Source organism: Gobius niger (genome assembly GCF_951799975.1).
Source record: "Gobius niger genome assembly, chromosome: 16".
Taxonomy (NCBI): Eukaryota; Metazoa; Chordata; class Actinopteri; order Gobiiformes; family Gobiidae; genus Gobius; species Gobius niger.
Genome location: NC_136867.1, coordinates 23,339,258 through 23,411,346, shown reverse-complemented (window position 1 = coordinate 23,411,346; position 72,089 = coordinate 23,339,258). Strand labels below are relative to the sequence as shown.

The window sequence follows — 72,089 nt, the reverse complement described above, 5'->3', positions numbered from 1 at the left end:
TACTACACTTAACTAGTAATGGTTAATTCATTATTTACTAAGGCTAAATAAGGTGCAGTTATTTTAAAGTGTTACCAAAGCAACTCAAATTGAGGTAAAAATGTCTTGATTTGAGTAACTTTTTCAGACAAGTATGTATTTATGTATTTAGTGTAACCTTTTGACACTTTCAGACCCCAAAACTCTACTATATTGAATAGTTCTCCAGCAAAGACTCATCATTTTTTATTTTCGTACACTGGAGTCTTTCACACAACAGATCCAGATCACTTAAAGCACTTCTTTATTGCTTTGGTGTCGGAGAGTCCACTTTGGGATACTTGTAGATTTGTAATTTACACAGCAGAGGTTCTAATAAGCAAATACAATTCCGTTTACAGAAAATAAAAAAATAATACAAAACGCACAACGCCTTTCAATTTTCTTTAATCATTTACTCCCAAAATTCTGCCCCATGTTCTCGTTTTCCCGCGACTCTCTGGCCATTTGCAAATGTCTGCCTGGTCCATTTGGCCCATGTTACGGCGCTCCAGAGTGCAGCTTCTGGCCTTCCCCTCGTCGTTAGCCTCAGTAATGCTTCTTCCAGTCACACTCCGCCCTCCGCTCGCCTCGTCTCCCTGAAGAGCGGCAAAACTTGATTGAAAAACAGATCCCTCAACCAGGTCCGGCTTTTTAGAAGATGAATACTTCAATTAGGGGCGCTCAAACTATGGAACATTAGTGGAGTTAGTTGGATCTAATATGCCACAGTGTTGCTAGCCTGGCCTAAAGGCTGTGACGTTTTAGATTTGGGTAAAGCTGAACTGGAAATGCACTCGGTTAAGGCAGGGGGTAAGAGATTAAGCTACGTTTATTTTTGCTAAGTCATTCCTTTCGCTGCCTGCAGGGGGAGCTCTGGTCAAACTCCTCACACGCCCTGACCCCTGCGTTTTAGGTTCAATGTCTAATCTTTATATTGACGTTATTCCAAATCATAAAAAGTAAAATACCAATGTTCAGGTTTCCATGGAGAATGCTATAAAGGAGCTATACCTGATTGTACAAAAAACAGGGTCACTCAAATTTCAAATTGCTATTTTCTGGTCCACACTCATCGCAAACTTTCCTAATGCATTTACAACATCAAAATTCGTCACAGGGACTGAGATTAAACCAGGTTTCACAACTTTCAGGGAGGAAAACTGTCACTTCACTGTAAAACATGCCTACTAGCCTTACATTTTATGGCTGTTTAAAAGGCTTTAAAACTGTGTTTTTTGGATAAATGTCTGCTTTTACCATATACCAAGGGTAGGCAAGTTTGCTCAGTGGAGGGCTAGTTTTCTTCATCGTCAAAAGACCAAGGGCCGGACCCTCCACTTGAAGCAATTGAAGTAAAGCATCACTTTCTATATATGCCAGTGTTGTACATCATATACACTGTAAAAATGTCCATCTTAAATTAGATAAATTACTTAAAACCACTTGAATAAAGGTTTGTTTTTTTATGTTAAATTTAAGTCGGTTTGAACTAATCTAAGATCAGATAAAAATGCTAATGCCAATGGAACAAATAGAAATCCCACTGGAAAATCAAACAAATTCACTTTTACTGTGAAAATTATTTATTATTCACTTGAAATTATACAAAATAGTCTGAATTAAGAAAAAACTTGTGCTTGTTCCATTGGCTAGAATAGGTTTTATCTGCTCTAAGGCCAGACCAAATCTATTCCAATTTTAGATTTAATCTCTTTATTCAAGTAGTCATTTCTACCCATAGATGAGTATTCTTTTAGGATTATGGCCTAAAAGGTTGTGCTCTGCTATTTGATCTCTGATTTGGGTCATAATATTTCTCTAAATCATCTCGAGGGCCAGAGTTTGATGACGGAGGGCCAGTTTTGGCGTTGCCTACCCCTGCCATATACTAAAGGACAAAACAAATTTTATTCCAATAACAGAAAATTCAAAAAAAAAACAAGGATAGCTTTAAGCCCCATATGCAGAATGTGTCATCTGTAAAAATTGTTTGCTGTGGTCAAACTCATTCCTAACATTCCAGTTCGTTTCAGGGATGAGTTTATAAACGTGTTTCACTTGCACAGAGCATATTTTCCCAGTGATGCAACCAACAACAGCAGCCTCCTATAGTTCAAAGTCCATAAAAAGGGTTCATTATTTAATACACAGTGAACAAAGGTTTTTTTCTTCTATATTTGCTTTTATAATATATTGAATTACAAAGTTAATTTTATTCCACAACGAGTCAAAAAAAATAGTTGAAGGACCTTTCAAATAGTAGCAAGAAGATTATTAGATAGATTTACGTCACTGATTGTTGTTTATGCTGGTTTGTTCTGTTCTATTTCAGTGTTTAATTCAGATTTAGTCCTGGATTACTGCTTTATTTAACCCGACTTTGCCCCGTTCACAGTCAGTAAAACGATCAAAAGTCCGGCACTGTTTGAATCCCTGCCTTTGATGAGAGACATTGCACCGCTGATTGGGTGAAAGTAGGGGGCGCTCACCTCCGCTGACCCCACATTTTCCAGTGAGATCGATCCTTGTTTTGGCCCAGAGACGAGAGCGGACAAGAGGACGGTCGTGAGACATCTGGTGTAGAGCTCACATTTCAATCAACAGCCCTAAAAACATGTGCACACGGTTAAAAGCTTTCTCCAGACACACATGCGCTCGGCCTCCGGGGGCTCCGGGACAAATTGAAGCAGCAAGAAAAGTCTATATAATGCTTTATTGATGGATTTACTCTTAGCAATACTATTACTATACTATTAGCATAATTTTTAGCAGGGAGTCAGCAGTGAATCAATATCAATGGCATTGGCAAAGTATGAGGATAATCTAATCACCACTGATAAACAAGTGTCATACAAAAAAACAGTTTAGGTTCAGCAAAACTATGAGCCCAAAGAATGAGCCGACACCCTGAAGATCCTGCATGACCAGGTTATTCCATCAATGGATTTCTTCTTCCCTGATGGCACAGGCATATTTAATATTTGACAATATCATACTGCTGTTGAAAAGGGTGATTTAGCCGCTGTTAGCACAACTTTAGCTGGTGTTAGCATAACATTAGTAGCTTGCCCTCATAGTTGTCTTTTAGCGGCTTCTTTCCTGTAGTATTTGCCTTGGCACCTCTTAATAATTCCTTAAATCCGACCAAAAGGCATCATTTGTTCACATTGTTCTCTTCGCGGCTTACGTGAAGAGAACAATGGCGTTCTGTTGTTCTGAGAGACCCACCCACAACAACTGTGATCCTTGCATGTACTGGAAGCCATTACGTGTACCGGGTAGAGTGACAAGGCAAGTACATAGACCGAGGCGTGAGGGATACAAGCGTGTTATATGAAACCATGACCAGATCATAACCCTATTGAGAATCTTTGGGATGTGCTGGAGAAGGCTTGATGATGGGGTCACACTCTCCCATCATCAATACAAGATGCTGAAATCAAAGCTAAAGGTGTGCAAAAAATATTAGAGTGAGTGTCACCTTTTTTTGTGGTGACTTTTTTGGGGGTCAGGCTTTTTATGTTGCATGTGTAAAGCATAACATATGCAAAATATGCTTTAAGAATATAACTGAGCTACTATGACAACATATTTTCCTTGCAGATCCAAAATATTATAAGTCTAACATTAGACATCTGTACACTAGCGGCATTTAGGTACTAATATAACCTCCTCCATTTGCATTTCCATAGTCTGTCCACACTAACCCAACACTTAATGCACCTGCACATCTGTAAATACATTCAAGCTGGAATGTTCAATGTCATATTGTTGTTTTAATCTACTTTATGCATTCCCTTTTTTTTAAGCTTTTATAGTTTATTATTTGTCTACAAAGTTTTATGTTATATGTTTTATGTTTCGTGTTGCAAAAAAATCTCAGTTTTTGAACCTGTTCACTGACAATGGCAATAAAACCCAATTCCAATTCAATTCTAATATGTACTTATTGAACTGTGAACATTAAAGATTTTAGTTCAACATATATATTTTCTGGTATATACTACACCGACCCAGGTGGGACTTGAACCCACAATCCCCAGCTCCGGAGGCTGATGCCTTATCCATTAGGCCACTGGGCCCTGAGCAACTACATCTCTCTCAATGTAAACGTGGCCGTTTTCTAAAGCTTTTCCTCAGCAGCTTTTCTCATCTCAAATGCTCGCAATCCTCACTGGTTTCCCACATTAATCAGAGCCATGTTTCAGATCAGATCATGTGACGCTTGTACTTTTCTCTGGGAGGTCACACTCGCTGCCCGGGTCGATCCGACAGACAGGCTGCTCCTCTCTGCTCTCCCTGGGGGGACACAAATGCATCGGGAGTTACTTCAATTATCCAAACAGCACCACTTTAAACACCACCCTCCTCCCCCTGCTCCCATCTGCTACACTCAGAGGCACCTTCCACAAACCCGCTTCAGCCTGAACAGACCTGGAAGAGAGGCTGTTGACAAGGTTCATAACAACTTTAGTGGAGGCTTAAGTGCATTCGAAATTCAATCATTCAGTCATCTTTTACTTAAAGCTGACTTGGCTGCATCCTTCTTTCTGAGAGGCAGGAGACACGACAGAGGAGGACACAGCAAATAATGTTCTTGATGTTCAGATGAAAACTATTGAAACAGCTGAATGTGTTTTTAATAAAGAATTGTGCTTTTGTTTTACAGACTACTACTTAATTGCAGCTTGACACAAAGAGTTTACTGCAAATTATATGCTTTTATTCTTAGGGGTGGAGCTAAAGGGGGGCCTGGACGTTTTCCAGCCACCCCAAGAGTCATCCTTCATTGTTTGCAATTTGTAATTAATGGGCACATGAATATAATAATAATAATAATAATGCATTGGTTTTATATAGCGCTTTTCTGGACACTCAAAGACGCTTTACATTGCACTATTCGTTCACTCCATACTCGGTGGTGGTAAGCTACTACTGTAGCCACAGCTGCCCTGGGGTAGACTGACGGAAGCGAGGCAACCAGTCTGCGCCATCGGCCCCTCCGACCACCACCAACCACTCACTCACACACTACATTCGCTAGGCTTCCTGGTGTTACCAAACGGTCTCCCATCCAAGTACCGACCAGGCCCTTCCCTGCTTAGCTTCCAAGGTCTGACGGGATTGGGCAGAGCAAAGGCGGTATGGCTGTCATGATAATTATTATATAGACTTATCATTCAATAAATGACGGATAAACAATACATTTTTGTGTTTTTCTAATGTAATACTTTATTGAAGTAAGTTGTGTCTCATGTTTTTTTGTGTCCATTGTGGGATATTTTAAGATAAAGTACTTTTGAACAGAGCTCACATGTCATTTTTAAGCTTCAGAGTTTCTTTCTGTTGCATTAAGTGGTCTTCAATAATAATGTTTAATGCTGTAGTTTCCTGCCTTAATATATCAAACTATAGATTTTGTTATTATGTTGCTTTGTTATGTCGTTGTCATATGGTTTAACAGTACGATTAAACAGGAAAAAAAAAAAGTTCTATATCTTTTTTTTAATCATAGTTTATCCTTAATCTTTGAAACTGTATTATTATTACTGATTGTAATCCATTTAGCAAACTATGATATGTGTATATAGCTATTTCAAATTATTTTTGTCATTGCCTCATTGCCTGGATCCGACAGATGAGCCAACTGTCTTTATGTTTTTTATTTTTTTAATAAAATACAATACATAAATCAGCATTTTTTCCTCTATTCCTTATATCGTACCATGTGACATAATGTCGCACCATATGAGGATATGGTGCCACCCATTGATCAGAAATGTCAGGCTCCTCCACTGTTTATCCACAATTCAGTTCAGAAATGTAGTGCAAAAAGTTTGAATCAGAAGTCAAAGTACCTTAGATTTTACTTTTAACTTTGCTTCTTCCCCCCACTGCAGTATAACCAGTCTGCCACTGTAACACCGGGAGGAGAATCCACTTTACTCAGAGACATCAGGAGTCCAACCAGGTCTCCTTTTCGAGAGGCACAGCTCCTTTACACGGTGAGTTTTCTAAGCCGGAATCATTATATAGACCGATCTTTAAGCAGTGGCTACAGCTCATTATGCAAATATAACTCAGTCAGACGAGAACAGCATTTGAACTGACAAAACAAGCCAAGCATTAAAGATTCATTACTTTGCTCAGTGTTTGAAGATGTTCCTATAGTGGGACCTCTTTGTTGTCCTCTCTCTCTCTCTCTGATGTCACTTCAAAGTCTGTCCCGATCAGGGTTAGGCCTGTCCCGACCGGCCACACTTCAACCTTTTCATCTCCATGTCTCCTATAGGCTCCTTAAAGGCACCATACCTGATTATTCCTCCTTCAGTATATTGTAAACACAGACATTTGTGGGGGAAAAACACTGTGCATCTAATTATAAAGCATTTGTATCAATTCCATGAAGTTGTTGTGTGAAAGTGACCCTGGAAAGTGATCCTGCAAGTCGTGAAAGGTTCTTATAAATAAACTCGTCCTTGTGAAGGAATAGGATGCTAGGAATACATCTGATGTCTTGCGCTTTCATTGTTTGCAATAAAGAATAAATATATAAAAATCAGGTGTAGGGCCTTTAAAAACGACTCTTCTTTTTAACATGTATGTTCTTGAGTCTCAGTAGCATGTCTGTTTTATTCTTAGAGGTGGCAATGATAGTTCTTGTAGGTGTAGTTGTTATAATACTAGGCATTATGGGATAAGCAAAGGTTGTAGAAGTAACAGTCACAGTAGTAGCAGTAGGTGTGAAGGTACTGATGGTAAAGTACCGGGGTACAGGGGTACAGCGGTGTCCAAACCTTTTTCACAGAGGGCCACATACAGAAAATTATACAAACAACTGAAGAAATAAACAAAAAAAACAGCCTTCAACACAGCTTTCTATTAATGGATATTCATTTATTTCGTATATGTTCAGTTAAAGGGGGGGTATTATGCAAAATCGACTTTTTCAAGCTTTACATCATGTTATGATGCCATTCCCTCATTAAAAACATGCCTGAAGTGTTGCCTTAGCACATTCACGTATTTTCGAGTAATCTGTAAAAACTCTGATGGCAGCCATTTTAGGGACAAAACGCCTGATTCCTTCAGGAAACGCCCTCGACCTCCAGGATACGCCTCCGACCTTTCGTCACCAGCTGAGTAACCAACCACTGCTCCTCAGCAGAACCCCCTCCCCGCAGTGTCTAGCCCTAAGATGTAAACAGAGTCATCACGGAGGTTTAGCTTCATGTGTTGTGAACCGGAGCCACAGCAGACTTTTACAAAGACACACATCAGTGTTTCTGTTACCTAAACACCCAGGATTAAAACCGGTGACAAGAACGCTTATTTCAGTGTCTGGTTCTGCGCTGGGCCTTGATGATGCACAGAGCCTCCGGAGAAAGCTAATGCTAAGCTAAACCTCGAGTCATCACGTGGAAACGAGAAATATGCACAAATAAAGTCAATAAAACCACCACACACATAAAGAACCGTTTAACAATGATCACACACTGAGCCGGGCTTGTTGATTTGGAAGTTTATTGCTCACATTTCATCTACAGTGAGTCGTAGCCGAGTGGCTTTCTTCCGGAGCTAACAAGCTAGCCTCGACAAGCTAACGGGAAAATTCACTGAATACAAGCAGCATATTATGCACTAAAAACGCCACTAAAACAGGCAACTGCTTGAAGCAGCCTTTATGATGACCACACACGGAGCCTGGCTTGTTGATTTTGTGGTTTATTGCTCACATTTCATCTACAGTGAGTCGTAGCCGAGTGGTTTCTCCCGGTGCTACGGCACTATTAGCCACGGCAAGCTAACAACCTTCACCTTCACAACATTCATTGAAAACAGGCAGCATATTATGCACAAATAACGTCAATAAAGCAGGCAACTACTGGAAGCAGCCTTTACAATGATCACACAATGAGCCTGGCTTTACACATTTGTGGTTTATTGCAGACTTTTCATCAACAATGAGCTGTAGTCGATTATAACAAGCTAACGGGGTAAAAAACACTGTCCACCTGCACAGATAATGTCCGTCTTTTGAATCGTATGGGCTCCTGCAGATCCTGGTGTCGTCCATGGGGGTATAGTTAGAGATCCATAGGGCATGGCAGATGCAAAGAGATAGCCTCCAAACAGCAGTTATTTTTCAGGCAAGAGCCCCTTCCAAGCGTGCGGTGTGGAAGGTTCGTCTTCAAGTCATATCCTGTGTGGCCATTGTTCCCAAAGTGATAAACAGTAGCTCCTTTCCAACAATAAAAATTAAAATGCACCGATCGTAGTTTCAATACTGTGGAGAAAGTGTTGTGATGCCACAGACAGCGTGTGGAGGGGGCGTGTCTAAAAGGGTCAGAGGTTCTTAAAGAGACAGAGGCCTATTTCAAGCCATTTGCTACCACCATTTTGAAAGAGCAATTTTATACAAGGCAGTTATTCTAATTGACTGCATTGACAGACCAACAGAAGGTTTCGTCATCATTGTAGTGTGCTATAGACTGGTGCTATGTGGCTGAAAAAAGCATAATACCCCCTCTTTAAAGCAAAAAACTACGACCCGTGGGGAGTTTGGACACCCCTGAGTTAGAGCTTGTGATTCACAGCTAGAAGGTTGTGGGTCTATCTATCTATCTATCTATCTATCTATCTATCTATCTATCTATCTATCTATCTATCTATCTATCTATCTATCTATCTATCTATCTATCTATCTATCTATCTATCTATCTATCTATCTATCTATCTATCTATCTATCTATCTATCACCTCTGAGTTTGAATAATGATTGCAGTGAGAGCTTTGACAAACTTTTTCAGAGGGGATTTTGGATATCTTGTTAACCCCTTACCCCCCGCCTGAACCTGAACTGAGCACAATTTCTCCAGTTTGGCTTTACCCAAGTCTAAAAGCTTAAACAAACCGCCATCAAAATAAGAGTCAAAAATGTGCCGGCAAAGCAACAAGGTGAAGAAAACGCAACAAAAATACGACAAAAACCTGACAAAAAAAGCAACTAAAGAAGCAATGAAAAAGAAACAAAAACACACCAAAAAAAGTAAGGGGGAAAAAAGCGATGAAAAGCACCAACAAAAGCCACAAAAAGTGACAAAAACTCAACAAAAATGTGACAATATCGCAGCCACAATGTGACTTTTGTGAATGTGAATTTTCGATCAGGAGATAATCGACTCAATAAATCAGGATTTAGATATTAAAAAAATCCCTTAAAAAAACCCTTCAAAATACAGTTCAGTCCAAGGCTGGAAAGTTTGAAGTCTGTATGTGCAACTTCTATGGACATGTTGCCGCCACAATATGATGAAAATGTCTTTTTGAATGAATAACATTGAAATACACACATTTATTTCATGACAGATATTTTAATCATTGAAAAATACCTCATAAATGTACAAACAAACATCTATGAGGCTCAACCCTCCTAAGATATGACTGATTTACTGGGAGTGGGTACGTCTCCAGCTCGTCGCCATGGAGATGTGATGAAAGGCAGAGGAATTTGAGATTTAAACAGGTTTGTTTCTCATCCAAATCCATTCTGTTATAACACACTGCAGCAACAGCATTTTCTGTGTAGAGCTGGTCATTAGGAGCATGTTTTTGTTTTGTTTTAGTCCAAAATGCTACGCAGTGTAACTTTAAACATGATATTGTGAAGATTATGCATGTTTTTGTGTCCAGATGAAAGTTTATATGTTAAGAGACCTGAAAATTGGAGAAAAATGAGTTTCGCCTGCGTTGTCTCCCCAAGAGCACTTTTATTACCCTTTCCTCTTTCAGATCTGCCAGACTCAGGTCACGAGGTCAAAAAGAGCTCATGTTTCTTTTGCCAAATTACCCGGAGCTCGACAAGACAAAGACGGAAACTGCGTTATCGTCCGCTCTTCTCAATAACCGTAAAAGATGAGTCTGTCCACATTATGACCGCTGCAGCTGGTGACCACTCCGACCCACATTAGTCTCTATTTATAAAGGGCAAACAGCTCTATATTCAGCCACATGCCGAGTATTCTTAGCTCCAAACTGTTCCCAGGCCAGTCCTTCCTTCTCGTGGGAGTTCATTGTGGCACAATGTAAACAAACCCAGTGCAAACAATGAAGCACTCACGCTGACATTATAACATATGTACTGCAGCTAATGCGGACACACAACTGCTACTACTATGACAACGAGGACTACGACTGCTGCTACTTGAGCAGAGGCCTGTCTTTGAGGTTTGCTTGTTCTCCCTGTGTCTATGTAGGTTTCCGTGGGGATTTCCTACCACTAAAACATGTACAAGATATCTTTTCAGTCCAGTTAGCCATGTAAAATAAAAGCTTTTTAACTTTCTAACCTTTTTGCTGTCTCCGTTTTTTGCTTTTTCACCTGTTATGAATGATCGCTGCACTGAGGAGCACCAAAAGGAAAGACTTTATATCCAAGTAGTACCCCCTGTTTTGAACATATTTCTTAACACTGATGAAGAGAAGAATCAGATTATATCAAGGGGAGCTCGTTAAAGGTGCATTATGCAACTTTTATGTGAAAAAAGTGTATATTTGTGCGTATTTGACCTTGTAGAGACCCAGCCGCTGTGTGAGAGGTCAGGATGGCGCCTTTACTTTCGATCACAGTGGTCTCTACAATGCTATGGAAGCACTTATTTTGTAGGTTTTCTGGTGAGAGGGTCCGTCAGAAGAGAAAACCGTACAAACAATTGATCCTGGAGCGTCCTAGAGGCCACTGTAATGGAAAGTAAAGGCGACATGCTGACCACTCATAAAGCCGCTGGGTCAAACAAGGTCGAGTACGAACAAATATCAACTTTTTTCTCCCCACATAAAATGCACCTTTAAAGTAACTACTATTGGCAACCACTGCAAAGCCAACTTCATCTCTAAAACTGTGACTTCAATGTGAATAAATACATACTGCAAATATCTTAGGCTGCACAATATAGCACAAACATATCATATCACAATATATATGCAGTGGGGAAAAAAAGGATTTGGCCAGAATCCAATAGAAAGTCTATGGGGAACTGACCAAATACTTTTTTTCCCCCAATGTATATTGCAATACGATATTTTGCGATATTATATGAACAATATATCGCACAATCACTAAAGTCTTCAATCTACCTGAGATTGACACATTTTTAGTAACTCATGCATGGAAATGTATACGTTTGGGTTAAAGGAACAGGCCCGTGTTTTTCCATATTGAGATATGTTCTTACCTGAGCTTAGACGAGTTGATGCGCACCTGTCTGGTCTTTGTGTGTGCCCTCAGTCACGCAAAACGACCAAAGATGTTGTCAGCATTTGGCCTCTCCCAGTATATTCCTATGGCTCCAAACGGGTTGAAGTTGGAAGCTGCCAAGCTCTTCCACGGGCACAAAGACCAGACAGGTACGTTTCAACTCGTCTAATCTCAGGTAAGAACATATCACAGTGTGGAAAAACGGTGGCCTGTTCCTTTAAAATCTTCCAATTAGTTCAATTTCAGCCTGGTTTGGGTCTTCATTTTGTGTTTTTTAAAAGTCTTGTTTTGACATAGTTGTATTACGATTTTTATGAACATACCGTGTTGAAACGGTTTACGAAGAAAATATCGCGATACTGCACGCCGTCGTAGGTTTTTGAAATATCGCACTGGCTGCAGCCGTCCACAAACACGGCCTCCTGTCGAAAATACCTTTTGTAGGCTGCTTTTCCCCCCCATTCCATTCTTCCGCGCTCGTAAAATGATTTATTGCACGGCCCAGCAGCTATTTCACGGTGCCTGACTGGAGTTTAAATCGGGCATATAAAAAACGCTCTCCTTGTTCGGGGCGCAAAAAATAAACCGCGCTGCATCACTAAACTTTTCTGAGCGCTTTGAATACATGCGAGCGACGCCGTTGCTATTTCTCCACCGTCGGGCTCACCAAAACACAGAGAGGCTGAGAGAGGGAGGGAGAGAGAGAGAGAAATCCCAATCCTGAACGCGGTGGGGAGCAATGGAATGAAAGGCAGCCGTGGACGATTCCAACTCCGCCAAAAAGGGGGGTGGTTTGACCGCGCGCCACGTCTTTAGTTTAAATTTAAAAACATTTGCTGCTTATAAAACGCTGCAAACATCTCCCCGCGTGTTTGTATCTCTAATGCGAAGTCACGTGCACGGTGTTATGTTTAATGAATCAGAAATGAACCGCGATTCCCAACACCTCTCCTCCTGAGAGCCTCGTTAATCCAGTGCGCAACGATCCCCCTTCGCTGCCACGGCTCTGAGCGGGGCAGAAGAATGTGGTTCACGTTGGAAGCGCACTGTCCCCGTCCCTCTCCCCAAACTTACTGAAGTCTTTCGGAGCACCTACTTGTGGATAAGACCTTCCTATCTCGGATTAACCCTTTAAACTGGAATATATGCACTTTTCCACAGCGGTAAGTCACGTTTAGACCATCTTTGTGTGATGCGAAATGCCTTTTTACGAGTTTTGCGCTCGTGCTGTCTAAAGCGGTTGGAAGTTTTTTTTCTTTTTTTTTTTGCGCACTGGCGCCATGCACGCTGTAAAAACTTGTCCCAAATTTAAAAATCATTGCCCTTCTCCGCGTAGACACAGCATCTGACCTCACAAATACACCCTTAAAACAATGTTTCAGAGAGGTTCTGTGCTTGTTTAGTCTTGCTCCAGTGCGTTGATGCTGCCAGGGCATTACAGGAATGTTGCCACGGAGCGACACGAGCAACACTGAACTAAAGAGGAGCCATTTCGGGGTCTAAACTTTGCTTTCGCTTTATTTCCATGATAGATTGAGACCCACGCTCACCAATGCTGAAGCCACTTTTTGATTTTTCTGTTTCTTTTACGCGTGCGCCTTTTCACTCCAAACTGTGTACAGTGGGGTGGCATTGGCTAAGGGGTGAACTCAACTGTTGCTAGTTGTAAAGCTTGAATCTCTTTGAAAAGTGTGTAACCTAAACGTGTTGTAAATGTGTATTTAAGACGGCAATGTAATCCTACACTGTGTTTTGGCGTTAGGATTAGGGGAGGATTTAAATTGTATTGAATGGTTAATCTTTCACCAGAACATACAACTATATCTAAGATTTTTCTATGGAGTGTTGCCTAATATCCCCTGCCTGGTTGGACATTTGTGTAATTCCCATCATCTTTTCGCTCTGCAACCATACTGTACCAATGGAGAAAGACTTGTTTATGGCAAGAACCAATGGGACTTGGACTCTTCCTATGTCTTGATAAAGGAACAGGCCACCGTTTTTCCATACTGAGATATGTTCTTGACGAGTTGATACGTACCTGTCTGGTCTTTGTGCCTGTGGAAGAGCGTGGTCGCTTCCAACTTCATCCCCGTTTGGAGCCATAGGAATATTCTGGGAGAGGCCAAATGCTAACAACATCTTTGGTCGTTTTGCGTGACTGAGGGCACGCACAAAGACCAGACAGGTGCGCATGAACTCGACTAAGCTCAGGTGAGAACATATCTCAGTATGGAAAAACTGTGGCCTGTTCCTTTAATGATGTAGAACAGTGAGTCTTGAAGTATTCTCCAAGTATTCAAATATTTGCCCGTCCAAGCAGATCAAAAATAGGCCTAGTTGGACTATTAGATCCGAGGTTTGATGCTGTTGGTCCAGGGACAGACTTTTTTTTCAGATCAAATAAATTCTTTTCCTCTTTTGGTCAGATTATATTCCAAATTTTTCCAGTTTTTTTTTCCCACCCAATTTTCTCTCGTTTTCCCAATTTTTCCCCTCATATTTTATTACTAATATTTTCACTATTTCCCTCATTTCTTGATCATTGTTTTTCCCAATTTATTCCCCCTAATTCTTCCATATTTTTGCCACAATTACTCCCAATATCTCCCCAGATTATTCCAAACTTTTGACACATTTCTCAACATTGGAGATGAACCCGATATTGTAAATTTGCAGATCCTCCACACATTATTTTTCGGTTTATTTTTTAGTATAGGTGCCGGGAAAAGCATCGTTCAGGCATCAGTATCACAAACCAAGTATCGTTAAAGTACTAGTACCCAGAAGAAGAAAAAAAGCTACAGTACCAAGCCCTAAATTGGGCTAAAAACTAGAACTAGAAACTACACAACAGCTTGAGAAATGCTGTATTAAAGCCTAAAGCGTTGCCATTTCAGTATTAAAACCAAGCTTAATATTCACTACAAGCATTTTCCCATCAAACTAAGTAATAATAACCATGAGAAAAACATAAACCTTCCATACGCGCTCACTCTTCTTGCTAAAACTTGCTCTCACTTCACCATTAACTTGTTTAGTATGCAGGAATCCCACTATTACCCTTGTGAATAATGGACAAGGCAGCTCGGTTGCTTCCTCGCTCACTTGAAAGACCACAAGGATGTAAAGAGTTTAAATAATTCAGGCGTTAGGACAGCTCGCTTTTATGTGCTTCCAGCGACGCCCGAGGTTGTGGGTTCAGGAGTTTGGTTTGGTGTTTTGGTATTGGGAAAAGGGGGCTTGCTCAGAGGCTCCGTCAGAAGATCGCTGCCAAGACTTGTGCGGTTGGTTTAGTCAGATTGATTCATGTAACGCGATGTTCTCGTCCTGTGTTGCACAAGGAAGAATCACATTTGATATTGCGAGGGACATTTCGGCATGGTGTAATCGCGGGTCTGTTGGTTAATAAGCTTTAATTGTTTAGTGTTTTGTAAGATGACTGCGCTAGAGCTCAGTACTGGAAAAATACAATTGATACCAGTGCCTTAACAATACTTGTTTTTTGATACCGATACCGATGGAAGGTCTGCAAATGTACAATATCGAGATTGTCTCCAATGACAGGAAATGTGAAGAAAATTGTAAAAAATGGGGAATAATTTAAGGAAAAAGTTGTGGCAAATATAGGGAATAATTGTGGATTTTTTTTTTTTAATGGGGCAGAATGAGGGGAAACAGGGGAAATATTGATATTAAAAAATAAGCGAAAATTAGGTGCAAAAATAAGAAAAAAAAGGTGTGAAAAATATGTAAGTTTTCCCAAACATTGAGGACATTTTTTTGACAAAATAGGGAAAAAATAAAACAAGAAATTGACCAACACAAGGAATTATAGTATTTAAAAAAAGGGAAAAATTGGGGAAAAATTTGGAAAACATGGGGAATAAATTGGGGAAAAATAGGCAATATATTAGTATTAAAAAATAAGCGAAATTAAGGGGAAAAAATGAAAAACGAGAAAAATTGGAGCAAAAAAACAAAACAAAACAAAAAACTGGCAATATTTCCCAAAGATTGGGCAAAAAAGAGAGGAAAAAAAAAAGGGGAAAGATGAAACAAATTGGGCAAAAATCGGGGGTAAAACTGTAATTTATTTGAACTGAAACAAACAAGTCACTTCCTTTAATGCTGTCCCTGGACCAACAGCATCAAAACTCTTGGATCTAAAAATAAGATTTTTTGGTATCAGCTTTCGATGCTTTCATTTTTTTGATACCAGTAATACCTAAACATTTTTTGCGATACAGTACTGGTATCGTTTAACAGTACCCAGCCCTAATCTGCGCACATACTTTTAAAAAGCAGTGAGATAGACTGGTATCTCGTCGAGCGTCTTCTGGTCGTAATCTAATGTTTTCTGCAGCTCTGTGGGATCACCCCAGAGACTTGACTAATGCTTCCTCCAGTCCCCTCCGCTGGCAGCCCCGCTGGATACTTTGCATTCTTCGCTGATGGGGGAAAAAACGCTACATAAACAACTTGTGTTTTAGTGATTCTGATGCAGGTGCAGAGATTCTGAGGCAGGGCTTCTGGAGCTGTGGTGTGCAGGATTTATCAAGTGATACTTCATTAATTTGATTTATTATTTATGTTTTACTTCCTCGCCAGTATTGTTTAGGGTTTTAGTGAGACATCGTCCTGATTTGGACCTGGTTTAGTCAAAAGCTTAATTGGATTTTCCTGAATCCGTTTCAGGAATTGTTTTAGTCCTGGTTAGGCCAGTCACGATAACAAAATTTAGGCAGGAAACTATTGCGGTAAACGATATTATTGAAGACCTTATGATGCCACAGAAAGACTAAAGCTTAAAGAAGAAGCTTCTTCTTCTTCTTCTTCTTCTTCTTCTAAAGCTTAAAGGAACAGGCCAAAGTTCTTCCACACTGAGATATGTTTTTACCTGAGCTTAGACGAGTTGATACGTACCTGTCTGGTCTGTGTTCGTGCCTGTGGAAGAGCTTGGTCGCTTCTAACTTCAACCCATTTGGAGCTATAGGAATACATTGGGAGAGGCCAAATGCTGACTACATCTTTGTTCGTTTTGCGTGACTGAGCGCACACACAAAGACCAGACAGGTGCGCATCAACTCATCTAAGCTCAGGTAAGAACATATCTCAGTGTGGAAAAACAGTGGCCTGTTCCTCTGTTCAAAAAGTACTTCATCTTGAAATATCCCACAATAAACATGAAATACAATGAGACACAATTTACCGTGGGCAAAAAATATAGGATTACGTTAGAAAAAGGGGCGATAAATGTACTGACAATATTTATTGAGCCCAAAAATTAGAGGTCAACTTATATGGGTTTTTTAAGGCCAATGTCAATATTTTTGGCCATTTTTCCAAATATCTATCCATAATCTTCAATTTTATGTGAAGTTTTACACTGCAAAAGTATAATTACACAAAAATATAATACCAGGAGTAGTTCGGCGTCCACACAGTAAAGTGAAGATATTACTGTGCAAATTTCGAACTACTCCTGGCTCAAATGTGTAATAAATTGTGACAGTTTTTCACCACGATATCGGCCTTTTATCGGCTGTTGTAAAATACCCTTATATCGGCTCGATATATCGGTTGACCTCTACCAAAAATGTATCGGTAATCTGTCATTGAAGTCGATGTAGTAATTATCGTGACAGCCCTTGTCCTGGTCAGCGTTTTTTCTCACTATAATTAGATTAAAAGTAGTAAATGTGACAAAACTGTGACTACAATCTCCAGATACAGGATGTTGGTCGACTAATTGAAAAAAAAACTGAATAAAAATGAAAAACATGGACTAAAATGTCTGAAATTCCACACTTTGAAAGAGCCTCATGTCTTTTTTAAAGGGGGTATTTTGCTTTTATAGGTATTTGATAGTGATCTCAAACACATCTTTATCACAGTCTTGCTCTTTATTGGTTGGAAAATGTAGTATTTACCGAAAATGGCTGAAACGAAAGATCCAGTCAATGCCCACTCCTACCTTCGACCCTGCCTCAGTCCTGGTAAAGGTTTTAAAGGTGAACACAGTTTGTGAATCTAAAGGAAACATGAACAAAGCTGTCTGCCTGTAGCGGATGACTCAGTCGGAGCAGAATGTGGTGGTTTTTGTCCATGATTTCACAAGCCCAGGCCCTGCTGGTTTGTTTGGACTAATCATTTTGCCGCTGCTGATGGATGGCGTTAGTGAGTTGGTCCAAACATGCTTCTCTGAATGGCCCTGTTGTTGTTTGGGGGATTTGAGCGGTGATTTCCTTCAGTTTTCAAAAGCCCCGGCTCTAAACTATGGCCTCAGGGCCGGCTTTGTCTAAGGCAGAGAACTCCATGTGCAGTTTGTTTACATGCTCAGCTTACAGGCTTTTCTATAGCTCGGGTTCGATGACCGGCTTCGTGCGGTCATTTTATTCTAAAGAGGAAGAGCGTTGTAATGTCAAGTGAGTGTCTGCTTCCAAGTCTCTAGTGTTACCTTTTTACCAGCAGCCTCTCCATTTACCCACAGCAGAGTCTAGTTTTTATGTTTTTTGCTTTCAGGGCTGCAGTATCTACTTCTCATAATACAAGTTCGATATATTGAGGCAGGAAGCTTAAGTATCGCGATGAACAACGTTATTGACTCTAACGATACTATCAACTCTGAGGCACAAAAATGACAGTAAACCTTTCTTTGTTCTAAAAGTGCATCATCATATCCTCAATACCACACAAGCTGCAATAAACATGAAATATTATGTAACTCAATTTGCTTTAGTTGAAAATCAACTTAGGATAAATCACAAGCCCAAAAATATATAATTTATCGGTTGTTTATTGAACGATAAGTCAATGTAGTAATTATCTTTAGGCGTACTGTGCGTACTAGCTACAAACCAGTGCTTTATTCACTATGATGTTTTCTTCATGTTTTACATAGAGGTCGACCAGTTTTGGGTTCATGCTGATTTTTGGGGATTTTTATTGTTCGATCCCGATATGCAGGGTCGATATTTTTGTCTGATTTTTCCAAATGTCTTCAATCCTGTGTGTGATGCTAATAAACTGTAAAATGTCAGTGTTGAACTGTGCCATCAGTAGGGCTGCCACTAACGACTATTTTGGTAATCTACCGATTTTTTTTCACGATTAATCGCTTGGCTGTGAATGGTGTAGGAAAATTGTATTTTTAAATTTTTTTAATCAAATGATGCTAAAGTGGCATCGCTTGAGGACATGTTGATGGAGTAAACAAAGTGAATATTTGTTGGAGTCTCTTGGCGCTAATTCTGCTTCTGATTGGATGAGACAAAGACAGATATTTATGAAATGTTCAATGTACAAAACACTACGTACACTACCTTTTAAAAACAGGTTTTCATAAAAAAAAAATACAATTTTCATGTCATTTTTGCTCTATTTGAGTCTGTGTTTACTAGAGAACGATTAATGGATAGTTGTCGACTATTTCAATAATCGATTAGTTGTCGATTAATCCATTAGTGGTTTCAGGCCTATATAAAACATATAAAACAGAGCCAGAACCTCCAAGGTTTACAGACTTAAGATCAGGCTTTATTGATCTCACAAGGGAGAAATTCAATCAAATCAATCAATCAAAAATAAATTTTATATAGCACTTTACAACAAAACACGGAAGACCAAAGTGCTTCATAGAAAGATAAAATAGTTAAAAAACACAATCAATACATCCTAGGTGTTCAAAGCCAGTTTGAAGAGTCTTTAATCTGTACTTAAAAAGAGAACTCGCAGACTGAGGGGCGGCTGTTCCACCATTCAGGCGTTGCAACCCTAAAGGAACGATCTCCCCACTGTTTGTACCGGGACCTGGGCACGTCCAGAACCATTCCGGAGAACTCTGCTGGGGCGAGATCATGAAGGGCTTTAAAAACAAACATTTACATTTTAAAATCCATCCAGAAAGGGACCGGGTGCCGGTGCAGGGAGGGGAGGACGGGCTGCATTCACTTGTAACATCAGCTCTAAAGAAACACTCAGGTGCAAATGAGCAAACAAAGACAGTGTAATGTGCAAACAAATAAAGTAAATAGAGGTTTCTTACTGTATATGTACAAGGAATGAAGAAAAAACTGACAGATTGTGACGTTTCTCAGTTCCCCTGAAGCGTAGGTAGTTGTGGGAGAGCTCTTTCCAATGCTAAAAAACAGTAGGTCAATATAATGCCTATATATTGTCCAAATTTGTGCTCACAAAGACACTCTCTAAGTCATACTTCACCTGGAGGCAAGGAGTGTGTCTCGCTCAAGGCAAACAAACAGAAAAACCCGTGACCGGTGACTTTCAATCTAATTCAAAAACACTGCTGCTATTAAGAAGAAAATATGCTGCCTTGAGAGCTAGAGCTAATCCAAAGTTCCCTTTCCTGCAACATCCTCGGCGTTGCTTTGCTCAGACAGTGAGGTAAAGTTGTGAAAGCCTTTTGCCCGAGGGCGGGTTTTCTCTAAACGCCACAGTCTCGACACAAAGCACCTGGGCTGAGTGAGCAAGCGCGTGTAACGGGAGATAACCTGCTCCACGCTTTACATAATCGCCTCTTACGTTACAATGCAAATTCCCCTCAGACGCCGGGATATGTGGGTTTCAAAAAGACACTCGAGCTTTTCTTTTATTCCTCGTCCAAGTTGCCTTTCATTCGGGGAATATTAGACGATCATCAGCTCTAAATCTTGACGGCCTTTACAAGACAAATCCAGTGAAATATTAAGAGTGTGCAACCTTTTCTGTGGCAATGTTTGTGCTCTTCCTGTGTTTTTCTCCTCTTCTCTTTTCCTCACATTGTGTCTCTTATTACCCAGCGGTGTTAGGAAGTCAGGCGACCCCCGAGAGCTGCATATCACTCCATCGCACACAAGGAGCAGGATATTTAGACCAATCTGACGCGGACACAGACACAAGATCCGACTGTAGTGCCAGGCTGTTTTATAGTCTCTCAAAAATGTGCTGATTTTATAATGCAGTGGTGGGAAAAATGGAAAGTCTGGCGTCAAACCAAGTAACAGGGAGAGGTCCAGTGTTCACACATCTGTATAGAGTTAAAACTTCAGCCAAGACTTAAACATTTACAGGATTTAGAAATAGAGCGAGGGTGGTAAAAGTACTGCAAGTAATAGTTCCTGAATAAAGTTATGATGCCGATGCTCCTACTTCTACAACTTGTTTGTGTAGGCTTTCACTCATCCAGGAATCTCCCATCATAGTAGAAATGTTCATGTAATGTTGACTGGATCGGGCTTGTTGGATTGAACAACAAGAGCTGGGCCATCATTCTTGGACACCGGTGTAAATTGTGTTTCCGCTGCCTACGTAATATAATTTGTATGCGCGGTACAGCTCATTTTGACTGGAGTCAGGAGGATGGAGATTGCAGCTAATGCTACGCTCAGCCACAGCAGCATAAACATGACTGTGGAGGCGCTTAAAAATGAAAATGAAGCTTCTCTATTGCTTGAGTAGATTACATCTGCAAGGAAAGGCTCGGGCTTTGCGTCTTGGGTGACCTTGAAAAGTTGTAGCATAGTCTACTAGCTTTTCTTAGCATGACACTAACAGCAACAAGACAAAGAACACCACCATGTAAGAGGGGGTAAAAGCTCATATCCCTTTTAGGGCTGGGTAACAGTACATTTTTTTCCAATACGGTACTTAAACGATACTTGGTTTTCGATACCGACACCTGAACAATACCTATACTCAAAATATTTGTCCTGTGGAATCATAAAGCAGATTCATATTGTTAAGTTATTCCTTTGCCTTCCATTTAAAGGGACTATACAGAGTTTAAAAATGTTAAAATTAAGTATTTTCCTCCCCCTACATGTTTATGTCCTAATGTGTAGAATGAGCTCAGACCTGTTCACCACAACTGCCTCTAAAATCCTGCACTGTCACTCAAACAGTTTTGTTACTTCGGGTCTGAAGTGGCGTCATGAACGAGTTTAATATAGAAGCTGCAGTTACGCATAAGACCTGAGGTGGCAGTAGTGAGTATAAAATGACCAACTTGCATCTAGTCCCTTTAGTTTCTTTTACACTACATGTATTTGAGGTGAAAAAGCCAGAAAAGGGCAGAAAAAGCACACACATTTTTAACCAATCCCCCTGATACCTGTTGTGCCTAACTATTTTTTTCGATACCACACTGGCATAATTTAACGGTACCCAGCCCTAATCCCTTTAATCTGGGGCGTCTTCATCCCAATCTCACGCAGGTCTCATCTACCTCTCTGTTCTTCTGCGTGTCTGCGTAACTGCGTGCTCTCGGTTAGGGCTGAACGATCTGGACAAAATTTCATCTCGATGTTCAGGCCAGATATCTCGATATCGATACAATGCGATATTACTACGGGTTCGGTGAAAACCAAGCATTTTTCAGAAAAACAGAAACATAATACAAAAGAGTGCAGTTTTATTGATGAAAATGTATATTTTGCTTTTTCGATTTTTATGTTTTGAATGTTCATATCTCTATCAATACAATAACGATATATCTCTCAGCCGTACTCTCGGTTGCCGTGGTACCGACAGCACACAGGAGGAGAAATAAGGGGATGCAGCCAATACTTTAATTGAATTTATCCCATATCAATATCGTCATATATTTCTCTTTTAGTGTTAGAAATTTTAGGCCATATCACCCTTCCCTGCCCACAACTTCAATTTATCACTGTAGCTATTATTACTACACACCATTACTTTTAATACTGTTCGCTATTTCCACTACTGCTTCTCCTCTACAACCTTTTCCATCTGTCTTGTAGGTTGAGCTTTGCCTGAAAGTAGAAAAGCAGTTCTTCAAAACTTCTGGACTCCTGGTATCTGGTTGTATTTCCCACGTCCTTATTTGAATGGCGCATACTTGGTGCATAACTTCAGTGACTCAGCGCTGCAGTGAATAATGGGTTAATCCTCCTTCAATAGCCGTGAACAGGAAGCTCGCTCATCCCTCACCTGAACTGGCATCACATGTTTCAGAGCAGTTTGCCTCAGGGCTGATTCAAACCAGTGTTTTGCATTCTCATGTCAGTAATATCTGTATCAGCTTGTCAATCACAACAGGAAACACGAGCAGTCATTGACTACTGGCTTCGATACTGTATTTTTCATCTGAGTCGCTGCTGTTGGTCAGGTCTAGGTTCAGAAACACTATGTGCCCAAAGAGTGACATCAGCTGAACGTCCTGAATGACCAGGTTATTCCATCTTCTACCCTGATGTTGGCACAGGCATATTCAAGGATGACAAAGATTCATCAGGCTCATGTTGTGAAAGAGCGGTTCATTGCAGAGGCTTATCGCAACAACGCCGCAGTGAATGTGCTATAATTAAAGCCACCAAAGAAAGACAGTGCGTGACTTTTCTATTTGTCCACTCTCCATAGAGTCTTTTAAAAGACCTCATAGCTTGACCTCTACAAATGTGATCTGAAAATGTGAGTCATATCAGTTTAGCCGTTTATTATTAGTTTATGAGGTAATTCGTCAAAGTTCTCCCAAATCTTAAAGGTGTACGAACCCATAAAAAACAACTGATCCTGGAGCGTCATAATTAGGGCTGAAACAACTAATCGATTAATCGACAACTAATTGATTACTAAAATAGTTGTCAACTATTCCAGTAATCGATTAATCGTTTTCTAGTGAACACAGACTAAAATAGAGCAAAAAAGACATGAAAATTATGTATTTTGGATGAAAACCTGCTTTATTTTTTAAAGTGAGGGTCTGCAGTGTTTTGTACATCGTAAATTTCATAAATATCTGTCTTTGCCTCGTCCAATCAGAAAGCAGAATTAGCACAAAGAGCCTCCTACAAATGTTTACTTTAAGTTTACTCTATCAACATGTCCTCAAGCGGCGCCACTTTAGCTTTATGTGATAAAAAAATGGTAAAAATACAATTTCCATGCATCTTTCACAGCCAAGCGATTAATCGATTAATCGTAAAAATAATCGGTCGATTAATCGATTACCAAAATAATCGTTAGTTGCAGCCCTAGTCATAATGGCCACTGTGTGAGGGTAAGCAAAGGGGCCATGCTGCACCCATAAAGAGTCATAACAAGGTCAAATATACACAAATATTAAGATTATTATCCTTTTTTTTTCACTTCAAAAGTTGTATAGTGCACCTTTAAGTCTTAATTTTGCTGATTGCGGGAGTTTTTTTTCTATTTTTTAGGTATAGGTCGATTGATATATCGTGCCCATATGGCTATTTTACAATATATCAGCCGATTGATTGCTGACAATGGGCCAATATCTCTGGACCAGGGGTCACCAACGTGGTGCCCGCGGGCACTCAGGGGCCCTTTGGGGCATGTCCAGTAGCCCTTGGGACTTTTTCTAAAGTGTAAAACACTTCATTTTCTTGAATCTAATTCTTAAAATTACAGTTATTTCGGTTCTTGTGACTCAGTATGAGTTTAAAATAAAGCTATTTTAACATAATATGGGGTCAATATCCTATAAGTGAACAGTGTATGTTTAAGTCTTTAGGATTTGTTTTTAACTGGTAGCTCTCGAACAACTTAATGCTCTTAAAGTAGCCCTTAGCTGAAATAAGGTTGGTGACCCCTGCTCTGGACCCTAGCGTCCAACATTTCGGTGGTCACAGGTTTGACCACTATGGAGGCTCGAATGTAGTATATTTTATGTTTTGCTCACAATTTCAGAATCAGCAGAGATAGAGATGAGAGACTTACCCTTTTTTTTGTTTCGGAATCTGATTATTTTTGTCTTTAAAGGCTCCCTCTGAAGCATCCACTAAACAAAAATGTCCTGAATTAATGAAACAGTTCAACACTGATGTTTAGAAGCATCATACACAGGACTACAGACAAGACATTTTTAAGAATCGGTCAAAAATATCAGCATTGCAGATCAGCATTGGCCTTAGAAAACCCATATCACTCTACGTCTAGTTTTTAGTTAAGCACCTTCGTCTCCACGTGAACTCAATCTGTATAAACGTATCTAAAAAATTAACATGTAGCATTCCAAATACTCATGGCATTATGCACTGGCTAAATCTTGGCTCTCACAGATGTTGTTGTTTATCCTAATGTATGAATGTAGTTTGAAGGAATGTAATGCAAAGCGCCTTTGACTGTATCCCCATATCTCTGGAGTCCCTGGTTCTGCTCGCTGCCCTGGTCCTAACCCGGAGTTTTGAAGGCGGTGACTCTATTCTGAGCTTGTGTAATGTCAGGGTACAGGCGTCTGTGTGTGCGGTGGTTCAGGGAGATTGCAGGTTTAGCCGTGGAGAAGCCGCTGCTGCTGGAGAAGCCGGGGTGGAGAGAAGGAAGGGGCTGTCTGAACACGCCTGGCACCCAGAAGTCAACCACATGCGAGATAAGTGAGGAGGAGGAGGAGGAGGAGGAGGGCGCTTTTTTAAAGCACGCTGTACCTGAGAATGTGCTGCGGACTGAGAGGAATCCAGCTTATTGCGAGTTTTTAGCTTGGCTCTGTCTCTCTTCTTCCTTCAGTGCATGTGGGGAGACTAAAATTCTTAAATAACCTACCTTTGTAATCATGAAAGAGTAACTCAACTTCTTGTGTTGTGTTGGAAAAGTGGCATGGTAGTGCAGCGGTTAGTGCTCATTAGGGTTGGGCCATATCGTATCGCATATCGTTATCGCGATATCATTTTTTGATATCGTAATTTTTTTTGCTTCATCAGAGCAGCATAAACACTGACTGTAGAACAGGGGTAGGCAACGTCATTATGACACAAATTAGAAAGTACTTAAACATTTTTAGGGTTAAATGGGAGAAATACTGTTAATACACCCAATTAGGTCATATTATGTACAACTCTGGCATTTGTAGAAAGTGCACTGGAAAAATAATAATAATTTTAAGGAAGAAATGACCTACTTGAATTAAGAGATTCAATCCAAAGTATTGAGAGTAGATTTGGTCTGGTCTTAGATCAGATAAAACATCTTATCACCAATGGAACAAGTCATTATTCTCTTAATTCAGATTATATTGTATAATTTGAAATTTCAAGTGAAAAACAAATCTTTTTAAAAGTAATTTGTCTGATTTCAAATTGGGTTTTATGCTCGTTCCATTGGCATTAGCATTTGTATCTTTATCTTTATCTTAGATTCGTCCAAACAGACTCAAATTCAACATAAAGAACCTTTTTACTCAAGGAATTTTAAGTCATTTATCTCATTTAAGATGGTAATTTTTCCAGTGTGGTGCTTTACTTTGGCCTAAAATTGGTGGCTTCGGCCCTCGGTCTTTTTACAATGAAAAAAATTGGCCCTCCGTTAAGAAAACTTGCCTAGCTACCCTTGCTGTAGAACATGGGGACAGGTGCTTAAAAAGTCAAATGAAATGAAGGATGTAATTTGCTTGAGTAGATCATATTTGCGAGGAAATAAGTATGCCGTTAAAAAAATATATGTGTTAAAAAACCACTGAATTAATCCCCCCCATAGGTTTAAGGCTGAGATTTTGAAGTAATTTCTCCATTGTCAATTACTATAGTCAAATATATCGTTATCGTAATATTTCTTTTTTATATCGTGATATATATTTTAGGCCCTAGTGCTTGTGCTTCACAGCAAGATGGTCCTGGGTTCGATTCCCACCTGGACGGGGCCTTTCTGTGTGGAGTTTGCATGTTCTCCCCGTGTCTGCGTTATGTTTCCTCCTGGTACTCCGGTTTCCCCTACCACTAAAAACATGTACAATAGTATGAAAGAGAGTGTGTTTGAGAGTGCGAGTGTGGGACAACGGATGGAAATTCACCTAAGGCTACGATGCAATCCAGCGTGGCGTGTTTACATGCATGTGTCCCATGTATGTTCATTAACATGCCCTGTCCCGACCAAATAAACAAATAGATCAAATAAAATAAATGATTTGGTAAAACATCCCAAAATTGCACCGTCGCATCGCAATTTATTTTCAATATTGTGGAGAACAAATTCAGATTTCTTTACTCGAAGTTTACAGCAGATGCTTCTCAAAAAGACTTTTATAGAAGAGGAGACGTGCAGATACAGTAAATCCAAAAATATTACAGACACATAAAGAAGCCGAGCATTTGAGAGAAGAGTATTTTTTGCTAACCCCATTTTTATTAGTTTTCTAGTTCCCTGCAACGCACCCTGATGAAATTACGCAAAATGACATATCAATTACATTCTGATCTATGTTTTGCTGCAAAGCTTTACAGAACTTCTTGGGATATTTTGGTCAAGCTTCTCTAAATAGTTGATGTCCTTTCTGTATACTGTACCTCTCTCTAGAACTGGGGCTGCACGATTTCAATAAAAAAGATTGATGGCAGCTTTTTTTCTAGTTGGCAACCCTTCAAATAGCGATTTTGATTCGACTGATTCATTTGGCAGCCCTACAGTGCGCTCTAACAGAAATCCATGCTACATTTATTTAGTCATATCACAGATATCATCAAGGACCAGAAAGCTCCGAGTCCACACCATCCACTCTGCTCCTCCGAGTGCCGTGGCTGATGCAGTTTGGCCCCGAGGAGACGAAGCAGCAGCAGCAGCGTGACTTCTCTTCTGTGACAGTGGATTACGTAAGAGCATTACATCTGCTGTAGCTGAGGAGGAGCAGCCCCCGTGGACTAAAGACCGGAGACTTCTGACCCATGAAGAGACCTCCAGGGCACGACTTTAGCACCACGACCACACGCACCGGTGCACAGACCGGACAAGGCAAACATGTGACAACAGCGATGTTTCACAGTCCCGTTAGGAAGAGCAGGGGGGAGTTTTTAGAGCCATGGCTTTACAACAGCAACACAGGGCCGCTGGGGCTTTTGGGGAGATCGCTTGGACAATCAGGAAGTGAAACTACTGGATATTTTGTTTCAGCTTGATCAATATTCAAATCAACAAATTGTGAAGCAGTGATAAGATGTGTTTGAGATTTTCATTAAATACCTGCAAAAAACATAATGCCCCTATTTAAACTTTGCTTTGGAACTGAATCTTGACTTCCATCCACAAATCGCTAATTACACGACCCATCCCTTTAATGACACAACCAGAGGAGCGCAGATCATGGTCAGGAGGAACTAGCGCAAATTTTAGCTTTGCATGTTTCAGGATGATGGTGGAAACCAGTTAACCAGCACTTTGCCACTTTGTATGGTCAAAGCATTGTCTGAAATTGGGCTGAACGATATTGAAGTAACTGGGAATATCGCAATAACGATTCTATTGCGTTATATCACATAACCATTTAACCATGATATGTTCCATTGTAAATAAACACAAATTGTGTCAAAAGAAGACTTCAAGGGACTAGATGCAAGTTAGCCATTTTATACTCACTACTGCCACCTCAGGTCATATGTGTAACTGCAGCTTCTATATTAAGCTCGTGCATGACGGCACTTCGGACTCGAATTAACGCCTTTTTAAGTGACAGTGCAGGATTTTAGAGGTAGTTGTGGTGAACAGGTCTGAGCTCATTCTACACATTAGGACATTGTTGGAACATGGGGAGGAAAATACTTAATTTTAACATTTTTAATCTCTGTGTAGTCCCTTTTAAGGACCAAAACCAGACTAAAATTGAACTAAGTCAGAAAATGTTTAATTAAGACTGAACTTTTACACTTGTATAAGTTCAATGCATTCTTTGTTTTTGGCTGAGTTTGAAAGAAATCAGTCTGTTGAAGACTTTCGTGATGTTGCGATATATTGTGGTTTCTTGCAATATGGATATTGCATCACCTAATATCGCGATACAATATTTTTTTCAATGTATTGTGCAGCCCTGTGTGAAATTTATGAAAAAAAATCTCAGTTATTCCACTGAAAATTGACGTGGACAGACTGCTGGCCTCTGATTGGCTGAGGAGAGAGGACAGCCCTCACTAAAACAGGCCGGTCAGACGAGATTTAATATTTCACAACATACTGTAATACCACTGTTGAAAAAGGGGACTTTGCCGATGATGGCATTTAGCCGCCATTAGCACAACTCTAGCCAGCATTGGCTTGTAGCTTGCCTTCATAGTTCGTCTTTTAGCTGATTCGTTCCTCTAGTATTTGCCTTGGCACCTCTGAGTAATGCCATAAACCCCAAAAGGCATTATTTGTCCACATTGTTCTCATCACAACTCACAAAACCTTTCATCGCCGTTCTGTTGCTCATTCAGTAATATCTTTTCCCGCATTAGAGTCCGTGATATTTAAATAGGCCTTGTTAACTAGTAGAAAATCTGTGGATTTGCTTTGAGACAGCAGTGCTCACATGTCTTAGCTTATAGGGACTGAAATAATGCCTCCCTCCCTCCTTCTCTCTCCTCTGACGTAAATCAATCGGAGAAGCCCTGGACTAACTCTGATAATGTGATTTAAAAGTCTATTAGGTCAGCAGCGTTTCCCTTCAGCTGAATAAACACATGGTTTGGCAGTGACTGAGGGAAACCCGGGCGTTCAGACTGTGGCACGTTTAGACCCCGCTGTGCCCCCGAAGAGGAACAGGATTTGTCTGTGTTACAGGAAGAGCGGCTACATAAATACTGGGCGGTTTCGACAAGTTTGAGAGCGAATAAATATAACATATGCAGCTAATTTAGAGAAAATGAAGCTCTGTGATTTGTGTTTCAACGAGAATAAACAGAACAGCCATGGCTACACGATTAATAGACACGAGCTGATGTTATGCTCATGATTTATATATTTCCTGGAGTGCACATTGTTGTTCTCCTCATTGTTGGTTAAATTTCCGAATGTGCTGAGAGAGAGAGAGAGAGAGTCGAAGCAAAGTCATGACACTGTCCTCGGGGGAAGCAGAGCCGTGAGGTGAGACCGTGCATTTTTAGACTGCTACCTTTTACCGAGGACGAGTGCACAACAATATCAGACACGCATTATTCGGAATATTTGCTGCAAGTACATGCCTTTTGCAAAATATATCGTATTGCAAGAAGCCGCTTCAATCTGACTGAGACCAACACAGTTTTTGTAGAGGTCGACCAATATATAGGGCTGATATTTGAGTATTTTGGCTATCGGCTGATCTAATAATAATAAAGGGCCATATCTCCGGAAATTGATAAGACATTTTAAAGGAGTTTCCCCCCACATATTCCAGCGATGTCCTAAGGCAGGGGTGTCCAAACTTTTTCATGGGTGCCCGCATACTGAAGCGTACACAGGGTGAAGGGCCATAGATCGGTAGTTAGTGCCGCAAAACCTTTGACTAGCAGAGGTTTAAATTGTGCCCCACACCTTTATTTATGCTCAAAACCTTCATGCCAGCTCTGTCTCACAGTAAAAGGTTAGTTGTTAGGTTAGAATTGTGTAGAATTATTACATTTCAAATATAAAGGACTATCTCTGATGATGTGTCCCGATTCAGTAAAAAGGCAGAGGGCCACCAAAAATTGGTCTGAGGGCCGCATTTGGCCCCCGGGCCGCACTTTGGACATCCCTGTCCTAAGGTGTCGAATGAGCTCAGACCTTTTCACCACAACTGCCTCTAAAATACTGCCCTGTCACTCAAAAAGGTTATAATTCGGGTTCGAAGTGCCGTCATGCACGAGCTTAATATAGAAGGTGCAGTTACATGTATGACCTGAGGTGGCAGTAGTGAGTATAAAATGGCCAACTTGCATCTACCCCCTTTAAAGGTCAGTCAAAGCTTTAAAATGGGCCCTCCCACAACTTCCAAGGCCTTAGAGGAGCTGAGAAACATTGTGAAAGTTTGTACACCTCAGATCATATTTTATACATTTTATGCTGCAGAATTTAGCTTTTGTAACCATAAGAGATGGAGACTTACCGTGTTTTGTCTTTAAAACAACCTGCTTCTGAAGTATCTACTAAACATGAATGTACTGAATCAATCAGCACTATTTCTCTAATAAAGCTGTCAGAGTTCAACACTGACACATTTTACTGTTCAGAAGCCATCCATCCATTATCTTCCACTTGTCCGTTGCCGGGTCGTGGGGGAAACTGTTGGAGCTGCCCAAATCACATTGCACCAGCCCCTTATGGCTCCTCCTGCAGGTGGTGGGTCCACAGAAGGATGGCCTCACGATTAAGCGGGCCTGTTGGTCTCTCATAAAGGGCTTCTAAACAGACTGTTGAGAAGCATCGGCTAAAAATATCAGAGGTGCATATCAGCCTCAGCCAATAAATCCCCCAAAATTGGCCATGGAAAAATCCTTATAAAACCATTGTTAAAAAAAGGCAAGTTATAAATGTCTAAAAGTTCAGTTTTAGTTATAATTTACCTGATATTAAGTTCCATTTTAGCCATGTTTTGTCTTGATTACTATTTGTGTACAAATTGGATGGAACACAGGGTGACATAGGTGACCCAGGCAACCACCTAGGACGCCATCCTCTGAAGGGGGCCCTATGGAGGCCCATGCCCGCGCCATGTACAACAATAGCAACTTTTGGACATAACTTTAAAACCGAAAATGGAAAGGAGAGATTTCAAGCTTTCAAACTAGTCCTCACTGAGCCTCCTGCGCCTCCGGGAGCTTTGTAAATTTGCCATGACAATTTGTAAATATTTGCACCAGTAGTGGAGGCTCCTCGAAAACGATTGTGCACATGTTCCAATTTAGTAAATAAAAGCCCAATCTTTGTGCCAAATTGCCGCCGGACGGCCCTGATTCACACTGTGTTGAGTCGGTTTAGTAGAATATCACAAAGATATCATCTCACAATAGTGCACACTCACGTTTTTCAATATTCTGCAGCACTTTCAACAGCCGTCAAACTCGCACCAAACTACAATGGCATCAGGACTAATGGTAGCACCGATCAAGGCAAATCAAGACAAAATATAACGATACTGAACTGAACTTACCAAATTCTAACTACTTGTTCACCTTTATGCAGCTTTAAGTGTGCGTTTGCATTGCCATAGCTCGAAGGCCTTTCCTGTGCTGTTGAAAGTATCCGTGCATTCAGTGATGTTTTCCTGCTGTGGAAGCTGTCAGGCCGATACAGACTTGTGGAGATGTCCGTCCCTGTGCTGTTCTGTGCCGAATCAAAGAGGTCCATTGTTGAACGAGGAGCAGATGTGAGAGGAATTCTCCTGATGCTGCATTTTTTTCAGCGGTTCATGCCTGGGCTTTGAACGCACTGTCTCTCCTCTGCTCTCCTGTTCTAGGCTATTTTTTATCTTAACTCTCTGACAACTTACTCTCTAGGCCTCTTTTATTTTACCAAGCTTTTCTCTGTAGTAATGCCTAAAGACAAGAAGTACCTGCGAGAGAAAAAGTGTACTATATGTTGTCTTTTGCAGAAAATATCTCAAGGCACACGATATGGCGAACTCACTAAAGTCTTTCCTACATGAAACAAAAATGTAGTATCTCTTTCTTTACTTGTCAAAACCAATCAGTCCTTGTCTCAGAGGCGACCGAACCCGAAGGAAACTTACTTAATGTTAGGTTCTGAAAGGAAATACACTCTTTAATCGTCTTTTAGATCGAAAAGCTGTTCCTGATGCAGCATATTGCGGCGCTCTGAAGACCTTGTAGGCAAAGGCAGCTCAGCGTTGGGGTTTCTGCGTCTAACACTGATGTCACGGTTGCGTGTGATCTCTGCCACGTTGACACAATCAGGGGCTGAAGGATGAAAAGGCCGGAGGAAGCACCGTCAGCTGCTCTGAGGCCTGGATCAGGCTAAACCCTCCGCTCTGTGATGGAGAATCCGCCCGTGGAGACTGAGGTTGTGCATATTTGTTGGTCTTTTTGCCAAAGAGAGATTGGTCGTATCTAAAAATTGCAGTAGCAAACTTTATTCTTCGTTTAGGTGTTTTCACTGGTTTCCTCGTGGTTTACGTGCAGGTCAGATGTAAGAAGGAAACCTCTCATGGGTGTTGGAGGATAACACAAAATCACTGTTTATCATACTGGGTCAAGCCGTACTATCTCTGTCATAGCCTTGACTGTGGTGCTCAGACTCTTGCGTATCAGTATGACGCTCTGAGAGGCTATTTATCCCTTTTCTGTGGAAGCATAGATAAATTTGAATGGTAGGACTAGCGCAATGTCTCGAGTTCATGTCTCCGGGTCCCGCACCGATGGTAAATAAACTTGTCTTATACAGGACATCCAGACTGCCGCCTATTCTTGATCTATCCTCTCGAACACCATTGTTAATGCTCTAACAATGGGAATCACAATTTTTCACTCTTTTTGGACGTTTTCTGGTGGACTATTAACATATTTATCACGCACAACTAAAGTCAAGCCAAAACCGGGTGCATATGAATGTTTTTTCACAGCAAATTTTGTTGCATAGTTGTTCTTGGTACTCGTCAGCATGTGTAGCATGAAGCTAACATTAGCTTCCTGATCAGCATTCTCTGTTTGTTGTTTTTTATTTATGGACTGTTGAACCACATTACTTCTCTCCATGTCTCTGTATATTTATTTAGAAGAAAAGTGTATTAATGATTCAGCATTTGTTAAAATAATGATAGTGAAGTGGGAGAAAGTTTAGTTTTTCCCTTCTTTCACCCATTACTCCAAAGCTACTTTATGCTGAATGCTTAATAGAGTTTGGGAAATTCCACAGTTACCATGGAGATCTGCCATCTTTACAGCCATACATTTCCATAGACTAACATTAGCTAAAAACAGTATAAAAAGTGGAGAAAATAGCCGTGGAACAACTCTGTTAGCTGCTGAGTTACTGCTGGTAAAAAACATCTAACTCACTGTGGTGTCCAAGTGTTTTAGTGTGAACAATAACTCCAGTATTTTCACTTTTAAAATCTCCATTAGTTTACAATTGCTGCTAATCCCATAATGCTTAGCGATATGACATCACATTAACGAACTCTATTATGAATCTTTTTACTAAATAGCGATACAGAGACATGGAGGGGAGCAAAGTGGTCCAACAGCTCATATATACTTATAAAATGGACAATGCTAACCAGGAAGCTAACCTTAGCTTCAAGCTACATATTACGTTAGCAACGAGTACCGTTTTTTCATTTTTTTACTGAACAATTTTCTGTGAAAAAACATCCATGTGGCCCTGATTTTGGCATTACTTTATTGGTGTGTGATAAATATGTTTAAAGTCTGCCAGAAAAAGGCTAAAAATTGTGATTTCCATGAGACGTTTTTTTACCCCCTCGGCCACGCCCCCTTGTATGACCCGTTGCCGTCTGTATCTCTTCTATGAGGTGGTGCTCGGTGTGTATGAAATCATTCTTTAAGGGTGAACTGATGTTGTAGTAGATATTGTAGACATCTCTGTAATTTGCAGTCACACTTCTTTCAAAATGAAGAAAACTAAATGTATTCAAAATGGCACATTCCACACACACACTTGTCTGAAAGATTACAATGTGTGGATGGTTTTCTTTTACGTTTCTTGGTTGGTTTTAATATGTTTTTTATCTTGCACGTCTTCAAAACCACTATTCCCACTGTACAGCTCACGCTCTTCCAGCTTGACGTGCTTTTCCGAAGTTGATAATGACCTTTTGGTGCTCGGAATGACGTAAAACAGCGCAAGGCCTGTAGTTATTATGCACCACTGAACGTGCAAGAATCCACCCTTTCATTAAAGTGACGTGGACTCCTCTGCATCTCCCTGCGTCTTGTGAAGGCTATACTACGACGCAGACCAGACCTGTCACAATGGGCCTTTAAAGCCATCAATAAACAATAAAGTGTTCAGGTATCGCTTACACACTTTCACTGTGAGCGCACAAAGCCGTGACACAAACTGCCGGAGCCTCGGGTTTCTGTGCCGGACAAAACAACTTCGGTTGTCATACAGTTACAAATATGTTGACCATAAATCCCGTTCAGAGAGGGGGCAGTTGTTCGATATGGAGAACATGAACACATTGGTTGAATGTCTAATGATAATTCTCTCATTTCTCAGTTTTGCTACTGTTCTATTGCATGGTTTACTTGTTATAAAACATCACAAACAAGGGGCGACTGTGGCTCGGGTGATTTAGCGTTGACTCCTGATTCTGCAGACTGTCGTGTCCTTGGATAAGACACTTCACTCGTCTTGTCGGTGTTAAAGTAGTTTGTGATTGGTTGGTGATGGTCGGAGGGGCCAAGTTTTACTTCCATCAGTCTTCCCCGGGGCAGCTGTTGTAACTTACCAACACCAAGTATGGAGTGAATGAATGACTACAGTGTGGGGCTTGGAGAAGCCTTTCTATAGTGGCCAATATTTATGATGTTTTTTGGTAAAAACCTACAATAAAAATGATACAAAGAGGTCATCTGAAGTAGGGCTACACGATGTGGAAATAACTTGTAATATGCAATACAGCGATACACACAATATGTTCCATTCTAATTAAAGTGACAGTCTGTAAGTTTAAATGTTTTACAAATATAATAGATTTTGTGTAATTGACCGCCTGGGTTTGAAATGTGAGGTAACTTAAGTCATATAATAGTAAGTGGCCATACCCGCCTTTGCTCTGCCCAATCCCGTCAGACCTTGGAAGCTCAGCAGGGAAGGGCCTGGCAGGACTTGGATGGGAGACCGTTTGGGAACACCAGGAACCTTAGCGAATGTAGTGAGTGAGTGAGTGGTTGGTGGTGGTCGATGGCGCAGACTTCAGTCTAGTCAGTCTACCCCAGGGCAGCTGTGGCTACAATAGTAGCTTTCCACCACCGAGTATGGAGTGAACGAATAGTGCAATGTAAAGCATCTTTGAGTGTCCAGAAAAGCGCTATATAAAACCGATGCATTGTTATTATAATTATTCATACATTTTCTTAAGTCCCTCCTTTTGCTGATTTCAAACACATATCAGAATCCCCGGGATACCACTTTGACCAATGAGGTGAGGTTTACTTGTGAATTGGCCTGTCAGGTCCAATCAGGAGAGAGGGGGAGGAGCTTGAGGAGCCTGTCCAAACGCCAAACTAGTGGTTTTCTGGTCCAAGGAGGAATTTGATTGTTTTCTCTCAGATTTGTCTCCTCACTTTGCAAACTTACAGACTATCACTTTAAACACATATACTAAGTAACTAGTTATTCAGAAAAAAAAACTTTAAAAAACACCACATCAGACTAAAACTGAACTAAATTGACTCTGTGCATAACTTCAAATCATAACAACGCCTCCCAAGAAGTGACTTCCTGTTTCGATCCACCTCACCAAAATAAAAGCACCATCTTATTCATTAGTTCCACTTTCTTTCTGCCCAACTATTAACAGACAAAACACTTAAAATGTCTGTATTTAATTATATTCTTGTATTGTTGCAAGTACCTGCGGAACTAATCAATGAGACGAGCTGTGTGCTTTTATTTTGGCGTGCTGGATCAAAACAGGAAGTTACTACTTGGGCGGCGTTGTTATGATTTGAAGTTATGCACAGAGTCAAGTATCAAATATTTGACCTGAACCCAGTTTGGCTTTACCCAAATCTAAAACATTCTTGAAAAAAGTGTCAAAATGGCAACAAAAACGATATCTATGGACGGATATCTATGTGAGCTGGACAAGGATTGTTGAGTCCGTGGTGAGCGATAGAGCAGGTCACGTCACCCGATTATCAGTTTTTGAAGTGGAGCGAGGTCGAGTATGTTCACTTAAATATAAAACAATACAGTGTTATCATTTTAAACACTATTACTGTATTAGAAGTAAAGACATCAACTCTTTTATCACAAAGTATTCTAGTATATTTCTTTCCTTTTAGAAGCAGAAACACAACTTTTCAAGGAGTGCCTATAATCCTCCATGCAAAAGGAAGAAGAAATCAAAATGAAAGGCTTTGTAACGTGGTCTTATCATTATCAGTTGTATTGAGTTGTACAATCCCAGCAGCCGCCTGTATCCGCGTGCAGCGTTTGGTTTGTCCTCGATCGTCTGTTTTCTGGAGCAGCTGCAGCCGTGAGCTTGTTATGGATATTGCCTCCTGTAGTTTTCGTTGGAGACCTGGATTGCCCCATTGTCCTCGACTTCTGCTGTACAGTATGCGGCAGCGAGACAATACCTCGCCACTGTTACGTAAAAGGGAACGTATACTTTACATTTTTAAAATTACGTATGAAAAATAGAAACAAGGGAGCAGCAAAGTGACTTTCAGAGACAAGTGTGTTACTACATTAACAGAACATATTGGGGATGTCGATTCAATTTTCGATTTAAATTTTTATTTATTTTTACCCTTTTCACCAAATGAATACGACTCATTTTATATTTACATGTTTGTTCTTGTAACAAACTGTAACTCACTGACATGAAAATGAACTGATCATTCGACTGTGTTTTTTAACATTGACTTGTTTGATTTTTTTTACATCGATTCACATTACGCCGAATTTACACCAGAGGATTACAGCACGTAAACTTTTTTTCCATTTTAACCTATCATGATATATACACTAGCCTTGTAATATGCGCGTCGGACGGGCATATTGACACGGGGCTGCTCCTCCTCATTTAGAATGGATTTCTAATTTGGATACACGGCAAACTCTGGAATTTTAGATGGGAAAATGGTACGGCCTTTCCGACACCCTGTCAATATAAGTTTTATGTTGATTTGTCGAAGTTCACAACACGCGCAGCATCCTTGTGATCGTGATGGACGACAAAAAGTTGATTGTCGAGGTGAAGAAGTGTCAACTTGACGATGCTCAACACAAATTTTACATTATTATTAGCAATTCAATAATAGTGCCCATCATTTATCGAATGCTAATACTTCCAGTCATTTTTTAAGATGCAACACACTGCAGCAGCTAATAGCTCTATCTACTGTATGTATCAATTCAAATCTAAAATGCTATAAGTTTGATGTTTTTGCCGTTAGCGTTTAATAAACTTATACTATTATTAAAAGCAAACGTTTTCCAAGTGATTTAGGGAAAAGCAGAGACACCTGAAGACAAGTGAGAGCTCCTGGTGTAAATCCGCCGTTACCCTCCACCTTAACTGAGCGCATTTTCTCCAATTCAGCATGACCCAAATCTAAAAGCTCCTCGACTGGGGCATATACACCAGTGAGACTTCTTATTTGAAAGCTAAGACCAACAAAACTGGTCTAAACGGCTCTTTTTCCTCACATTTTTGCCGTCACTTTGACTTTTTTTTGTCATTGCATTTTGTCGCTTTTTTGTTGCATTTTCATCCTCATTAATGTCTTGTTTTTGTCGCCATTTAGATGCTTTGTTTTGTCAAGAAGCTTTTAGATTTGAAACCGAACTGGAGAAAATAAATGTGCTCGGTTCCAGTGGGTGTTAAGAAGTGAAGGCCAAATGTTAATAAAGGCATTGAATTAAACATACAAGGCATTATTGACTCTGGCCTCGGATTAACCTGTGACAATAGCTCAGTTTGTGGCCTATTTATTTATACTGCGCATTTCATACTCAATGTAGCTCCATGCGCCTCACTGCGTTTGTATAATATTTAGCTTATTTTACTTTCTCCGTTGGTCCGTGCCGTCTCCCCGCAGTGAAGCCCCGTGTTTAGCCCTCGTCAGCATTCGCAGCAGTGTCCTGGATGTGCAGACTGCAGCTCTCTGTTCGTCCAATGCCACGCTTTAATGAGAACTGATGCTGTATGTCAACGCGACGGCGATTTATGACCGCATTACCCACAATGCCCTCTGTCTCTGCACCAACAAAGCGGCGTTATACGAGCGAGGCACCAGTACTGAACGGGTACTTAGTCAGAGAGCGCTTTGTAAATGCAGCATAAGTTCAGGACACACTGGAGCCGTCAGCAGAGAGGATTTATCTGTTACTGATGTTTAGGCCGATGTTATTTTGAATTCAAATGAAGGAGGTTTTCACTGCGCATTCATTTGGCTTGCGCTCAGAACAATTCAAGAGTTCATGGGCGAGACACTGCAGGTGAATAGGGAAAAAATGTATATTAACAGATATCAATTTGAAACTTTTGCTGTACCGGCATAAATGTGAGAAAAAAATTAATTGCAAGTTTTCTGTCATTTTATCTTTTCATATAAGAACAAGATGTTTTATGCCTAAAAATGCCCAAAAATTTCCCATCTTTTCGGCGACGAAATCTGAATTATGGTTAGAGCTACATTCAAATTTATGGTTTCATTTTATTGATAAATGAGTTGACAAGACTTTTTCAGAGGGGATTTTGGATTTCTTGTTTAGTTTTAAAATAAGCTGTTTTTTAGTCTTCCAATGAGGAAGCAGAGGCTGAGGACTCGGAGGTGGGCTCGCCCATCACCGGGGCTGAAGTCACCAAGGTGGTGAGAAAGCTCCTTGGTGGCAAGGCTCCGGGGGTGGATGAGATTCGCCCTGAGTACCTTAAGTCTCTGGATGTTGTAGGACTGTCTTGGCTGACACGTCTCTGCAACATCGCGTGGCGGTCGGGGACAGTGCCCCTGGATTGGCAGACCGGGGTGGTGGTCCCTCTCTTTAAAAAGGGGGATCGGAGGGTGTGTTCCAATTACAGAGGAATCACCCTCCTTAGCCTCCCCGGTAAGGTCTATTCCGGGGTGCTGGAGAGGAGGATCCGGCCGATAGTTGAACCTCGGATCCAGGAGGAACAATGCGGTTTTCGTCTTGGTCGTGGCACACTGGACCAGCTCTATACCCTTCATCGGGTACTCGAGGGTTCGTGGGAGTTCGCCCAACCAGTCCACATGTGTTTTGTGGATCTGGAGAAAGCGTTCGACCGCGTCCCTCGTGGTGCCCTGTGGGGGGTGCTCCGGGAGTATGGGGTCCGGGGCCCTCTGCTAAGGGCTGTCCGTTCCCTGTATGACCGCAGCAGGAGCTTGGTTCGCATTGCCGGCAGTAAGTCAGACCTGTTCCCGGTGCATGTTGGTCTCCGCCAGGGCTGCCCTTTGTCACCGGTTCTGTTCATCACTTTTATGGACAGAATTTCTAGGCGCAGCCAGGGGCCGGAGGGTGTCCGGTTTGGGAGCCTCAGAGTCTCATCTCTGCTGTTTGCAGACGATGTTGTTCTGATGGCTTCAACGAACCAGGACCTTCAGCACGCACTGGGGCGGTTTGCAGCCGAGTGTGTAGCGGCCGGGATGGGGATCAGCACCTCCAAATCCGAGGCCATGGTTCTCCACCGGAAAAAGGTGGCTTCCCCTCTTCAGGTCGGTGGGGAGTCCTTGCCTCAAGTGGAGGAGTTCAAGTATCTCGGGGTCTTGTTCACGAGTGAGGGACGGATGGAGCGTGAGATCGATAGACGGATCGGTGCGGCGTCAGCAGTGATGCGGTCGCTGTATCGGTCTGTTGTGGTGAAGAGGGAGCTGAGTCGGGGCAAAGCTCTCGATTTACCGATCGATCTACGTTCCCACCCTCACCTATGGTCATGAGATTTGGGTCATGACCGAAAGGACAAGATCGCGAATACAAGCGGCCGAAATGAGTTTCCTTCGCAGGGTGGCTGGGCGCACCCTCCGAGATCGGGTGAGGAGCTCAGTTACCCGGGAGGAGCTCGGAGTAGAGTCGCTGCTCCTTCACGTCGAAAGGAGCCAGCTGAGGTGGCTCGGGCATCTGTTCCGGATGCCTCCTGGTCGCCTCCCGCGGGAGGTGTTCCAGGCATGTCCTAGTGGGACAAGGCCTCGTGGAAGGCCCAGGACACGGTGGTGGGACTATGTCTCCGAGCTGGCCTGGTGTCGCCTCGGGGTCCCCCCAGAACAGCTGGAGGAGGTGTGTGTGGATCGGGAAGTTTGGGCATCTCTGCTGAGACTGCTGCCCCCGCGACCCGGCCCCGGATAAAGCGGAAGAAAATGGATGGATGGATGGATGGATGTTTTTTAGTGGAAAAATTAGTAAAAATGTAATTTTCGCCTTATTTTTTGACATTCAAAACTCAATAAATGGGGCTAGGGATTAAATAATAAAAAATCCCTCTGAAAAAATCTTCCAAATATTGTTCAGGCTGGAAAATTTGAAGTCTTTAGGTCCGACTGACGTGAACATAGTGTTGCCACAATGACAGAAAAATGTGTTTTGAGAAAAAGGCCCTTGAAATTGTGTTCTCCCATATAAGTCTATGGGGGAACATTGAATCAGCACAATATTTAAACATGTTATTGTGAAGATTAGGTGTATTTTCTGTTTCCGGGTGAAAGCTTATATGTTCAGAGACCAATTTGGCCCAAAACCTAAAAACTGAAAAAATTGAGTTTTGCCCGTAGTGTCTCCCCTTAAGGCGAGACAGGTGAAAAACATAGATTTTTCATGCAGTGTCCAATGTTGACAATTCACTAGTGGTCGACCAATATGGGGTTTTCTCACTCAGACCAATGCAGATTTCTGGGGATTTGTATTGGCCGATGTGCACTGCTGATATTTATGGCCGATTTTTCCAAATGTCTCATCAAACTGTAAAATGTGTTGAACTGTGACAGCAGGGGGCGCTGTATGAGGGGCATAGGACTGATTTATTCAGGACATTCATGTTTAGTAGCTACTTCAGAGGGAGCTTTTAAAGGGACTATACAGAGTTTAAAATGTTAAAAGTATGTATTTTCCTCCCCCTACATGTTTCAATAATGTCCTAATGTTTAGAATGAGCTCAGACCTGTTCACCACAACTGCCTCTAAAATCCTGCACTGTCACTCAAAACGGTGTTACTTCGGGTCCAAAGTGCCGTCATGCACGAGCTTAATATAGAAGGTGCAGTTCCATGTATGACCTGAGGTGGCAGTAGTGAGTATAAAATGGCCAACTTGCATCCAGCCCCTTTAAAGACAAAAGTCATCAGATTCCAAAACTGAAAACGTTTTTTCAGTTCAGTAGTTTGTAGTTTTGTAACTTGCTTTGTAAATAGTTTGTAAGTATGTAGCTTTATCATAGTTGTTTCGTAATCAGTGTTGCTCTCTTTTGGGGATTGTACACAGAGCATATGTTTCAGTCATGTAAAGGCATAATGTAGATACCACTTTGTAAATGGTCATTTCTACCATGGTCGGATGCTGCGGGTGTGTTTGGTCTATTTTGTTTCCTGTTGTTTCCTTGTGGTTGTTTTGTTCCTTTGTCGTCCCACTATGTTCTTGTGAAATGATCATTTTAATTGTATTAATTTTGGGGTGTGGGCGCTTATAAGCTCTTGCTTCAGCCCACTCCTTCTGAGTCTTTGCTGCTCAAATAAATAAATACAGTAATTAACAATGGTTAGGTTTCGCAATTTTTCTCAGTTCAGCTGAAGCCTAATTTTAAAGCTCTGACCGTCTCTATCACTTTTGGTTCCAGAAATATCTGCATTTATCGGCATTAGATCTGCTAATAGCCGACATTTCAGCCCAACCTAATTTTAAACTAGATTTTCTCTTAACATCTAATGTCAGCGTAAAATAAAGATGAAACTTACCCTGTACAATATTTTTCAATGCTTTGAGCTGGAGATTTCCTTGAAAAAACAACAGTGCGGCACACGGGCCTGTTTTCTCACGCTTATTTATTCACAAATATTGACACGTTTAGTCACTGTGTAACACCAAAGTTGACCGAGATGACGCTGTAATCCAAATATGGTCATTTCCTTTCTGGGAGACATAAGATAGACGGCAGAAAAATACAGGCATATGCAGGCATTACAAACTTTAAGTCTGTTTTCTCCAGATAAGGTTTTCACTCCAGTCATGCACTGTGGTGACTCCTACAGACTCCAAACGTCTTGTGCTTAAGAATATTGTGAAGGAATATTTTAATATGTAATTCTGAGCCTGATTTATTGAGCTTTGAATCACAAAAATTTAAGTTTTAAGTTTAAATAGCCTTTTTCAAAAACTAAGATCCAAAATCCCCTCTGAAAAAATCCTTGTAAATATATTAACAAACGAAAACCATATATTTAAACCCGGCTCTATCAATTATTGTGATTTCGTTGCATGTTCAGGCACTTTTGGAATTTTTTTTTTAGCCTTTTCTGCATCAGGGGAGCCCCAAAAGTAGGATGTTAGTTCAATTGGCTGCTTCCCTCCTTTTGTTTTGCCTAAATTCGAGATCAACACTTCACCAAATGGGCCACTATGTTTGAAAGTGAGAGTCGCAGATAACTTGTGGCACCTCTCTTTGTGATGCTAATGCCCCCCTGTCCCGTGGAATGCAGCCCCTCCTTTGTGTGTGTGTGATGCCTCCGAGGAGGTGAGAGAGGTGAGATTATGGACAGGAAGAGGTGATGATGAGCCTGTGATTGTCCCGTTACTGCCTTTTGTCTTCAGCGGGGCGGGTCACACTGTCCCGAAGTGTGAAGGGAACCCCGGGCTGCAGCAGGTTCACACTTGTACCTGTGTCAACGCTCCTGTCCCGGGACAATTGGGTCTTGGGAAGTATAGTATGTTAATATAGGAAACTGTAAACAGCTCCAGAGTGTGTTTTTGTTATCAGGGCAGAACGATATTTCAGTATCTTGCGATTTGCGATACGGCTGTGCAATATTATGATATTATTGTGATATTTCACTAAAGCATTTTAACACGATATGTTCCATTCTAAACACAAATAGTGAGTAACTAGTTTTTCAGCAAATTGTGTCAATAAAGACTTAAAGGGACTATATGGAGTTTAAAAATGTTAAAATTATGAATTTTCCTCCCCCTACATTTTCCAGCCATGTTCTAATGTGTAGAATGAGCCCAGACCTGTTCCCCACAACTGCCTCTAAAATCCTTTTTATACTCACTACTGCCACCTCAGGTCATACGTGTAACTGCAGGTTATTAAACTCATGCATGACGGCACTTCGGACCCAAAGTAACAACTTTTTGAGTGACAGTGCAGGATTTTAGAGGCAGTTGTGGTGAACAGGTCTGAGCTCATTCTACACATTAGGACATGGCTGGAACATGTAGGGGGAGGAAAATACCATTTAAAGCAAATGTCTGTGTAAGCTCTCAGTCGTACAGGAGTTGTCTATCTTCAATGAAGGTATTCCAGTCGTCTTCTGTACTGAGTGGTTGGAGTCTCAGTACAGAAGACGACTCGCAAAGGTAAACCCTTTCTCTAACTGAAAAGTCACTGTGAAACAAAGATGATTAAACATCCAAATTTTTTATTCTGTATTTGGATTAAGCAAATGAAACAACACAAAATCCTGAGGTAACTGAGGCACATTTGTACAGCAGGACCTTCTTCCTCTAAGCTGAGAACTAAAATATGAATCGATTTGACCTACCAACTCGATTTTTAAATCAAATTGATTTTTTTCCCAGCCCTAGTTTGCACTTTAACCTCTTAACTCCCACCTGAAGTGAGTGCATTTTCACAAGTTTGATTTCTATTAGTGAATAGAAAGTGAAAATAAGTGCCAAAATAGTGATGAAAACAAAAAACAAACAAAAAAGTGACAAAAATGTGGCATAAAAGTGACAAAAAAGTGACAAAAATGTGATAAAAATGTGACAAAAATGTGACAAAAAAGTGACAAAAATGCGACAAAAAAGTGACAAAAAAGTGACAAAAATGTGATAAAAATGTGATAAAAATGTGACAAAAAAGTGACAAAAAAGTGACAAAAATGTGACAAAAACTCGACAAAAAAGTGACAAAAATGTGATAAAAACGTGACAAAAATGCGACAAAAAAGTGACAAAAAAGTGACAAAAATGTGATAAAAATGTGACAAAAAAGTGACAAAAATGTGACAAAAAAGTGACAAAAATGTGATAAAAAAGTGACAATAAAGTGACAAAAATGCGACAAAAATGTGACAAAAATGCGACAAAAAAGTGACGACATGGTAACAACGTGGTCTTAGCTTTCAAATGCACCATTACCATGGCCTATAGGCTGTGAGCGCCAGTCAAGAAGCTTTCAGATTTGGGTAAAGCTGAACTGGAGAGAATGGTTCAGATGGGAGTTAAGAGGTTAAAAAAGACAAACCTTCTGTCCGGCTGACGATGGTCTTGGATAAAATGCCTCTGTCTTTTCAGTAGGAAACATGTGAGCTGTTAAATGGATTTGTAGTTTTATGACCTGACAATCTCTAATCCGACACACAGGGGGTTTTGTATCTTGTGATGAGTTACTTACTGTATATTACTGTGCTGTATTTATTATTTTTTCTTTGACCTTTATTTAACCTGGCTGCCAAACACTAGCTTTTCTTGCTGAGCATTTGGCAGCTGATTCTTGGCAAATATTGACTTCCCGTTATTGTGAGTTGTTTCAGTTTTTTCAGTGAGTGCCTGCTTGGCCCTGATTGCACATTAGGGTAATATCATGTATTAAATCCATTGATTGTTTCAGAGGTTTTGCTTATATTTACACTGAAATGTTTCCGAGGTAGAACATTTAAGAGTGTCCTGCTGTGCAATCGACAGAAAGCAGGGAGAGCCTTTAAAGTCATGCTCTGACCTCAATAGCTGACTGGTTCGGTCTGTTCAGGGGAATCTCAGTTTTTCCACTTGAGCAGCCGCTGTGTCTCCGTTCTGCCGAGGAAAAGCCCCACAGTCGGAGGATTTCACACGGGTTGCAGCAGACAGTTAACACTACAGGGCGAGATGACGCACAGACGCACAACACGGACTGAACGAGCCGAGAGCGAGCGGCAAACGTGAAGCAACTTGGTGGAAGGAGAGTTAAGTAGTGTGTTTACAGGCAAGTGGACATAGCATCGTGCATAATGGCTGGCGATGTAAACTCTAGGTGGGGCTGTTGCAGATCTAGACACAACAAGGCAAACATTTTCACTATGAATTGCTGTCAAACGGCTACATAACATCATTTATACAGCAGACTGTTGCCGAACAATGCATTTACCCAAAGCAAAATGATATGAGACACTGAAGTATAAATTAAACTAAGTCCCGTTCTGTTTTTGAAACTCCACAAACTCGCGGCAGCTTCCCCACTTCATCTTTAATTCTCGTTTGCAAAGAGTCGTCATAAAGGGTTAGACCGTGTTGATCTGCATCTCGTATGGAGGTTGGAGCGACCTCTGCAGGCAACAGTGGAAATTGTCAAACACAAAATACAAGCCTTCAGTTTTAGCTAACAACTTGAGCGCAGTGCTATTACTGAAACATTGTGGTTTTCACCCACAGTATTTATTTGAAGTCTCACTGAGAGCTTTATTTTATTTTTTATTTTTTTACCCATGTTGTTAGTAATGGTGAAGTCGGGTTGCAGTATACTCGATATACATTTGACAATATCGGCTTATTATATATGAATATATATATCCGGAATCGAAAAGGACAGAGACAGAGCTCAGTGTTAAAAATGAGCTCTCCCACAACTAGGCCTCAGGGGAACTGAGGAACATCGCGATGAAAATCAGTCACAAGTGTTTTACACCTCAGTCCTCAGACAATAATTTTGGAACCATAAGAGGTAGAGACTTACTGTTTTTTTGTTTGTTTTGGAATCTGCTCATTTCTGTCTTTCAAACGAGCTCCTTCAGAAGTACCAACTAAACATGTACATTATGTAATAAATCAGCCTTATGTTCCTAATAAAGCGCCCCCTTCTGTCACAGTTCGACACATTATACAGATTAGAAGCAACATACACAGGATTATAGACAAGACATTTGGAATATCAGCATCTGTCTGAGATAAACACATATCGGTCGACCTCTAGTTGTAGGTTGTCCCCGATAAACAGCCTGCACTATACTAAACTGCCTGTTATGTTGCTCTTTCTTGAAAACATTAGGTCCATTTCCAAATGCTAAATTAGGAAATGGTAAATGGTAAAATGCAGATCTCGGTGGCCCCGGTAAGCGGAACAGTCCATAAATCCAGCAGCTCCAGTGTGGTGTGTGACTCAGTTCGTGTGTGTCCGAGTTGCGTCACTTCCCTCCACACAGATGTGCCCCGGGACGCGCTCACATTCCCCCGATCTGAAGTCACTTTTCACGGACACAACTCGCAGGAACGCTGGCCTCATTTTTCACAGCCGCGCGTCTTTCATTTCTCCTCTCTTACTTTGGCATTTGGGGAAAGCTTTAAAAACTCGATTCTAGGGCTTGGCTTAAAAAAGATGTCTCGGTTTCAAGGAGAGACGTGTGTCGGGTTCAGAAGTTCAGCTCACATTAGAGCGTAAAATAGAGCGCATTGTTGCAGTGGGACATTATCTTGATCTTGATCATCAAATGCCTGGAGAATGAATGTTACTGTGTAGATTTGATCACATTTTTATGTGATTATATTTATAGTTTGTGCAATATTTCTTTTATCTATTTTGTTTTCAGTTTGAAATTCTAAGAAGAGATCTGACAGAGCAGGGGTGGGACGATAATGAATTTTTGGATCTCAATTATCTTGGCCAAAGCAATTGATTGAATTCACAAAATTATCACGTTATTTGCCTATGGTTTAGAAATTTCACTGAAACTGCAGAAATTATGAGAATGGGGTTACTAAATATTCCTATAAATGTGAGACCTATATAAAGTATATTTAAAGGGACTATACAGAGTTTAAAAATGTTAAAATTAAGTATTTTCCTCCCCCTACATGTTCCAGCCATGTGTAGAATGAGCTCAGACCTGTTCACCACAACTGCCTCTAATATCCTGCACTGTCACTCAAAAAGGTGTTACTTCGGCTCTGAAGTGCCGTCATGCACGAGATTAATATAGAAGCTGCAGTTACATGTATGACCTGAGGTGGCAGTAGTGAGTATAAAATGGCCAACTTGCATCTAGCCCCTTTAATGAACGGACTTTGCGCTCTACCGGAAGTGCCGAGACAAGGCAAAAAGAGGCAAACGTGGAATAAGGTGAATAGCTTTCCCTTTAAAAAATATTGTCTAGCAGTTGAGTTTCACCTTCCTACTAAACCCCGTACCCTTGGATGGGAAACACTGAAATTTGTGGCCCCTTGACCAACCTCCATTGCTCTCATCTGAACAGTCCTAAGCTGGTCTCACTGGTCTTTGCTTTTGTGAAAAGTGTTTTGTTTCCTGCCTTTGGTCGTCAATGATTATTAATTCTGTACAACTTCACGAGAGCTGCTGCCTCTGTTGTGTCTGACGGGAAAAATGTATCTACTGAAGACTGACTTTTTGCTTTACTTTGTCCCCTTAGGAGCGACCCTCTTCTTTTGGCCCAGATGCCCTCCCCGCTGACCCCCGTCCCGCCTGAGCCCAGAGGAGCAGACACCGTCCCGGGCTGCAGCTGAGCCTGAGCGCCCCCCGGTGGGAGGGAGGGAGGAGAGGCAGGTTCACTCGGGCCGCGCCACAAGAAGATGAACAAACTTCACTTCCACAACAACAAAACCATGCAGGACCGTCGCTGTGTTTGTGTCTTTCTGCCAAACGACGACACGCTCAACGTCATCGTCAATGTGAGGAACTGCACAATGTATCACTTAACCGGCCACAAGTTTGAAAATGTTTCTCTAATTCATGTAATTGATTGACCGCGGAATTCATTATGGTTTCAAATTTCCCTTCTCGGGCTCGGAAACCACACGATTTTAATTTGTTTATGAACACAAAGGAGTCACTGTTGTCTGTGTTAAGGCCGTGTTCCAGTATCTGCTGTAAATAATGTGGATGCTGGAGGAGTTAACCCTGACTCTGGGATTTGTTGTCTTTCAGAAACCAAAATTAAATGTCATTAAACAGCATTAAAGTCAAACTGGCAATCAAAATCATAAATGAAAAAAGTGTCAAAATGGCCACAAAAACGAGAACAAGATGAAGACGAAAAAGCTGCAAAAAAGCGAGTGGGGAGTTTTGTCATCGCTACGGCAACTCCATGAAACATATGAGGGTTTCATTGACTTTTTTGATTGGAATGACCAAATGGAAGTTTTTTACTCCCCATATATACTATTATTATCACACCTGTTTTTTGTCCATATCAGAGCAAAGGAAAACATTGCTTTTCTGATTGCTTATTTAATAAAGTTTTCAAAAATATAGTTTTGAAACCCTTTGAAATTACATAGTGAATGCACTAGCCTAGCACTAGCTTAGCACCACTGAACTCTTCAAATATAAGGACTCTATGAATTCAAAAATATATATACAGTATATCTCCAGGAAATGAGGCCCTATGTCAAATCCTGAAATATCCCTTTAAGGCGGGGAGTAAGAGGTTAAACTTTCCCCTCTTTTCTCTTTTTGATGGAACGTTTGCAACTGTAAAGAAATCTGTGGCCTTGAAATACAGTATTTGGGCATTGAAATGGTATTAAATCATTGAATTTCATTGAAAATCATTGCAATCAGTTTTTTATTTTATTTTAATCTTTAGAGCAGAGGTTCTCAAACTTTTCAAGCTGTGACCCCACTAGACCAACAACTCGAAACCCCCCACTGTAAAATATATTAGTATTTATAATAAAGTCAGGTGCTCAGCTTTTAAAATCAGGTTTATTAATGTTTGTTTTGATAGCATGGTTTTGTATTTAGTAAAAATATACTGCTTTCAATTAAAAATACATCAAATTCATTGTTATGACCGTGCGAAAAGTAGTAGGGGTTATTTTTAAAAAGTTGCATATCTGTATTTGCAGGAAACACAATGAATTCCTGTAAAATGAAGTAGTAAACCCCTGTAATGTTGATAATGAATGTATTCTGACCCTGTCCCGGTTCCTCAGGTGAAGACGCTGTGTCAGGAGCTGTTGGTGCAGGTGTGCGACCTCCTGCGGCTCAAAGACTGTCACCTGTTCGGGCTCAGTGTCATCCAGAGTGAGTCACGTCTCTCTTTATTCTAAAACCCTGTGTGAACCAGCGGAAGAGTCATCTGACCTGTTTGTTCACCCGACTCCTCTCTGTATTTGTTTACCTTTTACGCCACATTGTTCCCTAAATCTGGTCACTCCACTCGTTAAACTTTCACCAGACAATGTCGACTCAACCTGAACATGTAGTGAGTGGTTTTCTATGAACCGAAATCCCCCTTTTACTTCACTGCACATGATGTTAAACAGGAGAAGAAGGTTTTTCTCCTTTGTATTTGGTATAAGCTGTAAAATGGCCTAAATGGACTAAATGAGAGAGGTTAGCGTTAGCGGCTAACTGAAGCTTGTTCATGCAGCTCTTTTATTTAGAAAATTAAAATAAATGACACGTATTGAATAACTGTTAGAGGATAGCATTAAATCGCTATTTATCATACTGGGTCAGGCTGTACAGTCGTACTATCTCTGTCATAGCCTTGACTGTGGAGCTCAGGCGCCCACTCTCAGCCACTGAATGCTTGCGTATCAGTATGACGCTCTGAGAGGGTATTTATCCCTCTTCTGTGGAAGCATGGACAGACTTGAATGGTAGGACTAGCGCGATGTCACGAGTTCATGTCTCCGGGTCCCGCACCGATGGTAAATAAACTTCTCCTGCATAAGACATCCAGACTGCTGCCTGTTTTTCATCTATCCTCTCGAACACCATTGTTATTTCTCTAACAATTACGTTGTGCATGTTAAGACAAGGGATGTCAAGATTAACTGGTTTTAAGATTACCACAATTATAAAAGGACGCAGTCCTTCAACCGTACGACTGAAGTCAACGTCCTGCCTGCAGAGCCTGTCAGATAATATTGTGTGTATTTTTAGTTTAGTATAATAAACTAAAAATCTCACTTGTGTCCCTTCATTAGGTCGATAATCGTGAATAATCATAATTTTTTCTCTAAACTAGACTAAAAAATGTGAAATCATGACATCCTTGGTTAAAGGTACACTGCGTAACATTTTGGACTAAATATATAACTAGCTGAGACCCGGCCTTCCCTGTAACCCGTCACTCAGTATAGCTGTAGACCCGCACTAAGTAGACCAGTGGTTCCCAACCGTTTAACTGGAAGGCCCCCCTGCACATTCCATGCCAAAAACTATGGCCACTACAAATGTATAAAAGAATGAATGCTAAAAATAATTTCAAACAAACTGCAATTGGAGTGTTTTATGCACACGTACTCCTTCCTTATATATAGTGCTAAGTTACCTACTGGCTGCTGTGTGCAGAAAGGAGTGAGCCCGTTGTCCAGAGCACCAGCAGAATGAGCGACTACATCTACAATATGTTCGCTAAACTCAGGGAATAGAATTCAAGAGACAGTGGAATATTTATGGATAAATATGAGGGGTTCAGCTCTCACTGTTCACGGTGCAGGACCCGTGGTTTGGTGCATCACGGTGCAAGTGCAATTCAAAAAATAATAAGTTGGTTTGGAAATAAAAGAGCCTAATGTGCGTGCTTCAAAACATCAGCATTAAACCTCACCCAAAAATTAACTGACCAGAGTTATGGCTATTTGATGAAGCAATGTTAAGGCCATATCCAGCCCATTTGAGATTGAGTGTCTCTTGTTGGACGGTTTCAACAGATGTAGTTTTGAAAGACAATTTCTTTTACATTGGGGATTTCCACTTTGCGGCTGCATAAATGCTATTTAATGCCTGTCTGTCTGTGTTCAGAAGTCCCAGTTTACTCTCATTCGTTTATAAATTCCTGCAGCAGAAACGTCCACCTCTCACCCATGTGTCATCACGGTTTCCCAGGAGTCGGGCCTCCGCTCTGACAACCCTCCCATTGTCCAGAGCGCGTCCAAACAGGTTTTTTACTACGGCCTCTTTTGCCTTTACGTGTGCGATGAGTCACTGCGCCCGTCCGGCTGTGAGGGGGGACGGCTGTGGAATAGATCCTCGTGTTGTTAAAGAGATTTACTCAGCATTTCACCAAATAAAGCAAAGCATTTTTGTGGGAACGTTGGACAATAACTGTAGCCTGTGTAGGTTTACTATGAAAGTAACAAGTGCAGGAGTCATGAGTCTTTCACACACACAAGTGCAGCCAGGGCGAGATCAATCACTGCAAACATACCCATAGAAATACCCTCATCATGGCAACAAAAGGGTTTATTTGCTTCTGCTAAACTCTGGGAATGTAAACACACTTTACCTGACTCTTGTAGAGAAATAAAAGGGCCAAAGTGCATACAGTATATAGACCATCCTCAGTCTACTGTTTGTTTATTATTTGATTACTCCATTAATGTGAGGTTCCATTTTAATTCATATTTAATCTCTTACCCCTCACTTTAACCGAGCGCATTGTCTCCAGTTCAGCTTCACCCAAATCTAAAAGCTTCTCGGCTGGAGTTCACAGCCTACAGGCCAATGTAGCGCCTCATTTGAAAGCCAAGGCCTACAAAACTGATCGTAACTAAGTGTTTTTGTAGTGTTTATCACTTTTTTCATTGCTATTTTGATGCTTTTTTGTCGCTTGTTTATTGCTGCTTTTCCGGCACGTTTCTGTCGCGCTTCTGTTGCATTTTCATCCTCGTTTTCGTCGCTCTTTTGACACTTTTTTTCAAGACGCTGTTAGATTTGGGTTATACCTTTTTGGACAAATTATGCTCGGTTCAGGTGGTTAAGAGGTTAAATAGGTGCAGTTCCAAACGGCCTTTTGCCAATCAAAAATCAAATGACTGAGACTGGTCTATATATATATCAAAAAGGAAAAATATTGAAATATCAAAAATATCAAAACATTGGCAGTGCAAGTTTACAGTCAGTGCAGGAAGGAAAGCCACTGAATAAGATTCAAAGATTACTCAAAGATGCAACTCCAGGTATGTTTGTGATGCGAAAACAACATTGAAACGAGCTCCAAAAGGTCAATTTTGCATAAAATCTCCAGTAAAAATGTAGGCCTCATGCGTTTCCTCTGGAAAATAAATACAAAAATCGGGTAGAGAGACTTTAAAGGGGCGAGATGCAAGTTGGCCATTTTATACTCACTACTGCCACCTCAGGTCGTACGTGTAACTGCAGCTTCTATATTAAGCTCGTGCATGACGGCACTTCGGACCCGAAGTAACAACTTTTGAGTGACAGGGCAGGATTTTAGAGGCAGTTGTGGTGAACAGGTCTGAGCTCATTCTACACATTAGGACATGGCATGTAGGGGGAGGAAAATACATAATTTTAACATTTTTAAACTCCGTATTGTCCCTTTTAATAATGATTTACACCTAAACATGATCTCTCAGACAAATTGTCATTTGTTTTGTTTTTCTTCTCTCCAATTCTTTTTTCCAAAGTTTGTTTTATTGCTTTGTTTTCGTATGTAGATGTGATGAGTCACAGCAGGCCCCGTCCCGTCTCGTCCCGTAGGGAGACAGAGGTGACAGCCACAGACGGACAACTGCAGACCTCACTGTTTTCAAAAAGAGAGGGGTGACAGAGAGAGGAGGGGACAGGGAGAGGAGAGGGAGAGGGGAGGAGGGGGGGACAGCGCTGTGGTCAGTCCGACAGGAGACACCGCGGCTGATCCTGCTGCATTCCTGGAGTGCTTTTGTGAACAGCGCAAAATCCCCAAGGCAAACACAGGCCACCCACCACCGGCTTATGTCACCCAATTACCCCCCGCCCAATGTCATTACTCCAACACCCAACGTGGAGGGCCGGGGCAAGCACAAGTGCTGTATAAATCACACTAAGCACTGCAGAATGGGATTCAAAATGTCCATTGTCTCTTTATTAGCTGTCAAACAAGTCTGGGCTACACGAGTTTGAGAATTCTATGCATTATTTTAGCTCGTCGACATGTTTAAGGGGAGACACTCTCCATTTTTCTCCAAATTTTCCAGTTTTCAGCCCATAAAGTTTGTAAATGAAATGAACCGTTCCAAAATGAAGGCTTTAAAGGAGTAGCAGACACTGGTGCACAAGTCTAGAGCGCCCTCTAGTGGCCGTCAGTATGAAAATAACAAACATGTGAAATTATATATCTTGCTATATAAGTCGCACCTGAGTATAAGTCGCACCCCCAGCCAAACTGTGGAAAAAAAAGTGAGACTTATAGTTCACAGGCCACTGAAAAAGATGCCCTGATGAAGACCACGTAGGTGAAAACACATTGGCCATGTCCCGTCCACAATAAAGGACCATTTTTACACATTTATTTTCACTAAAACACGAAAAGAAAGAGTTTGCAATACATCCTTTCTCAAATTTATCTTCAGCCAAAAAAAAAATCCCCTCTGTCTTTCCTTTACCAAAACAACTTGTGGCTGGACTGTTTCGAAAGATGATTTGCAGTAGTGATAGAAGGAAAAACACTTAACTGTGAATGTAGCCAGAGCTGTGCAGTAGTTTGTTTCTCTCTGTAGATTTGGACAAAATGAACCGGCGTCTTGTGAGGGCTTGAAGGAGCCTGTAAATGTCCTGACTCACTGAGCTATAAATCCTTCCTTATTCACAGGGATGTTGTTCCTGGAGTAAGATGTTAATGTCGAGCGTGTGTTTTTTTGGATTCGCTTAAACCCCACAGTGAATCCCAGCTATTATGGGATGGAAACGGCATTTTTCTCGACTCTTTCGTCAAATAAACTGATCTCCGTGGGAACGAAGGACTGTAACAATGTCTGTGCCGCGTCGGTTTGTTCAAGCAAAGTTAATGTTTAGTGTTTTCTCACCTCTGTTTGCAGATAATGAACACATCTACATGGAGCTGGACCAGAAGCTCTCCAAGTACTGCCCCAAAGAGTGGAAGAGGGAGGCCAGCAAGGTGAGGCTCTGCACGTGACACGAGAAAGTATTTGCAGTGGTGTCAAAGAACTTGATTCATGCTCGTGCACCACTTTTGGGTCTTGACCAATGGGTGAGGAAAGCGCTTCTCTTTGGCGGTCAAAGACACTTGGTAAACAGGGTTCCTATGTAGCTTAGGACCTTGTTTGCATGGCTTAAAAGCCTGGCTCCAGAGAGTTTATTTTTTCAAAAAATTGCTATGACCCACATGACAACGCTGGGCTAGGTGTCATATTTTTAATCACGCTGATTTTGTACATCAGCACTAAAAAGTTGAAGCCTAAATCTCTGATTGACAGGCTCTGGAGCTCTGTGGAGGTTCGTAGCCGGTCCGCCCACCCGCCCTGCGAGTTGCAGTTTTAGCTGAAATTGTGCACCGTCGTTGCTTGAAAATCGCTTGTTTTACCCATTTAGCTTTATTTCAATATCAACATTTCCTCTGTGTAAACAAAAGGAATGTTTGCAAATCTTTTCAAAATATATTTTGGATTTGTGGCATTAATTTGTTTTGTATTTGGGTGTGAAAATATCAATAATAAGCATTACATTTACCTATAGAAAACCTAGTATCCATCCATCCATCCATTTTCTTCCACTTTTCCGTTTCCGGGTCGTGGGGGCAGCTGTTGGAGCTGCCCGTATCACATTGCACCAGCTGCTTCTGGCTCCTCCTGCAGGTGGTGGGTCCACAGAAGGACGGCCTCATGATTCAAACCGGGCCTGTTGGTCTCTCATGAGGGGCTTCTGGCTTTGTCTGACCCGTCACTTAGGACCTGTTTGCCATGGGAGATCCTACCAGGGACACGAAGCCCCCGACCACAGAGCTCCCAGGATCATTCTGGCGCTCAAACCCCTCCACCACGTTAAGGTGGCGTCTCCAGGAGGGGAGAAACCCTAGTATTAGTTTAGTATTTTATAATTCAAGCTTCTCTCAATTGTTAATGCAGTAGAAAAATCACATAGGTGCAGATGTTACTGAAACTCTCATATGCCTCTTATGGTACAGAATTGCACTCTGCCTTTATAAAATGTGTAATAGTAATTTGTACTTCTTTCCTTTCCAGGGAATTGACCAGTTCGGGCCTCCCATGATTATTCATTTCCGAGCCCAGTATTACGTGGAGAACGGGAGACTGATCAGGTTCATTCAAATCCTTATTAATATGTTTCCAAACCCCATCATTACGCTCCTCCTAACTCTGTCCTGTCCCGCTGCAGTGACCGCGTGGCCCGGTACTACTACTACTGGCACCTGAGGAAACAGGTGCTGCTGTCCCAGTGCATCCAGAGGGAGGAGGCGTACTTCCTGTTAGCGGCCTTCGCGCTGCAGGCCGATCTCGGGAACTTCAAGCGCAATAAGCACTTTGGGAAGTACTTTGAGCCAGAGGCCTACTTCCCCCCCTGGGTGAGTAACACGGAGATAACACGGAGCAGGTGTGGCTGGAGCTGTGGGGTTTAGGCCTGTGGGGAAAAAGGAAAATGTGCTTTCAGAGGGCTCCCATTTATAATTCAGTAAAGTAGAAAGAGTGTTAATAGAAATGTAATAGTTGTGTTTGTACTAATCTGTTCTTGACTACTATTTCCACTGCTGCTTCCACTATTTACTCTACTTAGGACCAGAACTGGCTCATATCCTTTGAGTAAAACTACTTCTTGATCTAACAAATACTTCCACTACTGCAACACTGCCTCAGTCACTACAAACAATATGTCTCATGCTGTATTATTTTGGTCGACCACCTTTAGCTTTGTTTACAGCGCACATTTTCTAGCTTCTGCAAGGTCAAAAAGATCACGATTATTTTCCCCATATTGATCGATCTCGACTTTGTAGCTGATTTTACACATAAAATCACCAGGTCCTCTCCTCTTTGTGCCGCATGTGCCATCCTGTGCTTCCTGTTAGTTTGGGCCAAGTATCCCTGGGATTGACCTGACCATATTTTTTTTCCAGAATGCGACAGGACTGGCCCATTCTCCTCGATTAAAACGCACCACGCGATTGTCATGATCGACCTTTATTAAAATAACAATTAGATTAAAATTCGATTCATTACCCAGCCCGAAGATCTAGTATTGATGATGGGAGAGTGTGACCACTGCGCAAAACCTTCTCCAGCACATCCCAAAGATTCTCAATGGGGTTAAGATCTAGACTCTGGCGGCCCATCCATGAGTGAAAAGGATGTGTCATGCTCCTGATGAACCCTGGCTTTGTCATCTTGGAATATGCCTGTGCCATCAGGGAAGAAGAAATCCATATATGGAATAACTTAATAATTGCTTGGAAAAATCTGTACCAGAGATTCAATCTGGTCAGAGTCGACATCAACTACATTAAAGCAGAATAAACCAGTCATTGAAGGGCGGACAAGTGTCGTCCATGTGGGGTTGTTAGCGGTTCTGCATTAATATTTAAACATTGTTATGAATCATAGAAATCACTCGGTGTCGATGTGTTTTTAGTCATCACCGCCGATTGGGGAAAAAAGCTATCGGTCTCCCGCGTGCCATCAGGAAATCATGACTTCCGAGTGGATCCTCAGGAGGCGTTGCTCTTCTTGTCTCCGTTATTTCCCTTTGAGTTGGTAGCGTTGTCTCGTCCAAATAAATAAACTGACAGTCACCAGCATCATGAACTCACTGGATGAGACTTCCCGCTCATCACCGTGTTGTTGTCTTAAAGGGGCGAGATGCAAGTTTGCCATTTTATACTCACTACTGCCACCTCAGGTCATACATGTAACTGCACCTTCTATATTAAGCTCGTGCATGACGGCACTTCAGACCAGAATGAACACCTTTTTGAGTGATTCTACACATTAGGACACGGCTGGAACATGTAGGGGGAGGAAAATACATTACTTTAACATTTTTAAACTCTAGTCCCTTTAAAGCTAACGGCTGACGCTACATAAAAATTAGAACAGCACCAAGATTTTGAGCAATCCATAATCGGCCAGTCTTTACTCTTTAGTTGTTTTTCATCAGTATCTCCCTGTCCGTACTGTTTTCTTGAACTATTATTCGTTGATTTGTGCAAGACAATCCTTATTAGGGAAATGGGAGAGAGGAAGGACCGTGACCTCCGGAGATCCCACTCGGAGTCACGTGTCGCTCGCGTGCAAAGAGCCTATTCAGGGAGACTAGTAATAACCTGGTCATTCAGGATGTTCAGATCATCAGCTGATCTCATTCTTTGTGTTGCTGAACCTGGACCTGACCAACTGCAGCGACCCTAGATCAGAGCAGTTTGTTTAATCCAGATAACTAAGAGCGATATCTAACCTTTATTGTGAAGTTTTCTACCACTTTTTTCCTCTCTTTGGTTTGTGATCTTTTAGCTTGTGAAAATACATACACCACTGCCGACCTCGGTAGAACTGCTTCTTCTATTTAACTTCCATTGACATTTGCGTCCTATAAACACTTTGTGCTGAAGCGACTAAAACTGTTTAAATGCAGCGCGATGTCGGACGGCGTCCCGGTCCGCTCCATTAATCAAACTGACCAGACACTTGTGGGATCATAAAATTGGGGCGTTTTATTTCCGTCTCTAAAAGTGGCACACAGCGTCAACTTTCTGTCATGTCATTTATTTCATAGTTGTTTTTTTTATACTTTTGCCCTAGATTTGGTGTTTTAGTTAAGTTAAAGTAGTAAATGCAGACGAGGCTCATGTATGCTCCTTCTGGGTACTCGACGTATTTTATCTCAAGGGAATGACATTGCAACATGGGAGACAGCTCTGAAAAGTCGATTTTACATAACACGCCCACCCTTAAAGACATTCTGCAGTAATACCCTGACAGCCACACCCCTCCTCTTCCTGCGATTATCCTTATCCAGTCTCTCAAACAGGGCCACTTCAGGAAACCGTTTGATGACTGACGGCGGCTCCTTCCCTCTCCCCCTGCCTCGCTCCCTCTCAAAGCCTGAGCCGCTTAGAAACGCTCGCTGCCGAGTCTTCCAAAGCCGCTGCTCGCTGTTTCCGGTCTGTGCAGCTGGATTCGGTTCACAGGGTTTTTCGCAGGTCGACTCCGCTTTGCCCTGCGGCGGCGCTGAGCTTTGATTTACCCACCTGCTAATCCTGCACTCCCGGTCCCAAGAGAACTGTATCAGCTGCGAGAATACGGGCGATGTCATACCATACCCTCGAAACCCTAACTAAACGGGGCACATTTTCTCCAGTTTGGCTTAACCCAAATCTAAAAGCTTCTCGATTGGAGCTCACTTGTTGCGTTTTTAGTGCTTTCTTGTCACTTTTTTGTCACTTTTTTGATGTTTTTGTGTCACTTTTTTGTCACTTTTTGACAGTTTTTTGTCACTTTTTGTCATTTTGTCACTTTTTTATGCTTTTTAGTCACATTTTTGACGCTATTTTGTCACTTTTTGAAAACTTTTTTGTCACTCTTTTGATGCCTTTTTGTCACTTTTTTGTCACTTTTTTTAAAATGTGACCTTTTTTTTTTTCATTTTTCAAATGTGACAATTTTTTACGCTTTTTTGACGCTTTTTTGTCACATTTTTGGACACTTTTTGGATGCTTTTTTGACACTTTTTTGTCGCTATTTGTCACTTTTTTCTTGCTTTTCAGTCGCTTTTTTGTCACTTTATTCACGCTTTTTTGTCACATTTTTGACGCTTTTTTGTCACTTTTTTGACACTTTTTTGTCACTATTTGTCACTTTTTTCTTGCTTTTCAGTCGCTTTTTTGTCACTTTTTTGTCACATTTTTTACGCTTTTTTGTTGCTTTGCTTCAAGAAGCTTTTAGATTTGTCTAAAGTCGAAGTGGAGGGAAATGTGCTGCTCGGGTCACTTGGAGGTTGAAAGATTGAAATGTTACTGGGGGAAAACTGTAAAGCTCAAGTGAGATGGAAGATCTCAGTGATTCTGTAATATGTTACTAAATCCCGTCTCTACAAGGTTTTACGGTGTATAATCTTCATTCAGCTTGATTTCCATGCTGCTCTGTTACTCTCTGATCTCTGACTCGCTTTCCTCTGTGTGCAGGTGATCACGAAGCGCGGCCGCGAGTACATCCTCAGACACATCCCTCTCATGCACAAAGACCAGTTCGCGCTGACCGCCTCCGAGGCCCATCTCAAATACATCAAAGAGTGCGCTCAGCTGGACGACGTCACCGTGCACTACTACAGGCTCTACAAGGTCGGGCTCTCAACTCCTCATAAAGGGGCTAGATGCAAGTTGGCCATTTTATACTCACTACTGCCACCTCAGGTCATACGTGTAACTGCACCTTCTATATTAAGCTCGTGCATGACGGCACTTCAGACCCGAATTAACACCTTTTTGAGTGACAGTGCAGGATTTTAGAGGCAGTTGTGGTGAACAGGTCTGGGCTCATTCTACACCTTAGGACATTGTTCAAATATGTAGGGGGAGGAAGATACTTCATTTAACATTTTTAAACTCTGTATAGTCCCTTTAACGTTAGCAATATTAGTATCGCAGACAGTGAGCGGGCAAAATTTGAGTTGTTTTTATTGTTTCCTACAGGATAAGAAGGAAGTTGACGCCTCCCTGACTCTCGGATTGACCCTACGTGGGATACAAATATTTCAGGTACTGCTCATATAAAAGATTAGTACATGTTTAAGTGAATATGAGGGGAAATAAACCTGCAGAGACCACTTTGTCATTATCTCGTCTTGTTTTTCAGAACGTCGGCTCCGTGCGGCAGCTTTTGTACGACTTCCCTTGGACTAATGTCGGAAAGCTAGTTTTTGTGGTAAGTTTTCAGCATCTAAAACACCTTTTAAACATAAACACCTTTTATTTTCAATGCGTGACACCTCGTTACCCTCTTTTTTTTCCCTTTTTGGCCATCTTTGCTTCTTCACGCTGCTGTTTTATCTTTGTCCGGGACTAATCTGGAATCTCTGCTGGGTGTATGTGCACAGCTGTCCGCGAGGTCCATATGCTTTGCTCCTCATTCAGCCCACATTTTGCTGCACCATCGACTGTCGTTCTTCTTTCACCAGTGTTCGTTAGATCTTCTGCTGTGATCTGCTCCAGCGGCGCGTTAAGCTCAGCACATCATTTGCTTCATTTAGTCCCACTGGGTAATTTCTTATCGGAAAGAAGCAGAAGACCGCACAAAATGTATGTCTAAATTAGAGAGCTTCACTTTTCATAAGTATTTGACACAATCATTAGGGCTTTTAGGGCTCATGTGATGCCTGAATAGGACCGTCACCAACAGTTCAAAACTAAATAATTCATCTTTTTAACAGTCAAAAGGACTACAAATGGCGTTCATAGCAGAAAACAGAGCACATGAATAGGGCTGGGTACAGTTACTTGGTTTATGATACTAAAATATTTGTCATCTATAACCAGCAAACTGAACAATAATTTATTCCATAAAAGTCACCAAGTCACTTCTTTTATTGCTGTTCCTGGACCAACAGTATCAAAACTTGGTCTCTGAGGATATAAAAAAATGTTGGTACCTGCTTTCGATCAGGGACGATGCACTTTTGTCACGATCCGATACGTATCAAGATACAGTAAGTAATTATATGGGATATACTGTATTTACTTTAAAATGTGTAATTACAGTTATGTGTCCAAAGTGTATAAACCAAACGCCATTGGACATTTATTGGAGTGTTAAAGCAGAACTAAGTAACTCTTGCTCCTAGAGGCCATAAGCACCACTGCAGGTGTCGTAGCATGTAGCAATTTCTTTCTACTTATTAATTGTCTTGGAAAGTAAATACTACACTGACAGTAAAGACAAAGGGAGAGAGGGATATTGTACATGCAATTAAACAATGGAAATAATTTACTGCACTCAAACTTTGCTGTAAAAACTGTTAAAGTGGCGTTAGCTTTGCCCGTTAGCCTGTTAGCTTCTTCTTCGTGATTCCATTAGTGTGTATTGGTGACTCCGACCTGGTGGCAGTCAAGTTGCAAGTGTGGTTTTCAGGCTAGAGACACCAGGGGGAGATGAAAGACCCCCCCAATCATCCATTAACACTTGTATTACCCCCAGAAGGACTATGGAAAGGATTTATTAAGGTAAACAAGTTACTTAGTACTGCTTTAAGATTGAAAAATGAAATTGAAAACACAGAATGTAACAAAGTGCTGTGTACCTGATGATAAAAATGCCTCTAAACACAAGTATTGAAAGTATTGCGATACTTGACAAAGTATTGTGATCCAATTCCAATCCAATATTTTGTCCCAGCCCTATTTTCAATACCAGTTGTACCTTAAGGTTTTTTTTTACTAGTACTATTCTGGTATCGTATATAGTTACTCCAAAGTAGAAAGTGAATTTGTCCATGTGTTATATGACCACTTCAATTCAGACAAAATGTTCATGTTTTTGAAGCCGCAAAGTTATTCTTAGTAGCACTTATTTAAACAGATTTGTGCTTTTTTACTAATAGAAATACATTCATTATTATTATTATGCAACTTTTTAAGTGGAAACTTTTTTTTTTTTTGTATATTTGTGCGTATTTGACTTTGTAGTGACCCAGCTGTATGAGTGCTTTCCATCACAGTGGCCTCTAAGATTCTACAGCAGCATTTTAGAGGCCACCATGATGGAAAATAAAGGTGTCATGCTGACCCACTCATACAGCCAAATACGCACAAATATCACCTTTTTTTTCCACATAAAAAGTTTAATAATGCACCTTTAAGTATTTTCTTTCACTTCAGTAGTATCTGCACTTTTACTCGAGCCTTTATTTCAGACACATAAAAAGAAATGTAAAGGTTTTGGGCTTTTTTGAACCACAGCTATGCAAAATTGTTTCTAAACAAGTCGTCTCCTTTGCCCCAGACAGTTGATATTCTTGCGTGATTTGCGAGTTTGGCTTTGTCCTAAGTTTAGCCGCCGTGGCATCTGTCCTACCCGCTCTCCGCTGAAACACATCCTGTTTTCTTCCCCGTGTTGTTTTTGTTGCGGCCCTTGCGCAGATGTAGAAGTCGTCTGGCGCATCGTGAGAGTGAGGGGAAAGCGCTCCGTTGGCTGCGGTTTTCAGACCTCTCTATTTAGGCCCCGTCCCGCCCGGCATCTGAATAACAGGCTTCTCTACGCAGCGACTCCACCCAACGGTCACGTCATCCTGCATTTCAGAACCAGCGCCACAGGAGAAGCGAGAGAGAGAGAGAGAGAGAGAGCGGCCGGGAGGGTCAATAAACACCAGATGTTTTTACTGAAATTTGGCTCGAGCGGGATAAACGTGTCTTGGAACGTGGACTGAACATGTCCCGGCTGCTCAAGAGCGATTTTGACAGAAGTTCAAAAACAATGATGCACTTTTGGGCAATGCTGCACAAGTCGGGCGGTTTTCGAGGTCGATTGTGATTTTTCTGACAAGTAAGCAATTTGATTAGCCTTTTAGAATCAAGATTGAGTTCATTCTGCACATTTTAGACACGTCCAGGAGCATTAACGTTTAGAGAAGACTGAAAAATGAACTTCCAAACTAAGAATCACAAGCATTTCAGGATATGTTTGAAGAGATCTGATTGACAGAGCTTGATTTATACATAATAAGACTCCATTGAGGATATTAATATTGTACTACCAAAATAATTATAGCCTTTTCTACACAGCCCAACAAAAAAAAGTGGATTTGGATTTGACTGTTATGATATGGGGTTGTTTGCCTTGAATAATCCAGACTCACTGCGGCGCTGTACCAGATTTTTAGGATAAAACATAATCGCGATTTTACTGACACATATTGCATTTGCGATTTTTATATTTGAACCATTTAAATGCATACACTGCTATACTGATGAGTGAAAAGAGTCGTGTTACTTTTAGACTGCCAAACAACATATTCTTGCTTAGGGATGGGCACCGTTCCTTTCTTACTTTTTTACTTTAACTATACTTGGTTTTCGATACCGATACCGGAATGATACTTTTTCGATACCTTTATAAAAATATTTGTCCTCGAGAACCAGAAAACAGAACAATATATGTGGAAGATCTGCAGATTTACAATATCAGGTTCAGCTCCAGCGTCAAGTCATGTGTGAAAATGGGGAATAATTGGGGAAAGATTGTGGGAAAAATTGGGAAATGAGAAAAAAACGTAAGCAAAAATAAGAAAAAAAAAATGGAAAAAAACTAAATACATTTGAGCTGAACCCACCAAGGCACTTCCTTTAATGCCGTCCCTGGACCAACAGCATCAAAACTTGTCGATATGTGCTTTCGATACTTTCATTTTTTCAATAAAGTAGTACCTAAAGTTTATTTTCCAATACCATACTGGTATTGTTTAGCAGTACCCAGCCCTAGTCTTGCTCAAATTGCCCCACAATAGAACCATTCACAATAATCTACTTTAAAAATGATTTGGTTTTATGTGGACAGCACCCTCTACTGGAGGAGTTGGGCTTCCACTTTTCCCCGACATTCACAGTACCTCCGGGGGACAGCCACGTGACTAAAATAAATCAAGGATGGAATTTCAAAGCGCCTATTTAAACACTTCAGACCTTTTATCTGCTGCAGCTGAACCTGAGATCAGAGGCTCCACAAGTCTGGTTGGTGAACATCTATCACCCATTGCCAAAGATAGAAGAAAAGAGAAAAAAAAAAACTCAGCCTCTTGAGATTAGGTGATTGCAGTAGTCAAAACCTCGATTGCGATTTGATATGGATAAACCTTTGAGCCCATTTATATAGCCACGGTCGCTTCATGTAGAAACAAAAATTGAACATTACTAGAACCTTGTAAGCTCGTGAACCGAAATATGTTTAACAGATGTTTCAAAGCTGTATTGATTTTGTCTGACGTCCTGAAGTGCGTGTGTCCAGTTGGCTCTGGATCTGAAACGCTCTTTGAAGGATCTCTCAATAAAAACACAATCCTCGTCCTCTGCGTAGCTTTCTTTGTGTGTGGCCGTCTTATTTAGGGAGGTCCAGACTTCAAAAACTTGTCAGGAGGAGAGAGCGCCGTCAAGAGACCACATGTTCTGAACGTAACTGGACCTCGCTCTGAGTGGTTTCTTGGCTGTTTTTTGAAAAAGCTGAACTTCTCCTCCGTCTGCTGCGGTGTGCTGTGGGGTTCACCTCAACACTGGAGCTAAAGGCGCTAATTCATTACGTCTTATGTAACGCGGCTACAATAACACGTGGAAAGGAGAGGTCGAGATGGGGCGGATTTCGGGCAAGAGAGACGTTGAGCGGCTTGTGCTGAAGAGTCTTAAAGTTGTAGTTTCAGAGAACAGATTAGAAATACTCACATGCTGCTTGTCTTGCTCATAGTTTTAGAAATTGTATTGGTATTCTCAAAGAAGGCGTAGCTGGATAGTATTTCAAGCACTTCTTCAAAGGTTTTATTTAGGGATGCACCGATATCAGGTATCGGAGAGAAAATAGCAACAAACTGGAGAATTCTTTAGTGGAAATACAATATTCCACATAGAGCTGACTTTATTACAGACGACACTCCCTAAATCAGAGTCTGTGCTGGATTTAACCAGAGCTAAAAGTTGTTAGTGCTGCAGCGTGGAGTCTGCAGTGTTTACAACATACAGGCTAATGTTGCTAAACTAGCCGCTAACAGTTCTGCCGATTCTTACGCCGTTTTATGCCCAGGGGCTTATTTATATGAAAAAACTAACCCAGCGACTAAAAAGTCCTCAGAAAATCCAAAATAAAGCAATACAGCATGTCCATATTGAGCAAAATGGGCTGCAGCTTCTCGCTAAGTTGCTCTAAACACACGGGAAAATCTTCTCGGAGCTGAAGTAAAGGCGAAAAGAGACCATTCAGCTGCAGTAATGAGTAACCATCTTAATCTTAATACTATTGTTAAATAAAAACAGATAAATGAATAAAGCACAAGCAATGAGGAGCTTTTGGACATGAGCTGTTCTGTCTATGATGGACAGTGCAATAAAAATGTAAAATAATATTTAATCAAAAATAAATAAATACATTTTGATCTAATTTCTCTTAAAAGTGTCGCCTACTTTACCCAAGGAATTGTAAATGAGTAAATTAACTAATTACTAACCAATCTGCTGTGAAAAAGTCAGTCTTCGAAAAGTACGTTGAAAATGCCTTGTAATCGGATCGGTAGTCAGTATCGGCAAGTGCTTAAATCAAAGTACTCGTACTCGTATCGGTTTTAGAGAAAGTGGTATCGGTGCGTCCCTAGTTTTATTTCAATGTTTTTTTGCAGGAAATGCTTGATTTGAAAGAAGTGTCCAAAAACACATTCTTCAGCAGATTTTGTTCGGCCAAATTGGACAATTGTGTCCAATTTGCTTTTCAATATCAACTGTTTAACTTAAAAATATCCCTGCACAATATTCCTTATGTGCATGCACTCAATCCTAAAAGTGAATCAAGTCTTGGAATGTTAAAAGCAGCTCTTGTCGTGACTTCTTCCTTTGCTTTTTGCCTTTAGGTCTTTCTCAATCGCAAACCCACATTCCCGAGTCTTAATCTCGTCTAATTAACTTCCATAAATCATCTTCAGATTAAAAACTGCTTTTCTCCTCTCAGGGTAAGAAGTTCGAGATCCTCCCGGACGGTCTGCCCTCGGCCCGGAAGCTCATGTATTACACCGGATGCCCTACCAGGTCCAGGCACTTGCTGCAGCTGCTCAGCAACAGCCACAGACTCTACATGAACCTGCAGCCGGTGCTGAAGCAGGTGCGCCGCCTGGAGGAGAACGAAGGTAGGATTGTAAACATAACCTCTAAACTTTATCTTCCTCTCCAGGAAGTGCCCCTAAAGGTCTCATTCAGTATTCACTTTAGCCTTAGTGCTTTTTGCAGTATATTCTAAAATAATGTGTCTAGAAAATGCCCGTAGTTGCACAAATGCAGTTATACAAAAGGCCAGCAGAGGGCATACATGTGACCAAACTGTCAGCTGTTTGTAAACTAACTGTCCTTCCTCTTCAAGGTTTGACCACAAAATGGGTAAAAACAAGTTTGGTGAGGATCTGCAGACTTTAACACAGAATTTTGAGAACTGTAGACGAAATATGCAAAATTATTAAAACATGAGCAAATGAAACAAAACACATCACCAGCTGTGTTTTGGAAGAGAACTGAGCATTAGAACCAAGGGTCTCGTATTGAAGAGGCTCTCGGTGATGCCACAGATCGGCAGGCAATGCTGTCACACATTCAACTGGGCACACGTAAGAGAGGTTTAGGTCGTTCCCCACACCGTTGTTTAGGCTTAGAACCTTTTTGGGACTGTCCAAAATTAATTAATTATTGGTTAGAGATACAAAGTGAAATGAAAAATTTAAATTCCATTGGAACCGGAAGTCATAATATGTACCGTTAAAAGTACAGTGGTATGTATATTTGTATACTTTATTGTCCCCGTAGGGAAATTTGTCCTCTGCATTTAATCCAACCTTCGATACGCCCAGGGACCCATCTCCATGATGTGGAGCCAGGTGGTCAGAATCACCTGGCTGGAGGATGCACCTATTGCACAAGTTTTTAGTGATAGGGGAAACATACGCAGACATGGGGAGAACATGCAAACTCCACACAGAAAGGCCCGTCCTGGTGGGAATCGAACCCGGGACCTTCTAGCTGTGAAGCGGAGGTGTCAACCACTGCGCTACCGTGCCGCCCATGTGCCAATTCCAAGACTAGAAATTGGTCTGAGGGCCGCATTTGGGAACCCCTGGTGTAAACCCTCGGTCGCCTTGGAATTATTTATCTTTGTAAAGATTCAAATATCGTTGTCTGGGCTGCGTCATGGCAGTCCTGACCCCTGCTCTCAGAAAGAGCTGGAACTTAAATAGGCTTCTAGATACTGTACATGTTAAATACTGTAGCTCTTTAAGTCCATACATTTGTTTTGAAGGCAATTTGAGAGATGAAATAATCACATAATGTCTGGTGAAGCTGTCTGAAACACAGAGGAGGCGCCACCTCACACACGCGTAATGAGGGACCAGCATTATAGCACGCAGCCAGTTGTGGATCATTAAAGTAACTAAAGTAATCCACTACTGTAATTAGATTAAATTAGATTTTAAGTAACCTCGTAATCTCACAGGATTACAATTGTTAAACTAGTAATTACAGAGGGGGAAAAAAGTATTTGGCCGAAATCCAATAGAAAGTCTATGGGGAACTGACCAAGCACTTTTTTCCCCCACTGTAGATTATAAATACTTTATCAAGTAACGATTGATTACTTTGTGTAATACTGTGTGAAAATAAAATCTCTTAATAAATAAAATGTCTTAAAAATGATGGCTGGAAAGACATTATTTTGAGTTAATCTCATCTAAAGCGAAGAATAATGTGGTTCATTTTGTGGTCAACTGTGAAAAATGAAATGGGGCAGACCTAAACCGCCTGACCTTTTGTAAAGAGGCTAGATGCAAGTTGGCCATTTTATACTCATTACTGCCACCTCAGGTCATACGTGTAACTGCAGCTTCTATATTAAGTTCGTGCATGACGGCACTTCAGACCCGAATTAACACCTTTTTGAGTGACAGTGTAAGATTTTAGAGGCAGTTGTGGTGAACAGGTCTGAGCTCATTCTACACATTAGGACATGGCTGGAACATGTAGGGGGAGGAAAATACTTAATTTTAACATTTTTAAACTCCGTATAGTCCCTTTAAGCTAAACTAACTAGAAATCAGAAGGAACTCGATCTAGAATCAGTAACCAGTGGTTGGATTACGGTCACATAGACACTTATACAGACGAAGACTCCTTTAAAATATCCTCCTCTCTTCTTTGCAGAGAAGAAGCAGTACAGGGAGTCTTACATCAGCGACGCGTTGGACCTGGACATGGATCACCTGGACAAGCGCTCTCGGGCCAGCGGCAGCAGCGCGGGCAGCGTGTCGCACTCCAAACGCCTGTCCCGCCACTCCACCACCAGCCACGGCAGCTCCCACACCTCGGGCATCGAGACGGACAGCTTCAGGGCCCCGGGACACGCCCCCATCCGGCCCCTGAGGACGTGCAGCTCCTCCACCACCAGCCACGGCAGCTCACACACGTCCGGCATCGAGAGCAGCGGCAAAGAGCGCGCGCTGGAGGACGACGGTGAGGGCAGCGAAGAAACGTTTCATCATAGTTTTATTCAGAGTCACACACTGCCCGACCAAGCAAAGGCATGAACCCCATTGAGGATCATTGGGAAGAAGTTGGGGAAAGATTTATGCAACACTGGATGGAAATTAATAACATTTTACCCTTTTAACCCCGACCTGAACTTTTTGGCTTTATCCAAGAAAAAGGTCACAAAACAGTGTTGAAAGCGTAGAAAATGCAACAACAAAAAAGCCACAAAAGAGCAAGTGACAAAAGTATGACAAAAAAGAGACAAAAAAGTGTCTTAAAAAAGTGACAAAAAAGCTACAAAGAAGAGTAAAAAGATTATTTTTTTAAAAGTGAAAAAGCCGTGTGATCATGTGACAAAAAAAAAGTATGAAAAAGTAACAAAAAAGTGGCAAGAAAGAGACAAAAATGTGTCAAAAAGTGACAGAAAATGTGATGAAAAGAGTGGCAAGAAAAACACAAAAAAGCCACAACAGAAAGGTGACAAAAGTATGACAAAAAAGTGTTAAAAAGTGACAAAAAAGAGACAAGTGAAAAGTGTAAAAAGTGAAAAAATGTGTCAAAAAGTGACAAAAAATTTGATGCAAAAAGTGGCAAGAAAAAGACAGAAAATAGACAAAAAAGAGTTTAAAAAAAGTGACAAAAAAATGTTATGAAAAAGTGACAAGAAAGTGGCAAGAAAAAGACAAAAAAGCAATGAACAAATGTCAAAAAGGTAACGCCAACGTGTCAACAACGCGAGGAAAAAGATCCTTCTAGATCAGTTTTGTAGGTCTTAGCGTTCAAATGAGGTGTTACACTAGGCTGTAACCTTTTAGATCTGGGTAAAGCTGAACTGGAGAAAATGCACTCAGTTAAGACGGGGGTTTAGTTGGTCTCTCATAAGGGACTTCTGAACCGCTCTTTGTCTGACCCGTCATCTGGTGCCATAGTAATGAAATCTGTCTCATGCAGAGATCGAGATGCTCGTGGACGACCCCAAAGACTACGAGGAGCTTCATGAGATGGTTCTGGACCAGGACCTGTGCATCCACATCACTGAGGACATGCTCACCATGTCCCCGGACCACACCAACGGGTACTCAGGTCAGTGGAGGATTCTTCTGTGATTATGTCTTATTTTGGATATGAATCTAAAGGGATTTTTTCTCTCGATTTTCAGGGCTTATTGTGAAGGACATCAGCTCCTCCACGTCCAGCTCCTCAGAGACTGTGGTGAAGATGAGAGGACAGAGCATTGAGTCTCTGCCACAGGTAACATCACCAAGTTCAGTCCTAGTCCAAGTTTAGACCCACTACTTTCTAGAGCCGGACTCCTCCCTGGTGGATAGTTTGAAGCAGGAAATATTAACCTCTTATCCCCCACATGAACCGAGCGCATTTAGCCCAAATCTAAAAGCAAAAAAGTGGCAAAACAATAACATAATAAAAAAGGCTGCAGCCACAGAGCGCTAACACAGGGCGCCCGGAGGAGGTGTAGGGAGAGACTTCCAACCTCCAACCAGGCACCCACAGCAGAGCACCCACACAGCCCCAGTCAACCAGCACTCCCGGGGGGGGGAGGGCTACCTCAGAGGAAACACTGGGAGAACATAAAAATTTATTAAAAACAGGTAAAGCTGTGATGTGAAATAGCACAAGATAAAAAGAGTGAAACTAAATAAATAAATAAATAATTCTTTAGTACTAAAACAGATAAATATGGTTAATATACAGTGGGGAAAAAAAGTATTTGGCCAAAATCCAATACAATGTCTATGTGAAACTGACCAAATACTTTTTTTCCCCACTGTAAATAAATATTAGTTTAAAGCAGGAAACGTTGACCTTTTGATTAGGCTACTCCACCTCCTGCACTTGCTCTACACAGCCTCAATCTAGTCAATTTTTTTGTAAATAAATATTAGTTAAAAGCTAAGCTAAAAAGGTGGGTCTTGAGCCTGCTCTTATAAACAGACGTTTTGTAGTTCTTAGCTTTCAAGTGAGGCGTTACACTGGCCTATAGTCTGTAATCTTTTAGATTTGGGTAAAGCTGGAGAAAACGCACTCGGTTAAAGCGGGTGGTCAGAGGTTAATGTTGTGAATGCCTATTCTAGCAGGAAACTTGTGATTTTTAATGGAATACCTACATGTGTGCAGAGGCGCTCCAGTGGTGTTAGCTAATCGTGTTAAAGGGTAATTGATGATTAGAAAATCCTTGTGCAATTATGCTAGCACTGCTAAAAAACTGGAGTGCTGATTGTAGAAGCTATAGAACTGTAACCCCAAAGTTAGTGCATATTTGTTTTTATTATGTGAAAATGAATAAACGTAAATGTAGACACTTTTTTTTTTGTATTTCAAAGTCAATTGACAATGTATCTTAATCAAAAAAGGCAATACAAATGACTGCTGTGCATGAAAATCTAAGCAGCATCAAAAAAAAAAAAAACATTTGTTACAAAAACATCAGGGCATTAGCTCATATATACAGATAATAAAGACCAACAAAATTGGGATTTACATTCAGGAATCTACACCTCAGAATAATCAAATTATTATACATATATTCTATTTTTTTGTCTTTCATAAATACTCCAAATTTGACAATTATAATCCAACATAAGTACATTGTTCTTTACCTTCAGCCAAATATATAAATCAACCCAAAATTTCTTCACATTACTACATTCATAAAATAAATGTTCTTGAGATTCAATATCAATTTGACAACATTTACATATGTTATCTTGAAATTGGTATCTAATTCTTAAAAGTTCCTTACTCGGGTATATATCATTCATGGTTTTAAAGTGAATGTAGACACTGACTTCACTCCTGCTCAAACAGCTGAGGTGATGCTTTCCCTTCCCGTCTCCGCAGCAGTCCGTCTCCCGGAAGCCGCAGTCGTCCACGGACCGCCACAGCCAGTCCCTGGACGACGTGCGCCTGTACCAGAAGGACTGCGTGCAGTGGGCGGAGCTGTGCCAGGACACGGCGCACAGCTACACCTTCGGCTGCGCCCAGGAGCTCAGCGACGGGTGCAACTCGCAGGGGCTGAGCGAGCAGTGCGCCAGCATCCGCAACGACCCGCAGCCCTTCGCCATCAAGAGAACCAACAAGTATTTCTCCCTGGACCTGACGAGCGAAGAGGTGCCCGAGTTCGTGGTGTGAGGAGGACGAAGCTCGGACCGTGACTCAGGGTGGAGCTAAGGGAGAATATGGACGCTCAGGAATTTTTTTTGATAAAAGATTGTCGGAGTGGCAAATCCCAAAACGTAGCGGTCTGATTTGACTCCTAAAAATGGACACAAGAGCTAAAAGTGATGTCTTAAGAAGTTCAAATGATTGGAATGGACGATATTTCACCTTAATCTGAGCAATATTGAGTTTCCAGGTAACAAGTCTGCCAATGAAATAAGTATTTTGTGCCGTTGAAATACTAAAATGAGATCTTATTTTAAGTGCTCACAAGCTCCATTGACAGACTAATCAAAGGCAGATATATTTATTACAACAAAATGATGCTTATTCCGGATGACTTTTAGCAGTGATAGGAATATCTCTCAACATTTTAACCTTTTCGAGAGACAAAGGTTCTTGAAGACGGATTTTTCAAAAGAAATTCTCGAGACTTTTTACCCAGGAAGGATACGAGGGATATCGCCGATCAGACACATTTTGTTTTGTATTTACTTTCTGGACTCGATACTGATTTGGGATTAGTTTGAAAACCAGACGCCCTTTTCGATTTTTTTTGACCCCTCGAGATTGGACTCGTTTCGGAGGAAGTCCCATTTCACCAGAGAAGCGAGCGAAATGTGGAACTTGTGACTGAATTATTTGGGAATTGTGAACAATAAACACTACGGTAGCCAAACCCAGGCTGCTCCTGCGAGAGGAAACAAAAGGGAACAATTTATATATATATAAAAAAAGATCTTAAATATTCACTTTTTTTTCTTTTTTTTTTTATCTTTTGCTTTAAGAGTTTTATATATATTCACAAACGGAGAAGAGAAACCTACGAGCTAACAACCAAAGAGACGTCTGTGCATCTACAACATGACTGAAGCTTTCGGGTTTAAGGGAAAACGGACCTTCGGGACATTTTTACCCACGATGCATCGAGCAAACGCGTCTAAACCAGTGTTGCCAACTCATCCGGATCATGTGACCACGACCTGACGTGCCTTTCTCTGTCTCTGTCTGTCTCTATGCAGATCTCAAACTAAAGCTGCAAAAAGGAGCTTCTTCGAGAGCTTAAACTGCTTGAAATTTTGAATATGAATCTATATTTGAGTAGCTCCAGGCAAATGGTAACTGGTAAC

The 72,089-nt window shown here is 41.2% G+C and overlaps 1 protein-coding gene across 2 annotated transcripts; it reads left to right on the top strand.

The window, feature by feature from the left end:
- The first annotated feature begins 12,303 nt into the window (after positions 1-12,303).
- frmd6 (FERM domain containing 6) lies at positions 12,304-71,183 on the top strand. Of its 2 annotated transcripts, none has more exons than XM_079573485.1 (14): positions 12,304-12,441; positions 47,239-47,497; positions 48,764-48,854; positions 53,603-53,682; positions 54,767-54,843; positions 54,921-55,107; positions 58,717-58,872; positions 59,224-59,289; positions 59,387-59,455; positions 65,225-65,399; positions 67,456-67,764; positions 68,734-68,865; positions 68,942-69,033; positions 70,645-71,183. In XM_079573485.1, the coding sequence occupies exons 2-14, from the start codon at positions 47,399-47,401 to the stop codon at positions 70,930-70,932; spliced, it is 1,821 nt and encodes a 606-aa protein (XP_079429611.1). In that variant the 5' UTR covers positions 12,304-12,441; positions 47,239-47,398; the 3' UTR covers positions 70,933-71,183. The 2 variants fall into 2 exon arrangements, with proteins under 2 accessions (XP_079429611.1, XP_079429610.1); XM_079573484.1 differs by having other exon boundaries at positions 70,642-71,183.
- The last annotated feature ends 906 nt before the right edge of the window (positions 71,184-72,089 follow it).

What these genes read in the sequence shown, in the direction of transcription:
- frmd6 (XM_079573484.1), top strand. Translation starts at nt 47,399, where the DNA reads ATGAACAAACTTCACTTCCACAACAACAAAACCATGCAGGACCGTCGC. An exon ending in CGGGCTCAGTGTCATCCAGA is followed by an intron (nt 48,855 to 53,602) that starts GTGAGTCACGTC and finishes CTCTGTTTGCAG; the next exon opens with ATAATGAACACATCTACATG. An exon ending in AGGCCTACTTCCCCCCCTGG is followed by an intron (nt 55,108 to 58,716) that starts GTGAGTAACACG and finishes CTCTGTGTGCAG; the next exon opens with GTGATCACGAAGCGCGGCCG.